Below are 72089 nucleotides of genomic sequence, written 5' to 3' on the forward strand. Positions count from 1 at the left end.
ATGTAATATAATGTCAGCGAAAAGCATAAGTAACGTGTATTATCCTCTATTGTAGGTATGCACATTGAATAAATGTCATTGCAATAGTATTCATATATTGTTTACTAATAATTTATAGAGAAAAATAAAATAACTATTAATCATGAAATATACACATATATATATATATATACATGTATAAATGCATAATTTTCAGATTTATAACATTTGTAATAAGTCGTGGTTCGAAATTTATGAATTTTCCAAAAAAGTGAAAAACATGAATAATTCCTATACTAGGCTAGTTAAAGTAGCAACCTTTGCCACCGAAGCACAGGGTGTGACCATTTAATTATGCGACTAGATTTGTTATCAAAAGTTGAATTTGGTCTCCTTATTTTAGTCTTCATGTCGCAAATATTTTTACTATTAACATAATTATAGTATAGAGAATAAAAATTGTCTGTTGTCAAATATAATAGCAATTAATTTTTTTTGATCAACAGGGATTTTCAATCTGAGTAGTATAAAGCGTTACCGGCATACAAAATTTTTAAATTTTGTATTAAATGACATAATGATTATATTTTTATCAAAGTTATTTATTTGTACTGCACAGTAGGTTATTATAAAATGTAAATACATTCACAATTCAAAATACCCGCGCTTTTTTTTTTTCAATATTTTGCGAAGCCATTATAAAAATAAACCACCGGGAGCGTTCACATCAATGACCAATTTTCATTCTCCCAATTTATTTTGTATTTTGTAACATCATTATTTTTCAATTGAATTTGAATATCCAGTTTTATTAAAACTTGAACTCAAATATAGAACTAAATCTTTCTTATGTATTTTTAATAATTTGAAATTGCAGTAAAAAAAAAAAAAAAACATGTAGGTACCTATGAGTTATTTTATTAAAATGTTAAGCTTTTTCCGTATTTACCTAACATTTTTTATTAACGAATGAGATGATTACTTGTCTGTACCTATACTAATTACTAGGCGATGTCGGTGATGAATGTGCCTTGTCATTGAGTATAAGTTACTGTAAGTTGTAACGTGTATGTTTTAAAATATTCGAATTCAACGAAAAATCATGCACACGAAAACCAATTAGATATAAGCGAAGACGGTATGTCACTATGTCAGTCTATAATACCAAGTACATTTTATGATTTATTTACGTATCAAATAATTTTTATACTATTAGTATACGATAGTTTGAATTAATTTCTGCCAATAAACGTAACATTTAAAAATATCTTTGTGTTAAATGTAATAGTATAGTAATTACGTTAAAAATGTTGGCATAAATCTAGTTTAGTGCTCACGCAAATTTTTTTAATTTTTTTTCAGGAACCTATGTATTTCAATGAGTTTATAACGATGGTGCAAAAATAAATTGGCGCAAATAATTAGTAAGCCTTGCGAAAATCACGATTTTTGGTGTTTTGCGCATGCGTACAATGCTATATTTTACCGTTCTTATAATGTATTTTTCAATTATTTTTTTTTGAAACCTAGTGAAATCAATGTTAATCAGTAATCACTTATAATTTTTTTATTTCATGATGCAATACCTCTACTTATAGTGGTTTTACATAATAAGTCGAGAGATGTTTTTGATTTTAATTGTTCGAGTGAAGGAGTGATCTCGCCGGGTGTACGTGTACCTACGATAATATATGTTTTTAATAATTTTGTTTTAACTAACCGAGACTCACCCATGGTAGTTTTACATAGCAAGTCGAGGTAAATTTATTTTTGATTTTAATTGTCTATACGAACGCAGCGAGTAAATGACTACGTCAGGTGTATGTGAAAATACTACTAATTCAAATTTGCTATGATGGTTTAGCCAAATTTTGATTTCCTCGTCGTTTTCAGCCTACTTATCAGTATAGGTAAGTTAAAACAAATAAAAATTTCAAAAGAGGGTGTTCAGTAAAACAGAAAATTTATAGAGCGTAGTACGAATGCGTAAACCACCGAGTATTACTAACTTTATACAATAACTTAAAAACTATTGATTTCCGATAGTTTATTTTTGCACTTTCATTTTTAAAACATTGATTTACCAAATATTAATAAAAAAAAAAAATTGAAAATTCATTAAAAGCACGGTAAAATAGAGAGTTGTACGCATGCGCAAAACACCAAAAATCGTGATATTTGTTTTAACTAATGATTTACGTCAATTTATTTTTACTCTATTGTTCTAAATTTGTTGAAATACATAGGTTCCGTAGTAAAAATTGAAAAATCGCTTGGGCGCTGAACTAGATATTTTGTTCTAAAATTTTAAGTAAGTACACCCACGAATAATATTTTTAAATTAAAACAAAATAATAAAATTGTTATACTTCATTTAAATTTATACTACATCTAAATTTTAACTAAAAATTTCCATGAAAATAATTGTGTTAATATATTTTTAAGTTATTTGGTAATAGTATGAACTAGTTGTGAGTAATCTTGTTTTAAATTAAAAATTTTTAGTTATAAAAATTAAATAATTTATGTATTTTTAACAACAAATTAATTGGCAAGTTTTTGTGATCTTGACTAATGTTGTTAAAATTTAAACTACAATAATACTTATAAAATTATAAAAAAAAATATATTCATTTTAAAAATATTTTAAACAGCTATAATAACAACTTATGAGGAACATTGTTTTAAATTTTCAAAATGTATCGATTCGTTGATTTTAAAAATAATCGACATTTAAAGAAAAAAAAGTCGAAAATGTCATATGTCTATGTATAGCTCAAAAATATTTAAAAAAATTGTTGATCCATAGAAAGTGCTATTATTAATACATTTGGAGTGAACATTTTAAGAATTGATTTTTAAGTAAAATCGATTTCGTCAAATTCTGATTTAGTGTAAAATTATTTTCATTTTTTCCGCTTATTTTGAATAATACTACACAAATTTAACTTTTATCTCTCAAATTATGAACTAGATACAATTTGCTACTAAAAAATATCTCTAGAATTGAAAATTGAAACATTTTTACTGCCTTAAAAAGAAATGACAAAAGTAACACACATTATTGTAAAGTCAATACATTCTTCGCTTTTTTTAAAATCTACATATTGGATATATATTAATTCTTATCAAAATCTAAAAATAATAAATAATAAATTTAAAATAAGTATCTATAAATAACGTAAAATTAGTCTAAATATTTGTATAACATTTCATTGTTTATTGATTATAGAAAATGATAATTTAAACTAGTGGCGTGTCTAGCACAAAATAATTAGGTAGGCCCGTTTTATTTTGTAATGTGTTTATATATAACTGTTAGAAAGATTTGTCCTAACATATGGGATATGAGTAGTGAATTTTTGGGTTTCCAATTTTAGCTGTTATCTTTTTTGTAACATGATTTATTTTTGTATTTTAAGAATATTAAAAAAGCAAAAATATTTTAACAGTATTAATTCAATATCAAGAATAACATAACTTCAGGTTTAATTCTTTATAGACTTTTAAGAGTAAACAACTTCAAATTAACAAAATTATAAAATGAAAATAAAAAATAATATTAATTTATAAAATAAAGGACATTTGTTTATTTTTTGTTTTTGCTAATTCATCAATCACAATACTTGGATCATTTATCAATGGACTACTTAAATCTCAGTTATCAATTGCTCGGTATTCGGTACAAAGACATAAAAAACACTAGCTTACCTAGTTGGTTGAAGTAAAAAAACATTTTTAAATTAAACAAATAATTTGGTGCAATCATAAAAATTGTGTGAACTATGTTTTCTGGCTCGGGAATTTTTTCTAAAGAACTATTGGGATTAAATAAAATTAATGGTTAGAGCTTGGCGAAATATGTAACGAGGTCTTTGATGATTGTTTCGTATAGAATGACATTAAATGGCAGTAAGGTAATTATATTTTTGTATTTGATTTATTATGTCAATACATGATGACTACTAATACTGGAGCATATAAAAATAAAATATATTGTAATTGTTATGTATTAAAAACCTGTGAAAGGTAATTTGAGTGCTGCTGAAGTAAAACTTGCAACCGACTTAGATTAAGTTAGCGAACTGATGAATTCAAGTCTTTTTCCTTTGGTGCTAAAATAATACCTACATTATAAAATGTTTATAATTTTAATTATGTAAGTTATAGGTATTCTTTAATATCGGCTAAGTGGTTAGTATGTATAGTCAAGTCTTAATATTTGTTTATAAAAAATGTTATTTTCATTTTTAAATGTTTTCAGCGTGGCCGCAAAAAGGGTCAGAGAATGTTGTTTTGTATTGTTGTTAATAAATTCGAATTTCAATAGAATATTTTCAACAAATATTGTATTATTTGTTTATATTGTATTTTAACAACAACAACAAAAAATAATCATTTGTTAAAATATACATACATTTTCAGTAAAATAATAAAACGTATATTGAAATAAAAATATATATTTAATTTAAATTTATTAAACGCTAAAATATTTTAGAATTTTTTCAAAGCACATAGTTATATAACGTATATTTTTTCTTTGAATTTTTCGTCTTATTAGTTATTAATGACAGCTATCCAGGTTACGGCATCTGATAATAAATACATTTTTTTACTTTAAACTTATTGATAAACAATTCATAATTATTCTTTAAGTTAATTTACTAATTTATTACAATGTGTTAAAAATGTCCTTGTATTCTTCAAGAAATCTAATCGTAAATTAATTTTCGTTGCACATTATTCATGTTGTAGGACAACAATTAGGTAGGTACTTCACACACCTTTGTTGTACGTCAACAAACGATTCATAATATGGACTACAATTAAGATCAAGCCATATATTTTATAATTCAGAACAGATTCAGACGATTTAGTCTATGAACTGACATTCGCTGACTAATTAATTAATAAATATAAATAAAAATAAAAATAAAGAACAAAGACGTAATAAGATGTATAATTTATACTTTATTACATTTAAATTTTTGTCTAATAATGTATAATACAGATGTGTTTTTTCAAATTCAATTGTGTATAATTTAAATAAAATATTCTTAGTTTTAATTATATAATAACATAATAAATGTAGATATCTACATTCAAACAACTAATTTTGAAAAATGCTCTTTACAAGAATACGCAGTATGGACATATACTGGCACTTAAACAGGTTTAAAATTGATTTTGATGAATAAAAAAACATGTTTTTATTATACATTGTTATTTCAGAGTTTTTATATATCTTATAATATACATAAAAATATTTTGTTTTATTTAATCACATTATGGTATTTATATATATATATATATATATCATAAAGGTTGTGACAGCAATGTTAATGATTGCTGATTTGTCCGTATAAATAAACAATATGTAATACAAACTAATGACATAAGTATAAAAATACTTATATACATAATACTCGTATTAAGTAAAATAAAACAATTAAATAATAATTAATATACGTAAAAATATGGTTTGAGCGTTAAAAACAAAATGATGAATCTCCAAAGAAATTATAAAGAACGTTAAGAATCTTAAGATAAAAATAGAAGAAAGACATTTAAAGAAACCTTATAGAAGAAAATGAATATTATTTACAAATACTGGTTGTTTGGTGTAATTTATTTTTTCTTATAATCTTCTTGGTAACCGTATTGCGGAGCTGCGTGACTGTAAGCTTCTTCTTTCCAGAAGTTGAGGTCAATCGATGGAATTCTATCGTAATCATTGCAACTCACCAAAGGATTTCTATACAGATAAATTAAAGTAGTAAGTAATGATAACATTAAATTATTATTATTATTATTGACTACTCACTTTTCAGAAATCTTCAAGAAACCTTGAGGTTGGATTGTGTGTAAATCATCGCTGTTATCACAAAATATTCTTGAAACACTAGACTTACGAATTTCGTTAAGTTGTTCTAAATTTCAAAAAAATAATATTTTCATTTAGGAATGTTCAAGAACTTTTATTGTGTGTTTTATTACCTGGTGTGAAGGATCCAGCTTGTCCACCCAGTTCGTAGAAGTATCTGTCAGAAACCTTAGTTCTATAAAATTGTTCAGTCAAAAGACATAAGAATGTTGGTCCAGCCAATGTGTTTGGTACATGAGCTTCCAAAGAACCACCGACAGAAAGGTCGACATCGTCTGGGTGGTTGTAGAGAAGAGCGAGTTTTTCAATACGCTAAAATAAGAAATAAACAAATTTAGTTAAATCGTTAAAAATATGCAAGCTTTATAAGTATATAGGTACTAACTTCAACATCAATGTAGTCGGAAAAGTCTTCAAATTTGTGTGCTCTTGGTAGACCACAAAATTCTCTGTAATCATTGTAAGATGCAAGACCATGGTCTCGGCCTCTTTGTACGTCAATAGCTCTCAAGTCACGACCGAATGGACGGCCTGCTCTGAACAAGAAGTCTGTTATCTATAATCACAATGTTTATGAGTTACCACTAAATAAGTATAAATAATAAGACCTGTCTCAAAGTATTTAAATATTTAATAATTACTTCGCTGGTGAAGAATGGGTCGACTTCTTCTTGACTCTGTGTTGTTAAACCTCTCGACAAATGATCGAAGTTATATCCCTTTTCAATGATCGTCGGTCTATTAAAGTAGTCTGATAACCTAACTGCGCTCAAAAGATTACGGTCTTCTCCAATTAAACTGTAAAAAAGAAAAAAAAATTATTTCCGTTTAACTAATTTAATTATCGTGGTTGACGTTCGTATGGTAAGATAAACTTACTGGAATTGTCCTTGGATGGAAGAATGGAAGTATCTGAATGCGGCGTGGGCATGAGCGTTTATGACACTAGGGTCGACGTTTTCTTTGTAATCGTTTGTGTATCCTTTGGTCTTATACAGCAGACCGTATTTCAACATGTTTTCTGTACCCAAGATGATGGGTAGCCATTCGTGGTAGTTGATGTGTTGGAATTCAGCGATCAACACTCGTCTAGATTCTTGGTACAGTGTTTCGTCATCCCAGTGGGGGTTGATGTGTGACAGCACCGTGGCGATACGGTTGTGCTCTCTGAGGAACAAAATCTGTAAAACAGTCAACTGTGGGTTCTGATTGGCTCTTCGGTCACCTGAAACGACAAGAAATACGGGTTTGTGTCATAAAAATAGTTTTAATTTACTACCCAATGTAGCAATGCCATTTGAACATTAAAAATACTGACCGAATTGGTAGCACGGTTCTTCATCTGTTTGCTGATCACATACAGCACTCTTATTTGCCGCTGCTGGAGGCCATGGTCTTCCGTCTCTGAATTCCACTCTCAATCTACCACCAATTCCTTCACGAAGCGTATCCGCTAATCGTTGACTTGAACCATATACGAAAGAAGCGTCCATCCAATGCGAAACGACTACTAACTGTAAGTTACACGCAAAAGCAATATTATAAATACGTATTATTTTGCATTCCAAAATACGGCGTAACTATTTTGGTAATATTTTATGTACGAACTGTTTTTGGTATGATATAGCCTAAAGCGTTACCCATTTTAAGTCAAACTTCTTAATGAAATATGTCAATTTAATAAGTTGTGAACTGGTTTTTTTTAAGTTTTCCAAAAATATAATTCATTTTACTCGACTTTATTTTTCACCCATATATTATACAGGTAAACTGATCATATACGTATAGTGATTAAAAAAAAAACAATTTGGACGAGATTAAATAATATATAATTTACTTGTTCAGCGGGTTTGTTTCCGGCGTTGCATCCAGTTTCCTGGTCGGTGGTAGAACGGACAAAGTTCATACATTCTCTGTGGAACTTGGAGAATACTGGGTCATCTTCGGGGATCGTAATCGGGAAACAGTGCACATCTGGGTTGTTGCTTAACAAACGGCCGTTGTCGTCGCAACATCTAATTGAATGACGTTCTGTGAACAAAAGAAATTGTGTACGTGTAAAAGTGTTTCGATTACAAGTTCAAGACAACTGCAGTTAACAGGTATTATAAGACATATAATATTACGATCGAATCCGCCAATTTTATTGTCCTAATCGAGAGTATGGTTGACTACCGACAATTAACTAGACATTTTATACTATTTGTATGGCTAATAATAAAAAAAAAAATGTTTTATAGTTTCCCAGTCACCTCCAGATAATATTTTGAATAATCACAGTATTTATAAAATTGTTTAAGTATATTATCGTTTTCTAAATGCCGTCTGGGCATGCTATAAGTTATTGTTACAGTTGTCGACGAACGCGGGATTAATTGGAATTTAATATTTAATTCCCGGCCGTTAATGACCCGAGTGAATGTCTAACATGGACTTGAATATTACTTCTGTTCTGGCATGCTCCAACTATCGTCCGGCTATAGCTAATATTTAGTAGTTAATAAAATAATAAATACCTTATAAGTTATAAGTATATGCAGCACGTTTATCTTAACACATAATTACCTATTGGATATACACGACCCGCTATGACCGTACACAATGTATATTATAGGTTTTTATCAATTCCTACAGCCTAACGTGACCGCAACTTAGAGTCATCATAATTCTATGAAAACTTTGCCGTCACGAAATCGGTATTACTATATAAATTAGGTATCACTCACGTGTCATATTTGTACTTATGTTGTTAATAAATCCACACGCTATGTAATTGCTGCGTGACGAGGAGAAGACGGAAATTATTGTAAAAAACAAGTTAAGCAGAATATCACTTGTCTGTTAAAAAATTCGTGTTCAAGAAAAAAAAAGGTAGGTACTTGATATTAATTGTCGATCATCTATACGTAATGTCTATTACGCCATTAAATCGATTTGCCATGTCAATTTCAAGATTTTTGCGTATCTATTAGGTATTAGGACATGACATGGTATGTATGGGTAAATATTGTATCTTTAAAGGTAGTTTAAAGGAAGTTGATTTTATCCGAAATTCATAAATGTTTAATGTCTTACATTTTAACTTGGCTTTCGAATAGGAAACAAAAATTTACCGGTTTAGTTTACAATATACGTACTAACTGGCCCCGAGGCCGGTCTTAGGCAAAATATGAATTTAAAACATTTATCGCACGCTCATCTATCTAAAATGTGTATACATTTTCGTAATATGGCGTATAGTGTATATGTAGGTATGTTGTACGTGTCAAAGAATCACTTTCTCCGCTAGAAGCTCAAAATTATAATTGAAAAAATATATATGCAATGAAATAATATAATACCTACCTACTCATCGTTAAGCTCGTTTGCGTATAGAAAAAAACTGAAAAGCGTTGTACCTACATTTCAAATACGTATGAAATTCAATCGTAATAATATATTATATAGAATACAATACCTTAAATGGTAATATGAATTACACAGCTGTAGTTTAGTACACTTACTTGCTTGTGTTGTACCCATGGACATGGACATGTCATGAGTTACAATTTGGCCCCAGGTCATGGTGATGAGAGTCCATACTGGATCAGGAATTGGGACATCCGGGAACATAACAATACTGATGAGACGGGCACCGGGCAGTGGTTCACCGCTGACAGACGTGGGTGGCGCGTGAATACCTTCACGATTAATATATTTCATTATTATTTATTAAAAACGTACAAAAATGTTTTAACTATCATATAAACGATTTTAAAAAATACGATTAAAGCGTCTATTGATAAACATGTGAGTACATTCAACATTAGTATATATAAAAATGCTCGAACTTACCGTCAGAGTACTTAGGTGGCAAGAGTCTGGCATACTTGGAGTTAGGAATACCCCAGTTGGTGTACCTGAGATTGTTGCAAGATCCATCAATGGTCCTGTATTTGTTGTTGGGGCAAGGGCCAACCGGTGGCTGGCATCCGGCACCTTGTGGAGCTGTAGGTATCTCACCGAAACTATAAAAGTAAGCGCACGTACGTGAAAAGTTTTATAACGATCCGTAAAAAACGCTTGATTTTAAGACTATATTATTATAACACTTACTTATTGGGTCCGGGACGAGGTCCAAGACCGGAAGCGGCGGGTAACGGTGCGAAGCCGAAACCTGATTGCGGCGCTCGATATGGAGATGCAATTAGGGGTTGTCCGTACGATTCTTGTGGCAAATAACCTCGAATCACATAATACAGAAATTATTATTATATCTATGTATCTTAATCATATATTATTACAGTTTTACAGATAATTTATCAGATCTGCAACCACCTATGTGTATTGTGTATAACATATACAGTATTTCAACTTACCGGTGAAATTGTACGGTTCCGCGGCTGGGTAGTACGATGGCTGGTGGAATATGGCTGCAGCCGAACAGAACAGGCTCGCCGTCAACAAGACGACCATTTTGTTCAGCGACATCTGTAAGTAGAATCGATATTATAGTATATACTATTTTATGAACCGAATTAATTATATACTTTTTTTTAAATGAAATATTAAAATAGCACGGGTAACATTGAGATACAATATTTGATTTTTTTACTTATTATTTTTAAAGATACATTTTTAAATTCCATTTTTTTCTAATAGGTTTTCTAAATTCCTAGGGTATTGCGTACTCGCACAATCATACGATATAACCTACGTTATTACGCGGTCGTTTGTAATATAAGTTTTATAATATACGGATTATATCTATTATAGGTATACTATAATATAGGTTGGTACTAAACGAAGATAAAGATCGTCAATTTTGTAAAAATCTGTTGAACGATATTAATCGCCAGTTTGAGATACAATATATTACTTTCGCCCATTTCGTCGTTCGCGCCGTCGTTTGCAAAACAAGCAAAACGACCGTATTATATTATAATAATAGGTTTATTCTAATGTGGAATCTCACGACTTTGATCTGTACTGGGGGTAGTGTAACTACTTGAGAAAAATATTTCGTATACCAGAGAACAACAACAATAAGAATCACGCCCAATGATCTGTAAATGTACACAAAAATAAATATATAATAATATCGTGCGACTATTAATAATCGTGTCAAGGGCGATTAACCTGTGATTTGGGTGTGTGTGTGTGTTTTTTAAATATTTTTTTTATTTTTTTTTTAACGCGGTGTTCTATAATAATAATGATAATAATTATTATTATTGTCGTTACTATAGCCGGGGCCGTACGTTAACCGTTTTCTCACTGATCATATTTTGTGTACCTATACGTCAGAACGTGTTATAAATAGATGTAATATACAAAGAATCACAAGTCTTAATATATAAGACTGTAATATCATGTATATTATGTATAATAAACATTACGTATACACGTCGTTGATTTCGTATCGTTTCAAATGATCAATAATGATAATTATAATAATATTATTTATATTTGCATTGTAGTTTTGTAGTGTAATGACGTCGCATTGTACTTTTCCATTTCAGTACGATGACGTCTCGATTTAACCAACCTTAAATTCTGAGAGGACGGGGGACAGTTGCTTTAACTCATGGTCCCATACTCGCATTTATAATGATTGTGTAAAACAAATATCAAATTTTTTATTCAAATTATTATTTTGTATAGATATATCAGTAAAAAGCAAAGTTTTTTATTGATAAAATTTAATAAGGATCCGAGATATTAAATAATTCACGTAGTATTACACTAAGAGTTTATAATATTATACTCGAGGTATCCCATAATATATGTTCTACAATGAACATAGTACATACTATACAAGCTAATATATCCTTGGATATGTATGGAATTTTAAATAATACTTAAGTTGCCATTTATCCAATATTATAAAATTTGTACATGTCTTATGTCTAACTTAGTTTATAATTTTTTATTTATTTTTGAACTTTTAACTGTATTTGATTAAATTAGGTACCTAAGTTGAGTTTGATGTCTTATTGTTGTTGTTGATTTAGTTCTAACTTATTACGTTAAATAAGTACTTATTGGTTTTCAATTTTTTTATAAAGAAAAATTTAATATACTATCCCTATATGCACTATACCTACTATATTATGTAAATGTACCTATTAATAATAGAATATCATAAAATATATCATTTTAAAATTACATACATTGTATGCGATAGTTTCATATTTAATAAGTTTTTATTGTGAACATTTATATTTTCATCTGGGCTCTTATTTATATTATGTTATTTTGTGTGTGTATGCAATATATATATAGTATATACGTATTTTAAGGGTTCGACGAACGGGAGACATGGCGCATGTGTTATGTATATTATATGACGTATATAGGTAGTCGTTAATCGTGCAACTGTTTTATCATAATATGTATCGAATAAATTAAATGGTAAGTATATTATGCTTAATGCATTTAAAAATTATTTTTTCATGTAAACGCGTTATGTAATAATATTACGGTTAAATGTAAAATTATTACACAATCTTATAGGATCGAAAATAAAATCTTCTTAGTACATAAGTATCTGAAAGGAATAAACTGTATTTTATATTATATAGTATCCATATAACCGGTATAGGTATATCACAGGTAGGTACTATACTATTTAGTTGTTTAATTTTTTTTTTGCGATTCCTAGTAGATACTTATTGACGTATTAATATTAGTATAACAAATCTTTCATCGCGCGGTAAATATCGATCTAGTCTCAAACGACATTTATGAACTGTAACGAATAATATTTAATAAAATTATTATTTGAAGCAAATGTTAAATATATATTTTTATAATAATCTATGTACGTTTAAGTTGTTCGAACGAAGAAAATTGATTTTTTTCTTTCAATTGTAGCAATGTACGTACGGTGTATCTTCAAACGATAAAAAATTATTATTAATTTTTGTGTAGGTACGTAATCACAAACGATCTTACTTTTTAGCGCGACACATTGTTTTGATTGCAAGTTACACGTCGATACTGAAATCGTTAATTGAAAACTGGTGTTGTAATTATTAATCATTTTAGAAAGTGAAATTAGTTATTTTCGAGTCAGTGTTTAACAGTTCTACTATAATATCATTGACTTCCGTAATTTATTTAGGTACCAAATATTGTATTAAATCGTATGTATCGTATGTCGAGTTGTACTGGACTCATCATAATACTATTAATATCTCACTAAAATATTGAGTAGCGGTGCAGCATAATAACCGAGTTTTGAACGTTTAAAATAAGAAACAAGTTTCGTCACTGTCTATAATAATATAACATAAAATTGTAGATACATTTTGTTAATTGCATGGATACTCGACTGCATGATGAAAATTATAATATTATTAAACATTGTTCGCGATTTACCATGTGTCTGTATCACAATAACAGTAAGTTCGTTAAAGGTATAAATGGTGTAAAACATCTACACCACCATACTAATAGGCTACAGCTATGTTGTTTCTATGTTGGTACCTATGTCTTACTGACGACCGAGTTGTACATTATCGTACGTATAACGCTAAGAACGATTTTAAATAAACATTAACCGTATTCGTTAGAGCAGACCTTCTCAATAAACGAATTGTGAACGGAACCGAAAAAAAACAAAAACGGTAAGTCGCGCGTATTCCGTCCTTGACTGTGTGTCCCCTTGTTACAGGAATCTAGGCCACGAGAAATTTAAAATAAAATACAATATTGTTTATACATATAACATGTCTCCTATGTATTTTATCATACAACAACTAGTTTATGAATAAAATTTCAGTGTTTATACATACGGGTGGGAAGGTATTTATTATGCGAATCAAACAGCAGGAAATATATGCGTTCATTGCAGCATTCGTACTATGATATGTTTTATAAAAGCGAATAAGGGTTCCATCAACATGTAGTAATATAATCGTAATAAAAAAATGTTAAACTATCGTTGTCTCCATTGCCGTTTCGCAAAAGCGTGACTTGATATATCGTAATATTTATCATAATCAATTATTCGTTTTATGAGTTCTCGCGGTGCAGCCGAGAATTATTTATTATTCGAGACAGCCGAAAGTATTGATCGCCCAAAGGCATCACACACATATAAGTACCTAGTGTCGGTATTTGTCTTGATGTGGTACGACAATAATAATTTCATAGGTATTATTAACACGTTCACCTCAAAAACGATGGTAACCTAGTTATGACTTATATCACACTATACACAACAGCTACATATACATAATATCTATATATATGTAACAAGTTTCGCCTCCGTTTGTTACAAAACGCCGCTTAGATCTTATATGTTTATGCTAATTGGTCACTATTATATTATGTATAATAATATTACATTCATAGATATGCGTACATGTTAATGCTGTACAATGATAATTATAAGAGTACCTACATATATAGGCAATACACATATAATATGTAGGTATATAACAAAAAGCGCGCAATTTAGACTATGACTAATAATTCATTATCCGCGATTATCGTACGCGATAAGTACACGACGGAGTGTTTTCAGTAAAAATCTCAGCCGGAGGTTATGGGTTAGAAGTGACGCAGTGTCAAGGTTGCGGGCAGCGACGACTAAATTGTTTCGTAATCGATCAGGTAAAGTGGCAAACATTACAATATAATTATAGTTTATAATATTCATACAATTCTGTAGCTAAAAAAGCCTAGTAAGTAATAAGTATACACAATCTACTCATTTCAATAAAAATTATAATATTTACCGCTCTTCTGTACGAAGGGACCCGATGCAGGTCATTACCCGCTGCGAACGATAGTGAAAATAATAAAATGTTTTGAGGCACGATGTTGATTTTTCGTAATTCTATGAGATTTTAAAATTATATTTTATATTCTAGTTGGCACCTTAATCATAATCCTTTTCCATTAATCTATTGTCAATAATATATTTAGAGGCGGTTAGGACAATGTATTATATTAACAAAAATGACTTCATAGAAAAACTCTCAGTTCGAGCATACATCTTCTTCCTTATAAATTCAATAATATGCTAATTTTCTTTAATTTTAACTATAATTGAACTGTAATAAGAATGAGCTGGTACGTATATTTGTTATGTTATGCGTGTGTTAGACATAGAAAATAACAAAAGTAGATATCTCATCCTCCTCGTCCACTAAGGCTCATGACGTCGATTTTAGAAGTATGTGCTTAGTTAGCTCTAAAGTACTTGTATTTTCTATAAATGCATATTCGTCTTGCGTGTATTTGAACGTCAGTTAATCCATGACTTTGAAACTGACTACAACCTTATTATGGATCTGAGGGATCGCGATGACTTAACTGAAATATTGGCGGCCAATCGTGATTAAATACAAAAATTATTATATCATTATACGGTTCAAATTCTCGGGGTTGATGGGATTATAGCCATGCGGCGTGTTCAACTAGGAAACTTTTTGTTAAACCAGTTTTAAATTCGAAATGTGCCAACATTCAGTGTTGTGGCTATGTAAAATATAATTGGTATACAATATGGATACAGCGGCTATGCGCGTGGACACTACCAATTATAATTTCATGACTTCCTTGTCAGCCGTTGCTATGTGTAAGTGTGCGCAGTCGTATGCACGTCATGTAGGTAAAAGACCACTTTAGTTCGCGGGACAGCCGATGTAATAGTTATATATAAATAATTACTTTTGTTACGTTTACGATTTCATAGTCTCAACTATATCGACTGTATAAGCATATACTTACAGTGCTTGCTATCTCCTAATAGATGTGGTGACAAAAGAAAGCGTAGATGATGACAGGACCGGATTTTAATTTTCGAAAAAGGCTTGCGAAAAGTGAAGATTTCATTTGCTTAAAGGTGAAATGGTTTAGCAGTAATACAATCGGATGTTATGTATTATTATAATTTATAATTATATATACGGGGCTAAGAAAAATATTTAGATTGAAAATACAACCATAGATTTGGCCGTGATTTGACGAAATAATAATCATAGATCACACCCTATCAGTTCGTACATGATATTTAAATTTGGGTTTAAATCTCCTCACTATTACCAATTTTTTATGATATATTCGACTAATTTCCATTAGTACATAATGATTTGATAATAATAAAAAAAGTCACGGAATCAGTTTAAATTCTGATTTCGACTTAAATATACCTGACAAAGCTTCTCACAGACTTGGACGCAATAGCATAGATCATGATTGATAGTAATTGACTATTATTGTCAATCAACGTACGGATATGTTAACAATGAGTGATTGCTTTGATTATGTTTTAAATTAAAATATTCTAATTATTTGATGTGCTAAATACAAGTCCAAGCATATATTTTTCTAGGTAGCTATAAATTGTAGTTAGCTTTATACACAAGGTAAGTTAACACATGTAGCATAATGAACTCATACGAACGTACCCTAGAACTTTGATCCATCGCCTAAACATGATAATAAATAATTATAATGATACAACATAATATTATGTATTGGTCATTGGGTTCGATGCCGCGTCATATACGCAGCATGCATAGATCTTTAACCTTGCTTGTGTTTACTCTGCGGCGGGGCACTTACGAAACGCCTGAAATTTTATGTGTTGGATGCAATAGATCGTGGTCGTTTCGACAAAAATCAATATCATGAGAGGCGTAGACGTACGCCTGCAGATTTTTGCCGTTTTCGGTCCGAAATCGTGCATGCCGTGGCGGTGCATGAGTCGAGGCTGTTTTTTTTTTACGAAAATCGACCCAGTTGATGTGATGTAATCACAAAAATTGCACCTTAACGAGATGTTAAGACGAACAATAATTCATTGTTGTCGTTTAATCGCGAATAAAAAATACGTTCACATACTCGGCGTGTGACTCGGGCTCCAGTCAGATTAAAATCGGTCGATACACGCCGTCATAATACATCTGAGACTGCATGTATATTGTATATTATATTGTATGCATACGTACACATATGCGCATGTGTTGCGTGTGCGATTTTTCGAAGGGGCGCGTCGTGAAATCGCTTATCGCAGCGGGTTTTCGGTAGTGGCGCAACATTCGAAAACGACGTGCAGGTACAAGCAGCCCTAAAGCGAAATGTTTTTTTTCTCTCCCATCTCCTCTTCAACTGTCATCAAATTACTATTTTAACACGTTACGAGATTTATTTTGATGTTTTCTCCGTTCTAAAACGACGACGTTTGATCGTTCCGTTTTAGCTGCTGACGTTATTGTTATATTATTCATAAATTAAATAACAATAAATACCATTCAGATTTTTAAACAATAACAAGTAATACAGCTTAAGTAGGTTAATAATACTTGGCACGTATTATATATTATAATAATCAATAATTAGATTGAAACAAATTCAAATTTTTAGAAAAAAAAAGGAATGGACTAAATTAGATTGTAACAAAGGGGGTTGATTTTTGTCATGAAAAAAATTATTAAACATCGATAAGTGGAATAGACACGTGATATGAGAATATGGTCTAAAATGAATTATCTTGATATAGACGTACTTAAGTAAAATGTTGATATTTGACTCATTTTTAATAAAAGTTAAATTAGCTTCTAAAGTAGATTAGCTTACATGGGAAGGCGAAGAATACATTTTAAGAACACGGCTGGAAAACCTCAAAAATGTACTTTGAACTGTTTCAAGTTGAGAAGAAATAGAAACTGTACTAGGGTCTCGAAGACTAGAACCATATTCCAATACATTGGTCTGACGAATGTACAATTTTAAACCTTCGGAGCAGGTGTCGACAGTTGAAATTCATTTTCTATTCACCTTATAAAATTTAAGGTTTCAATATGATAATACCATGGCGAAAACTTTCCGCCACCGTGGGATTGCAAGATTGCGTAACTTGCCGAGACGTTATCGTCGTCGTTTTCAATCATTTAACGGAATTTATCGTTACGCACATAAATACGGTACGTAATGTGTGAGTAAATGTTAGTAAGCACTATATATGTATGAGTGTATAATTATCATGTAATATTTTATGTTATGGAAGAATAATCGACACGCATCTTAACGGCAGTTAGCCTTCAACTTGACACTACCCCGCGTCTGCAGTTATACGCGCGTCGTCATCGTCACGATGAAAATACGATGCGCGGCGGTCAATCGATTAACCGGTGGAACTCTGGTCGTTTAGACCAAGACAAGTGTTCGTTAATAATTATTTATTATAGTAACATTATTATAATTTTTGTTTAATATGTTGTTGTTATTATCATTGTTAGATTATACTATAGTCGTTACCGATTACTAGTGTGCGAGTATCGTGATGATGATGAACAGCGTATACGACGTGCGGGGTATGAAGATTCGAGAAAGAAAAGCATCGACAAAGCGCACGCGCCGTGGGAGATTCGCTTTCGCCTTCTTATTAGCGAAAAAAGTAGTTTGATGCGCTGTATCGAACACAGTATCCTTGTCAAGAAAACAACCTCGTTCGGATCGGTATGTTTACATTAATTTTACGCGCGTATACTGTATACTCGTAGGTACGATGACCCACACTGATGGTAATACTATAGATATACTGTAGATATAAGTAGCATTAATACTCGTATTTATTCAAAACTTCTCGGGAACCCATATTTTTTAGACACACTTATAACTTAATATGCATAATAGTATTATCACCCGCAGGCTATAGTATTACTCATATAATTGATGTGTTACTGTTTCATAATAATGTCTACTGTACATTATTTTCTTTCCGTTTGTATTTATATAATATTATTAATTATTATATGTTATGATGGTATATAACCGCGTTGCCAAACATTTCGTCAAATAACTTGTGGAGTTATACAATTTTTTTATATATTATAATATATTATAGACTTCATAATATACATAGAACACGTATATTAATGTATTATTATGATATACATATATTTACTTGCCTATCGATGTAATAATTAAAAAATTAACTACGCCGTAACGTGAATTTTTATATTTAATTATTAATATTTTTTTACGAAATACTCTTATGTGTGCTTAGTAAATTATAATATATTTTATAAACTGGCACCATATCGCATTACTGAATAACCCCCAAAAGTTCATGGCATTGAATCGGCTTTCGTCAGACCAGCCCAAGTCATTGAATAATATTTGTTCGCCCCGAGCTTGTAATAATAAGGTTATATTAAATGTGTATAACCGGAATTATCGCGGATAAAATCGCTAAAAACAGTTATAAAAAACGGGCTTTCGATCAATGCAAGTGACTTTATTATAATTGACGTTTAAACCCATAACTGACGTAACCCCTTGCGAACCGCAACTATTGTTCTCCTACCAATTCATTGCGATCGAGTAACCACAAAAAGGTACACCTATTTGATGTTTCCAAGCGATAGACGATAATACTCTGTAATCCAATAAGTAAATAAGTAAACAATAATATCATAAATAAAAAAAACGACGACAAGCTGTAAAACTATAATAGCGATATTAATATTTTTTTTTATTCGTTTGAAATTTTATAAATATTATTAAATATTATTTTCTTTCGTTACATTTTTAAATCTTATCAATTTATCGAGCAAAAAATTAAATCGTGGAATTTTACTGTACAGTTATTTAAATAATATGTAATGACTTATGATTAATAATACACAACAATTGTAAAGAATATACATAGAAATACTATGATATTGCGTGTACGTAAGAGGCGTTTTAATGTCGTTTTAGCAATATTATATATTATTTATACAGTAAAAATAAAGTTTATTAAATTATGAAATTATTGTTTAATAATTTCAATGAAAAACTAACCACTCCCGGAAATCGACAACCTGCGAATAAAAGTGTGTTATATTATTATTTACTTTGTGGTTGTACTTGTCTATCACAAATTGGATAGAATTCCATTGGGATAATTAATATTCGACCTGCAAAACATTTTAAAGAATTTATGCGAAGCTATTAATTATTATTGACAAACCTACCTTGTCTCAAGGTTATAGAAATAAATTGTATCGAGGTCGAAAAAAAATGAATTAGATAATAATATGTATAATATGTGTAACAACTACTACTGTTCTGTTGTAATTTTAATTTCAAAACAAAACGATTTAATCTACGTCAATTATATTGTATAATTATTGTAGGAGATACCGGCCAAGTTGCTGATACATAGCTCACCTTGTCTCTGTGACCCATAACTGAACTCGTTTATTTTCTTGTACGGTAGTCCTAGGGCATTTTTTCCGCATGATTTACACATTATAAACTGTCACTTATGTGTATATAATAATAATAATAATTATTATTATTATTATGTGACGTGTGTAAGCGTGAATAAAAGTTGTGTGTTCCGAGCATTACATTATGTTATTGTGTTCTCTCCACATGGCATGTATTATATATATGAGTGTGTATGTATGTTTTTACGGGCATTAAGGATCTTATAAAATAATATACCAATTGTTATCGTGCGTCGTAAAATTAACAATTTAATCTTCTTGTTAGTAAACGTTTCTGTATTCATATATTATATCACAATATACATATATAAAGTACACAATATTAAATTTTTAAAATAAAACTAGCGTAATTTGTTGCGTGATTGATTTATTATGTATAATGATGAACCCACGTTTTTTAATAAGGTATGATAGATAGCGGATTATAAAATATACTCATATTATTTATATTATCGATTAAAAATGTACAATAACTAGCGCTAGGATTTAAATGCGATAAAAGATATATAAAATAAAATAATAAAAATAAACAATGAAATAAGTTAAGTGGTGGAACCTAACCTAGGCCGAGTGGAAAAATAAAAGTTATTTTTTATGAAAACTAAATCATTTGTATTATTTTCTAATAAATTCATAGGTTTTTAATTATACATTTTTTGTTGTTTGAGACAAAGTAACTGATTTTGTGGAACTAGAATTATCAATGTAATATGTAGATATCTATCATTCAAATTACAATGACATTTATAAATCATATAATATATTATGTATTTCTCATCACTAGCTAAAAATATTTGTAAAAAGGCATAATAAAAAAAGCTGTTATTACATATTTTATATTCTAGATCTACATTTTAATAATATCGTTGAAAATATGTTACACATCGTTATATTATATGCAAAACCTCGTAATTTGTATATGCCTACTTGTCACTTGATGTATTATTATAATGTATAGCGCTTATATATAATTGAAAATTAGACGAAAAATATTAATATGATACCATAAAAAATTATCTCACTTGTTAGTTTTGCTCTATAAGGTCACTTTTATAACCAAGTCATTGTGTAAATAAGATTATTATGAGGGTAATATTGGTAATTATACAACGAAAAAAGTCATACATAATATTATATGCGTCCTTACAATATAATGTCCTTAGACTTAAATGCTTATCGTTTCTATTAGACCTATATACATCTATGTGCGTGTATCTAAAATATGTAATTTATTATTGGTATGCGGCGATAATTTAAGTTGAAAATTATTGAAAATATAATAAAAAATGGAACACGGATAAGGTCATTAATACATTATTATTATGTATATTGATCATTATATTATAAATTTGTAATGCGAGTACCTACATCCATACTATTTACTGGTATTATTTATATTTGATTATTTTTCAATGCAATTTATCGACCAGTAGAAACATAACATTGTAGATCATGTATAGGAAAAAGATATTTGTTTGGATATTATAATACTGTATACAGACATTACATTACACATATATGTTTAGATGTTGATATATTACACCTTTAGAATAATATAATGTAATATTATACATCATATCACTATGATATTTATAAGTAATAACAATAAATAAAAATAATAACTATACTATACTTAACGCTTATCGAGTAACGGACGTATACCTATTGCATATTATATAATATTGTTATACGACGTGCAATACATTTTAGATAAGTCGAGAGTGTTTAATATCAAATTTAAATCAGAATGTTGTGAGTGTGCGTGTGTGTGGTATACTCTGAATGGGACACAGAACAGATTTCAAGGTATAGTTTTTCACAATCGTTTTTACTATCACCTGAATATTATACAATCGGATCACTTTGCTGAAACAATTCCATAATGAAACAAACGAGAGTGCATTAATCAAACAACTATTTACCTATACCGGTTTTCGTTTACACTTTCATTTAACAATAAAAGTCCGGTTCTTCGTATTTATTATTGCTTAATTTAATAGCGTGTTTAAATATAGAGTATTATTTTTTACTATACTTCATATAATTTTAATCATTATTTATAAAACAGCGATTACGGTTCATTAATATATTATTTATTTTATATTTTAACATAAATTTTGATTTCTTGATTACCACTCCCTTGCACATGAAATTGGTTTTCTCCCCATAGCATAGTACTACCACTATACTACCGATAATATATGCAGATATTTAATAAATCATATCAATATATAATCGTAACGCGGGTCACGCATTACGATGACCACGACAGAGGAAGCTAGGCCCATAAACGAAAGTTTCACGTGCCCACCGACGTATCTACTCGTATTTTATATACACGTGTGGGCACGCATCTATACTTACAATATGCGCCCGTTGACAATACCCGTTACGCAACGCAACGCAACGTTGCAATTGTTGCAAATTAGACAAGTGCAGGAATAATAATAATATAATATAATAATATGTGGTCTACGTCGAGATGATTGATTGTGTTTATAGCGCTGCCGCAATTGCGGCGTGCATGTGCCGCAACGTCGCGGTCGTCGTGACAAAAACGAGATCAGCGTTGAAGTCTCCGGCGACTGTTATATTATAAACTGCTATTATTGCACCTAACCGCGATGATGTATAATATACGCGCGCAGAACGGCGTGACAAGTGGGTGCCGCTAAACTAGTGTATGCGTTATAATCTTATAATGTAATCGCTAGAGTGAAATTTATATATTATACGAAATGAATAGGAGGATACGTAAAGATATCCTTGTTTAAAAATATGCAATGAAACGTCTTAACAAAATTTTAACTTTTACATAAAATCTTTATTTGCTGATGATGATATTAATAATCAATCGTACTTTTTTCTATGTATACAATATTATAACGTGTATCTGAATGATTTAATATAATCTTACACTGTTTACTTATTACACATCGTTGTAACGATGTCATTTAACATGAAATAATATATAATATACAGTATACACTCTTACATGTATATACATACATTTATTATAGCGAGTGTTTGATATTATATACGTATAAATTATAAATATTGTCATCGGAAAAAATCTCACACGCCCAACTCGACCGTGAAATAATAAACCGTCAGTATCGTAAATTGAAATATAGGTAATAATGAACGCGCGCGGTAATAAGCGGTGTGACACCGATGTCGTATGCTTATATATAAATTACAATTTATAAATGTATGTGTACTATTCAGCTATATAATATTATGTGATATTCATTATTATCACGCAGTGGAAATGTGGAATGTCATCCGACGGTGAACGTAACGACCCCGGAGCATTATATAGTGCGTACAAATACTATAGACTGTGTATTATAATATATAGCTGCTATCGACGGCCGTTGCCGGGATCGAAGTCCGCCGCTGCCACAGTTATATATTTACATTGATATATTATCTTATAAAATCGTGTCCGAGCTGCTGTGTATCATAAGAAATTTGCACCGATTTCATCATAGTTGTGCACATTATAACATGGGAGATATATTGGAATAATGCTCGTATATATTTTAATGTGTGTGTGTGAGTCTGTAAGTGCGACCATTTTGTAATATTATATAGTTATATATTTTACCGTAAATGAACACACACGACAGCATATATTACACATACATGTATAATATATTATGTAAATCGATGTAAGGATATATATATATATATATATATATATAATGATACGGTACGCTGTGTATGTGTCATTTGCACCTCGCCGAGAGCGTTTAAACTTAACTAAATTATAAACCTATAGTATTGTGGAGATACATTATAGAAATAAAATGTTTTAATAAATTTTATACATTATATTATACTGCGGAGTACAATATATAAAAGAGTGTGATCCGCGAACGTGATAACGTGAAAATCTGCGCTACCGATTCATATTTTTAAACGCGTTGCATAATAAATAAACTCAGTGGGTTTGCACAGATAATTGCAACTAAATATTGTTTTTTGATGGAATTTTTTTCTTATTTTTCGTAGGTCTTGTTTTATACGTATACATAGGTTTAGTGTCTATATAATATACTGTAAAACACATAACTACTATACAATAGTCTTGGGGCCCAAGGACGGGTCATGAAAACCGCATGGAATCGAAAACACAATTTTCGTGTGTCGCGACCGCCGGCTGGATTTTTTTCTTTTAAATATTTGATTTTGTAACGAGTCCTTCGAAATGCTGTCGAGGGCCAGCAGCATGTCGCGCGCGATGTACTCGTGAAAAAATGATCGATTACGATGTTATTTCAATACGTTTTATTATTTAGTATTTAAATTGGCCAACGCGTGGTTTCGCCCCCGATGAGATGTTCTCACGACCGCACACGCGTCAATGCGGTAACTATGCAGCCTAAATATACTTAACTACCATCACTCGTAAACATTTCACGAGCTCTTATATATTATAAATATTTGTTACACAACGAATTTAATTAACTTTTCAACCATATATATCTATATCGATAGTACATATAAACGTGCATAAATATTAATGTTTTTATATATTATGTTATAATTTGCATGGTGATGAATATAATAAATTATTATGTATAATATATGCATTCATGGGTAAATTTGGATTGGGAAACGTACACATAGACATAAGTGCGAACAATCCGTTTTAATGAGCTCCTAATTTCTCCTCGTTAATCCGATACGTCATTCTACCAATATAATATAATAAGTGCATGTTATATAGATACAACGTATATACTTGCACCTATTATTGTACCTTTATATTTTATCGTTCACGAAATCGGCAAATAAAATCGTGTCTGCTATGCGTAAACGTATTTATAACAATCTATATAATATTATTATGTGCGCGTACGATGGATTTTCAGATCAGAATATGAGAATAAAATATCTTATTATTGTTGTTATTATCATTGCTATTATTATTTAGAGACGTCGGTTTCATTTAATATACGAAATACATCTGTATAATACGATGATTACTCACATGCCACATTACGTAGTTGTTCGTTTCCCGAAAATCTCATTAGACAAACGATAGGTAATTTATTGCTTTCCGGCTGCCGAGCGCGAAATCTCGTTAAATACATCACGCGAGCATTAGATTATATTTCTGTACTCGGGACACGATCGAAATGTTATTACATATATCGTTGAATGCGTCATATTATTATGATTGTATAGTGTATCGTATATGCAATGGTATGTTCCCATAGGATATTTAGGTACACTAAGTACAGGTATTTCATAGTACACCGTGTGTTCTTGATATTTTGTTGATGAATCAAAATAATAATTAATGTCGGACAAAAATTAATTCTTTAATGTGAGACAGATCCCACAGGAGTTTCTCGTCATGACAGTTAATTACAAATCTTGCGTCTGAACTCCAAATGGATTAGTCGGAATGGTCGGATTGGAACTTATAATCATTATGATAGTGAATAAAAACAATGAAATGAATCGTTTGGATTGTTTGATGATCATAATTTACTATGTTAATTTATTTAGTTCATAGATTTTATAAAAATGTTGTATAGATGTTAAGATAATTTTTAGTTTACATTTTGTTTATGATCATCAACAGTAAAATACATACCATCTGTGCGGTTAGACACTCCGACGGTTTAGCATATATTTTGTAATAATTATATATACGTGTTATGTATCATTCACATTATACATTATTATTATTATTGTGTACATATGCTGCGCTACAGTCTAAAACGTTTTATAATAGTATTATGATGGTAAACGGTGAAAATATACGTCATTATTGTATATTTGTACGTATATAGATTGGTCGAGCATACTAGCCGCGGGTGCCGTCTCGATTTGTATATCAGGTTAAAATTGTGTCAAATTTAATGGGCAGGCAAATTTTTCTCATCCGCGGACCACTTCAAAAAGTTTCACATTTCCTGATGATGTGGCGCAGATAAAGACGATGTTATCATAATGATAATACATATTATAATACAACAAGTCACCGATAAATGGCACCATCTTATATCCAAGACTGAGTTTAGTCGTGATCGTTATTATATGTGTATAAAGGTACAGGATCCTGCGTTATCTCATACGTGGGTATACGTTATTGTCATGTGCTTCGTATCTATACACTTCAGCGTGTTCGTTTTTAGTACGAAGAATGAGGTCATATTGTATATATGTATATATAATATATATATTATGTATTGTATAGGTACATATTGTCGTGTACACAATATTTTTTTGTGATGAATGCTATGGATTTACGACGCTCTGCTCACAATCATCCAATGTAGCGTGTGCGCATAATATTCGTTTCGCGTTTACATATGTACTTACGTCATTATAATACGTGTGCGGTGCAGTACACATATACATACAGAAAAACACGACGCTTTCCTCGTATACGCGCACACACAACTATACGCGAGTATTTATAATCGCATGCAAATTTTATGCGTCCGCCCAAACGACTGCGGCATGTATAATATATTAACGCTCGTGTTTATTGTTATTGTCGCTGAGCTTTTCTTTGAGCCGTTGTTGGCGACGACATCTTAATATGACCGATTGTAATTATAATATATATTTATATACGTGTTGGTACCTTTATTATATAGCGATAAGTGCAAACCATGTATTGTATTGTTAGTGCGGTGTTAGTAAAAAAATATTCCCAGATTAGAAATGTCTAAACATTTCTAAAATATTTCTAGTGGTCAGTAATTCCAAGAATAATTTTCACAACAAACATATTTTAATTATTGTTTTTATAATAATGTATTATGGATTTTCGATTATAATTTGTCTAATATCGTTAAATAGTCTCTTGCAAGATCTTGTATTTTTCTCTATAATGATTAACGACTGGATTAAATAGAAATAAAAATCTTGAACCATATAGCCATTGTCTACAAAATCTTCATATATTGCATTATAGCATTTTAAAAATTAATCGTAATGATAACTTAATATCTTTTAATATGTACGGTACACGCGTTTCTGCCGATTTCGCCGGATGTGATATATTATCATATATTATTGTGAATAGCGGAATTATTGAAAAATTAAACGTAAATTTATTTGCCGAAAGTAATAATAATAATATTATAATCGTCGTCGCATATCAGTAAAATTCCGGGAAGAGTTGTCTATAATCTTACTCACATTATGTTTCTCGCTTTTAAACACCTCTGCATGCGATGGTAGAGTTTTACTGCAGCACGTATCACGTACACATATACACATTGCCTGGTATAACGGACACAAAGTATTATATTAATTTTACGTGCCTTTAGATATAGCGAAAATCGTCAATATTAAAATACTATTAAATATTAATATATTATGTTGTATAGGTGTGTTGCGCGTTTAACTTTTTCTTTTTCGAGATTCTAACACCAAGACGTATTTAGAAATTTGACGCCTCTTATGGTCTACAGTTTATAATAATATTTATAAATTAATAAAATATTTAGCAAAACGAGCAATAACATCAAACATGTTTAATTTACGTACAACATTGTACACAAATATCGCACGGTGATGGCAATAATGACGAATTGACGAATTTTTTTAGTTTTTCGTATTCACCGGCAACAATAAGCCCGACCTCGAGAAGTCCAATATGATCGCGTAATGATTATAAATTATATTAAAATTATGTATAAAAAAAATGCATTGAGTATTTTTTAATAGAGTTATCGGAAAAATTAGTTTATAATAGATTTTTTATGTGATGCGGATTGTATAGTTATCGTTACTATATATAACGAATCGGCTGCCTTGGTTGAATAGCGCACGGTTGAGTTATCTTGGAAAATTAACTCCGACCATTTTCTACGTATAGTAATTATATGACTGTTATATAATACGATATATTGTTATCGTTGAATACTTGAACTAGTATTTTCTTCTTCGGCGGCGCTAGTGTGTCCGTCAAAACGACTATAACAATGATGATCGACCCGCTTTCCGACGAACACTATACTGAAGAAAATCAGTAAAACGTCCACGTATATTATGAGAGAGAGAGATCATGTAAAATTAAACACTATAACTGTTTTTGCTCTCCCGAGTTGGTGCCTTATTCAAACGCCCACGATTTATAATATGATATTATTATTATATCATATATTGTGGAGCGTTTAAATGTTTAGTACTCAACACTTCATCGACCGACAGCTGTATGTAAGTACACACAGTTCAGCAGTTGCTCGCGAGTTGAATTCAAAACAATGGTGCTAAATGATAACAAACAGCAAAACGTGACTAGCACTATATCCAGTGAATACATTATGATAGTATGATATAATATACGATGGGCGCCGGTGTTATATGTTTTTTGAGTACTCGATGTACCAGACTTACAGTGTACATGACTATGTGAGACGCCTCATATATCATATTATTATATTGCCTATATATATATGTGTGTACCGTAGACCAAGTCTGTGTCCTGTGATGTATATACGAACTGCATCGCGACTCACATTTTTCGGTATGATGTATATCATCATTATTCATAGCGTATAATAATAATAATATATAATATAACATGTTACATGACGACTGCGGTGTGTTTCATTCGGGCGTTATCCGCGACCGTGCTGTTTCAAGTGTGCGCTTACACGGGAATAATAATAATTATTAATTATATGTATAGAAAAACGGAAGAAAATATTCGTGACATTTCGATGGTTCTCTGGCCGAATTTACTGCGCTGCATTCATTATGCAGTTACATATAGGTCTGCGGGTAACTCGTGTATTATACCTGCTCCATACCTACTTAAACATTTTACGTCCTTTCACTTGGCCGGGGCTTTGTATATAACAGCAAAGACAGTATAATGATATTATAACATAAATAGGTATTATTATTTGGGCGACGGCATCACGGCCATGTATTGTATCAATAGGCATCATTCTCAAAAATACAGTTTTATCCCTCTCCTGTGGGGTCCGTTCTTTCCGGACGACAATTAACTTAAAGTATTATAACGATATTGTATTGTCAAGATCGAGCAAACATTTATCTTAACGTTTCGGTATCTCTCATATCATAAACATAGACATTAATAGTTTCGTCAACAATAGTAATTTATGTTTCCATTCCGCTGATAATACCATCGCCTATAATACAATATTATTAGAATATCTTGTCGTGTATATGTTGTATAACAGCAACTAATGTTTTTGATAAGTGCCGACCGTTTATCGGTATAGACATATCAAGACGAACTTCAACGTCAACTTTTTACACCGTGTCAATACCAATGGATCACATTAAAATTATCGTCTGTCGTGTTACAGCAATTCAATTGAGATTGTTAATTCATCGATGTCCGTCGTTCACATCTGATTTTTAAAAAATAATCCGTTTCGAAATTTGCCACGCCTCGAGACCAGAAGCTGTGTAATCGTGCTGCAGTAGTAGATGCCTATATATTGCCTATACTACGTGATTAGGTCGGCGTGTGATTGATGATGACCCGGTTGGAAAAAAAATATACACTCGGCTACTATTACGCATACGTATAATACACATAATAATACTGAAGAGTGAAGATAATAGCAGTATACGCTGTGATACTACACAGTTATACATATCTTACTATATAGGTAGGTCAGCCCTCGTTCGGATTATCGCAGTAGAAAAAAAATTATTTATTAACGAGCGATTCAAGCAAAACATTTGTTTTTATACAGCAATATGTGTATGTGTGCATTATGCGCTAAATGGGTCGCGTAGCTCGGACGCGCGTCGGGTTAGGCTAGGTTGGGTCATAGGTCAACCTAATAGTGCCTTCTAAACTATAATACTTAATGCGATTCGCATTTGATGTACGCCATTCCCTATCATAAAGTATCGGTTGGCTAAAAATAAATTCAACGGTGACATCCTAAGTTTCTCTTTTACAAAAAATTAAAATTAAAATATGTGCTCGCAATACTGAGAACGGGTTTTTCGTAATTTTTTGTAATTTTTTTTCTTGTAAATATTAAACGTCTGTTAAAAACATACGCTAGTTACAACACGACCGTGCAAACAATTTGGTGCAACTGCCACAACTGGAAGTTATGACTTTATGAGCGGTATGAAATATATATCATAAATATAATGACAGTGGTTGAGTGAAACTATCTGTTGTGGGAAAAATAAAACATATTAGACGTCGGGTCGTATAATGAGTGACTCTATCTGCAGTACTTAAACGCGTGTATAATAGAGGTGTTGTTGGATAATAACACATTTCCGAGAAATCCAATATTTTAGAACCCTGTTCTTTTTTTCGGCTCTTTTAATGGACCAAACGATGATACGACGTTTCTTTTTTTTTTGTTCGTTTGAATTAACACATGTAGTCCTATATTGTTCATCTAGTAATGTATAGAAATATTAGAAATCCCACATCCTGTACAGTACACAGGATAACAGTGAAATTGAGCATTACGTTCGGTGATTCAGTGATTTAGTTATTACAGATTTACGATTTTTCGGGACATTGCTGTTATTGCGATTTACAGTAGGGTAGTAGATATCTATACTATATCTATATGCACGAGTACTCTATATAAACATAAGAAAATGTATGTGTGACTACGTAACACCGCTAAGCTATATCAAGCTACATCTAAGCGTCCTCAAATCATCCTTATAACCAGCAGAACAATAGCTGCCGCGATGACCTGTGTAATTATTCGGTTCAGTGTGTTTCCCAACGCCGACTGTCAATTTAGACGCATGACTATGAAACGACGGCAAAACGTAATATCTATATATTATATTTGTCAATGTCGTCCCGGGATCTAACGCGCACACGTAGCTCGCGAGGGATTCACAGAGTGAATAGTCTCTGAAAATTTTATAATCACACATCCGTTTGAAACAGCTATATATGTGAGTATAATAGAATAATAAAAAATTTCTAAATTATTTTAATAACACGTATGAAAACGTTACGAAATTTCCAATTAAAAATATTAATCAATGCCCGTTACTATTAACCGTGCGTGTTTGGCAAGGTTTTAACAAATATCAATTTGGACCCCCTGTGTTAATTGCATATATATATTACACACACACACACACACGCACACGCACACACATACACGTATATTATATATAGTAATAGTAGCATGTCTATTATGTGAACGGAAATGGCGTAATTGTAAAAAAAAATTGAATAAATATGTTTATAAATTGTGTTTGACGTCAAAACGTTATTTGTATGATAAAATAAACAATAATATATACACGCGCGTACGATAGGGTAATGTTAAACAATAAATTATTATGATTGTTTTAGCGATGGTTGATTTTAATTTGTTCACGATTAATCGATTCAATTATCTCGTATTTACGGCGAGGCGGTATAACACATATTATGGACGCGTATACAATATTAATAATTATTACCCGTTACACTGCACACGATGTGCGCGGTCGACATACCTCACACGAGATTAATAATTAAAAGTAAATCTCTACTCAAACAATAGAATACATTATCATAACGTCGTTATTATGATTTAACGTTTCGGCGTTTAATTTATACGCTCGCAGTATGTATATTATGATATAATATAGGTGTAATGCGATGGAGACGATATCGGATTTCGCGTGGGATTTTCGCTTAAGCATCTGTGCAGGTTAGGAGCTTGCAGTATACACACACACACACACGCATCATCACCACATACCTACCCGTCAATAATGCGCGTATACTTTGTACAAGTCTGTCCGAACGAACGAAAGGTTAATTTTGCAATTTCACAGACCGCGGCGCCCGAGGCTAATGGCCACGCAGATGCTTAAATAAACATAACAATATTCGATTAGTGGCGATTTCGTCAACAATAACCGGAGCGAATCGCCGCCGGCCAAAATCTCATATCATATAATAGCCGCCGACATAATATTTTATACAATATCACAATATATATATATATATATATACTATTTACATGTACGCGCGTATATGTGAGTGTTACGGGTATATATACGGTAACGTCCTCGAATATAAAAATTAAAATATAAACACATTGAACGCGTTTTTCGAGCTAGGTGCTATGTGTTTACTAACTGTAGACATTGCACGTACCTACGTACTTAGCTGCTCAGTTTGTACCGGGGTCGTCGAGTGAGCGAAAACTACGAAATGGTTCGGAAATCACACCAAAAATGGGGGGAGGGGGTTGGGTTGAAGTCAAACGCGTGCCATACAATATTCACGGCGAAGAAATTTCGAATCTTAATCTTTACGATATAATATAATACGTTCAATGTATTACCTACACACATTTTATCATCGGATTTACGCTCATGTGTCGTGTTTAATTCGTTTTTGGCGCGTTTTATGATATTTACGGATTGATGAATTCGTGTTTTTGCACGCGTAAACGCGACAGATCAACACATAAACATCGTGACATGCAATGTATTTAAACACGATTATTGTAACACATTAATGTGGGCGGAAAAATAAAGGTCGTCCACGCACGGATACGTAAACGATTTATGATCGTGTGATCTGACCTGATATCGGACGACATTGACTTGACCCCGCGACTACTGCACTACATAAAACGATATCGTATACTATAGCCATGTAGATCGAAATTCAAGGATCGTCGATTGACGTACAAGTGCGCAATAGTACTACACGCCTATCTATCGGTGGCGTACCTAAACAATGTAACGATCGTTTATTTATAATAGCCGCGTGCAGATCGTCTAAATTCTAAACAGTTTTAATATAATCCATGACTATATTATTACGTATGTATAGCCGTGCAGGTAGATCCATTTAAGTATCTATACGCTCATCGTTTCTATAATAATTATTAATATTTTTGAAGAATTTATTTTCTTACATAATTTAATTATTAAAAAAAAACCATTTTTTTTTCTAACAAAATTATCAATATAATTATTATGTATTTTACTCTTTTAAAATTCAGTGTTTAGGAATCAAAATGTTCTGTTTCTTAGTATTAATCTGTACAACAATGTATATGTAATATCACTAAAATAAGTGATACTTAAATAGTTAAAAAAAAAATCTAACCAAAAAATACAGCAATTATGTAATGATATTAAATTATACGAAAAATTAAATTTCCAAAAAATTTAATAAGCACTTCGAAATAATGAGTGCAGACACAAATTAAATGGATCATCTGATGTATTATATAATTTATGGCAGAGGTCATTATTACTCTTATAATCATGATGGCATGTGTACGTATTATTTTTACCAGACACGATCGGAAAGTAAAATATCGAGTATGTATCTATCTACCAATGGGTCGGCGTACGTCGTTTTCTATTCAAACGCATTTATAATGCGCACCTGTCGCAGTCGTGTATGTTAAAAAATTACAATTACATTATGCATGTTAAATATGTTTTCAAGTTTTTTTCCACTGCATTTCGATATTATTATTAAAATAGTATTGTAAATTATTTGCTTCCACTGCGATGCGATGCGTATATAGTACTGTTTACACAGCACCTAGAGTGAACCAATAGAGTACTGGTACCGACATTTATTTTAATTATTTGCGTACGAGGATGTTGACTAGTTACCCTCAGCCACGAATGTATCAATTTATCGCTCTCGATGTAAAATAGCACATTGGATATTAAGAGAGGAAATTTCATTTACACCGCGATTGATTTTGGGTATGAAAATTTTTTTTTTGACAAATTACAATGTGTGACGATTATTATTATCGTTGAAAGTATTGTACTTATTCTTTCACTGCGTGATTTTTATAATTCAATACTTATACTATAGCCGCAAACACAACATCACATTGACATATCTTCACCTCCCTTACATCTTAAGCCATATTGTGGTCGTGTATACAATAAGTCTAGGGTAACTAGAGAATTTTGTATAGTTTGGGATGAATTGTTACAGAAAAATTAATTTTACCTTACAGGTACATGCGTGAATTCGTGGCCCTTCGTTTAGCTTTCGATATAACATAATAATATTATATTTCGAGTCAATCTGCCGACAACAAAATTATTCGAAGGTATCATCATCGAACAAGAAATATAATATTATGCCAGCGTACGCAAGCTTAACGAGCAGTCCTAAATTCGCAGCGCACACGTCGACCGGCTGCGGCGGTGTACGTCTAATATTATGCATATATATAAATAGTGTGATATATTATTAAAACGTCGAAATGTACGTAAGTAGTGAAAGTCCAGTTTTTTACCGATATGACTTCATCCGCGACTGGCACCTACGGGTACGGCGTATTTTGAACGTATCCGCGCACGCGTTTATTATAAAAATGTGAAATATGGCTGCTGGGCACATATAAATATGTAATATAATATATTTTACCGGTTGATACGTGTTTACTTTTTCCTGCCTTATAAATTGCGCGTTTTATTATTAGTTTCGAAAACCTATATTTTGCATCTTATTTTTTTTCTTCTTAATAGTCCAATATTTTATAAATGGTTGTAAATAGGTATATAAATGTGCGTAAATGGCTATATTATTGGGCGTGTTTGTTATTACGTTCAAGACGGAGCTTACAGAATGCGTTAAGGTTTACGAGATCTTTTAATGTTTCAGGAATCCTTCTTTTTTTACGTTTTTAACTTTTCAAACACTATTAAGTAATTATTCAATTATAGTTATATTATTTTCGAAAAGATTCAATCGTCTAGGAATATTTGCTTATCTGCTGTAAACCGTAATTATTGACCTAGATGTGTGTAACTAATACATACGAGTAAATAAGTACCTATATTATGTATGGGATATTATTTTTCCTATACTGTATTATTAATATTGAAATCGTATAATTATATAGTATTCGAAAACGCAGTATAGAAATTCTATGAAAATGTTTGAATAAAATAGCTTTAGATGATTTTTACGAGAAAAATAATAAATAATGTCGGGAGACGATTGGTATTAATTGATGTGAAAGTTTTTATTTTTATTTTTTAGTATTTTTGTTTAAGTTTTTTTAACGTATTATAAAAGACACTTTGACAGTCACTTTTATTACCGATTACTAGTATCTATATAATATATATGTACGTTTAACAATTAAATTCATCAAAACCAAAATCGTTATGAGAACTTTTTCAATTTTAATACATTTCAATTGCTATTAGTTCATTAAAAAAATATATATATACTATCTAGTTATATATAATAATATGATCGCTTGGGTTTTACTCGACTGCGAAATCACTGTACACACACTTACTCTCCTTTTATAACATTTCAAACTATATGGTTACGTCGGGAATATTGACAAGCTGACAGAGAATAGGTGATAGGTTCACTAATGCACTATAACAATGTAAATATATGATTGACATTTGATAATAGGAAAGATAAGGTGGTAAGACGGAATTTCAATTTATTTACCTCGACCAATCTATACTGTATATTTATATCTAAAGAAAAAATATACCTGCTATTATTACATGTATAGGTGCGTGAGAATTTTTTCGTTAACAATCAAAAAAAAAAATAAATTTCTAATAGCTACAATGGTTATAATGTTGATTTATAAGACAAAAATATTATATTTTTTTAAAACTAACTTTAGTTTTAACGATTTAAATGTATTTATTGAATATTTTGTATTACCTAAATAATATAATACTTCACTTAAAAGCTAAAGTTCACTTTCCAATAATTATATTTTTATCAATCATATTATATCCTTACAGTTTACGAGCATTATTGATCATATAAAGATTTAATAATATAACATAACATTCTTAATATTATCGTTCGAAACAATATTATTTTATTATTAAAACTTATTTATTATGAATCTGTGAGTGTTGTTTTTATTAATTTATAATGGCTGTATAAAATATAACGAACAAAATTTAAATAATAAAAACATGTAATACCAAATTAACTATCGGAATTTTTTGTAAAATGTTTTTTTTGTAATTAATTATCATACTGTAATGAATCAAATAATCTATTTTTACATGAATAAAATAAATAAAATTATACAAATGTTTAGGTATAAACATAACTGTATAAAGTAAGTTAATTTTAAAGTTTCGAACGACTAAGAATTATTAAAAAAAAAAAGAAATAAACGAAAAAAGAAATTCATAGCACGAATCTTATGCTACGTTATAATAATTGTTGATTAAAAATTAACTACGTACTTTTTATTACCAAATTGTTTGTTCAACTAGTTTAAATAAAATTAGAATTAAAACAATAAGTGCAATAAATTGTTCGGATTAATTTTTTTCTATTTTTTTTTTTTTTTTTTTTTTTTTAATAATCTATAAATATGATAGTAATAATAAAACATAATATCACTTGAACTTAGCATTATAATTTGCCTACCTTAATGCGATTGGGCGTTGATCGTCGTCGGTATGTTCTTGTGTTCGTCTAAAATATCGGTGCACAATAAAATACTATACCTACTCCTTACACGTCTTGTATACTATAACGTTCGGCGCGCGTCGTAACCTAACCACATCACCGGTTCGGAAACGAATGGACCTCTTAGGATTCGCGATTCTGTTCATATAATATCAGTTTTGTGAAAGTATCAAGGTGATTGTGACGCCGTTTTGGTGGTGTGTTTTTTTCTCTCATCTCGCAGGGTCAGCTGCTCGGTTCTTGATTCGATTTTTGGTGTGCATTTTTTCCCGTGGAGGTCCTGCTCAACTATGCGGTTTATACACTCGACTCGACACACCTTGTCCTCTTGACATAATAGACATCAAACGTGCGTACGCATTCATGTATGTGTGCGTTTCTTAATAATATTTGTGTAAATTGTGTATATTCTATAAATTGTATTACCTACATATCGGAAATTAAAAATTAAAAAATATAAATAACAATTTTATAAAACAGAATTTTAAATGCCGTGAAACGGTTGTAGCTTTTGTATAAATTAAAACGCGTGGTATAAGTACACGATGTTAACAATAGTATTCAATATTCATAATAATGTATTATAATATGTCATATAGGCCACTTGAAAATTAGGTATCTGATTTTTTTTCTTCAAATAGCTTAGTAGTTTATTTTTTAAATAACCGGTTGAATTTTAGACTTATTTCATAAAGATCGATTAAAATTAAATTCATTAGGAAATATTTTCAATTTTCATAAATCGATTATAATATATTATCAATTTTTAATCTGTTACAAAAAGTGATATAGTTAGTTACATATTTATAATTATACACTGTAGTGCAATAAATTATATCAGTCAATAATCATTAATTACGATTATATTAAATTAAATTATTGTGACAGGAAATTAAATATAATATTAAAAATTATTTTAAGTTTTTAGTTATTTTATTTTTTTAAATAATATTGTTATTCGTATTATTAATTCAAAAAAATTAATAGTATATTATTATCTAAAATAATAATAATTTAAATTTATTTATAACAACGAGATAACACTTACAAATTAAAATTAAAATGAATTTATATAGGTTAAATGACTAAGCTTTTTGTTAAATATTTACTTTATATCAAAGGAACTATGAAAATTTGAACAAAATATGTGAACTATATGTTTAATTAACGTTATATATTATATCAATTGCATGCACACAGAAAAAAAAACCAACAACATTAAACTCATTTCATATTTTTGCTACGATCATCAAGAGAATATTATCGAACGCGTTTTTGAAGTATTTAACTTTTTAATGTATATTATATTATATGGAATAGGTATATAGACTATATACCTAAAGGTTCTTCAATATGATGTTCCGGTTTGGTGATTTTAAAATTTGGCAACTCTCTTATAAAGTGATTATATTATACCTACGCTCACGTCGGAGTTCTTATATCAGCTATGTTTTACTAAAATTTATTGTTTATAGTCCACGACGATTTATTTTTGTCGAAAAATTATTATTAATTATAAGTGTTGTGCAACTATTATGATTATGTCTATAGTTCTAGTTATAAATATATTTGTTAACTACCTTTATAATTATTTTATTTCGCACTTTATGAATAACAGTTCATAATTATCAGTATGCTTTCAATGCATTTTGTATTTTTAGGGTTAAATAACATAGATAAAAAATTTTTTTTGAACACTGCAAGTGCGCTTAAACATACTTATTTTATTTTATGTCTTAACAAAGATATACTATTGGGATATTAAAACACGATTTCACACGAAACGATTTAGTAATCGATATTTTATCTCACCCTTTAACTATAACCTTAGCCAAACCAGATAGGTCTAATATTATACTTAGGTAGGTACCATCTACAAAATAATTCATTGCGATCATATAATTTTAAACTTTGTCGCTGCTCAGGAATGCTTACAATACGCATAGTAATAGTAGTAATGATATAGTATAGTAATTATACTCGCGTATACACACGTCCTTGATCGTACACTTGAAGAACTCGCTGGAATGTCATCGAGAACTGAGAGGTAGGTGTTCGCTACTTGTAAGAATAGTGGTATTGGTATTGAACAAAAGTAAAAATAATATCAATATGACGATTAGTGAAGTACCTACTATTATTATGTAATTTGTATGCTATTATAATAATCTTCGTGAAATTGTAAAGTAAAAAATAGTACATTGTTTAAATGGGTTGCAACTACACGTGAATCCGTGAATTTTTTTAATAATACACGCGTTTATTATTACATCACAAGAAATTTTATTTTCATTAAGTTAAGCATATTTTAATGTTTTATAATTTTTACACAGCGTTTATCTGTGATCAGTTATTTATTTTGAACCAAAAACTCCACTCATTTTATACGTTCAAATTCGAGAGCTCTACTTATACAACCATTATAATGTAATTTATTACGTTTTTCATCATCAAAAAAGATTAAAAAGTAATACAAGGGCTGATTTAGTTAATTATTTTTATGAACTAATTTATTAAAGTATATAAAAAATTATTAAAAACTATAATCTAAGTCAACTAAATTTGTTAATAATTGAATAAGTTGAAGATTTAAAATTATTAATTAAATTAACCAATAGTATTATTTGTTTTCAAAATATGGTCTAATGGTTTTTTTTTTTTTTTAGTAAATGTTCAAAATTCAGATTAATTTATAAGAAGAAATTAAGTTACAATCATTAATTATAAATACTAATATTTATTATCAATGGTTACAACTTACAATATATGCCTCCTGCATTGAAAAAGCATTATATTAGGTAACTATGATGAATAATTGAAAAATCATTCATATCTTGTTTGATTATTTAAAGTGTTTTTAGTATGCATTAAGTATAGCTTACAATATATTTTATATCGATCATTTTACTGAATAGTAAAGCATCGCATAATATTAGTTCAAATTTTAACTTGATTTTATTTTCAAACTCGTCAATGCCTGCATAAATCCTTGAAATAATTTAAAAATTTAATACATAGGTCGTAATTTATACTCTAATTTTCAGGGGTAAGCAATTAATATTTATAAAAAAATATATAATGTATTATCACGTGTGAATGTTTGCCGGATTTGATTGCAAAAAAGTCATTCCACGAGTCCAAGTTCAATATGACGCTATTAGTTGGAGTGAGGAAATGTGATGTAAGTAGAGTTGTAAATTGTACATAAAAAACTACGGAGACATAATTATATTATACTCATCGGCTTTTGTGTAATTTAATCTTCATTATTATTATTATGGAGAGATTTTTGTTTGTGGTCCAGTTTGTGTAATATTGTAATTCAAGAGTTAGTCTATGCATTATATACAGGGTGATTCTCCAGACATGGTCAGCTCAATTTTTCCTTTTAACAAAAAATTAATTCAAATTTTAATTTTTACGAACTTTAATCGACATAAAATCACATTTTAAGCAATACAAAAAAATACACTTTTTATACTATTTTTAAGAAGTGTTTTGTGGTAATTTAAAATATATTTTATTTTATATACAGACATAAAATAACTTAGAAATATTATTATTAGTATATACATAGTTTAACAACTCTGAAACTATTTGTCCAAATTTTAATTTAAAATTTTTGAAAGAATCATATATCTAACAATTTGCAATTAAATACAGAGTACCTTTCGTTTGAAAAAATAAATAAATAAATGACACTTTTTAAATGGTATAAAATATTTAAGTGTGACAGATAGATACAAAGGAGTATAAAATGTCTTTTAGGTAGACTAAAAAATAATTTCAATTTAATAAAAAAGGAATATAGCATATCATAGCATGCTTGATGAATCATCTTGTATATTATATAATATCATAACGGCGTCGAGAAATATCAAATCGCATTTACAGATCTGTTTTTATTTAGGTATGTATAAAATAATAAAATGTAACGACACTTACCTATTTATACTAGGTACTACGTCACAGTACATATGATATTTGTCGCGTACACACGGTATTAGCGTATTTGGTCTCGACGATTTCGCTTTGTTATCCTAATGAAATCACTAAGGCATATTATACACTATATTCCTATTTATGTATGTATATATTATATAGCATTACAACTGTATAGTACATAATAATATTATACCAACCGTGATCTCAGCTGTGCGATGATTTTCCAGACATGATTTGACGTGACTCTTCGACCCCCTATCATATTATAATATCAAATAATATGCAGATAGTAATATACGTACGGTGTGTGCAATAATATTATGTCTGCGGTTACAATGTCGTGTACAGGGTACCTACATTTTATTTCAAACAGACTAGAGCATTAATGTCTCGTCAAGTATCGTATTTATTTTCTTTCTACGATATTTGAGAACAATTTTTTTCGTTTATAGGTACGTAGATTTTTCATTGTGGTATTTATTTTTTATCGCGTTAAGTTAAATAAGTTAAAAAAAAGAAAAAATATATCAAATAGCACGTAATAATAAGCTCGTGACAAGATATTGTCGAGTTCGCTACATAAAAAAAAACGCACCCTGTATACTATTATAGATATACGTCTACATATTGTATAATAAAATGATTATGTCACTAATTTCACACTGTCCTCCGTCATTTCAATGAACATGGCTCGCTATCTACCGCCATCCATCTGCATATATTCCCGAGCCCTACAGACGCCGATTCCGGCGCGTGACTTGACATTATAATAACAAGAGTAATAAATACTGATATGATATCGTGGTATTTGTCCCCATTTCGAGTGTTGTACGGATGCATCGGATATCAAACTGATTGAGTTTTTTGTTATTTAAATAACGCATCCTGAGATAATTAATGTTACTAAACTGATTGATACAGGGCTTAGATTCCATAACATAGTTTGTTATTAAATATATTGTATAGAAGAATATGGATAAAAATAGAAAAATTGTTGTACATTCATGTATCGAGAATAACATTTTAGAATTTTTAATGCGAATTATTAAACAGCTGGGACTAATCATCAACGAGAATGAAATTAAAAAATAAGTGTCGACAAGAATAGACATAAAACGTAACGGACGCAGCTGGACTACACGTCAACGAATGTGTGTTTGAAGAAATAAATAACTTTAAATATTTAGGTATCAAACTTAAGTAACATAAATTATTATTATACGAAGATATTAAAAAAATGAATCACATAGGGAAATAATTAATATTATAGTTTATATATCCCCTCGAGATAAATGGGGTCAAATAAGTTTCTTTTGAAAAAAATTAAAAGAACGATTATACAGAGTTAAAAATCAAGAGCAAGATCAATATAAATATACGCATGTGTAGCATGATCCACAACTTAGAGAAATTAAAAAAAATTGGGTGTCATAAAAAGAAAATTCCCTAGAAGGATTTATGTACCAAAAAAAAAATAATAAAAAAATGAAAAGGATTCAAACATACGAGATTGATTATATAACATGAAGTACAAGAATTATTTGTAAAACCGAACATAATAACTGAAATATAACACTAGAAAGGAAACCAACTCAGCTATGTATTAGGTGCTAAATCAATAACAAATATTGTATTAAACTGGATCGTCTATACCCTTCAGGATAGAAAGCTGATGGAAAAACTGAAGCAGAGATGGATTGGTAAAATAAAATAGTTACTAAGAAAACTAGGGATAGGCAATGCTAGCGAAGTAGTTCTAGACAGAGAGAGATGGATATAAACTAAAGAAGTTTGTTTTACAGCCATTGGTCTTGATGGCTTTTAAAGCTGATGGCCGAAAGTATTAGTATTAGTATTAGTAGTAGTAGAATTAGTAATAGTAGAATAACATTTTATACTGCATATTTTAGACGTTTTAAATTTTTAACACTTTCTCTCCTCGGTTATGGTATTATTTATTATAATTATCATTAAATCGTGTATTTTGAATTAAAATTGAAGAAAAATAATGTATGCGAATATAAACAAGAAAAATACCCACATTGCATTTGAATTTAGTCAATGTCTTCATTCTAGTTGATTTTAATTTTTTTTCATTTCTTAATGATTGACTTTAATTTATTTTATATATTACTTAAAAATATATATTTTTTTAAACACCACTTTTCTTCCTATTTTCACCGGTTTTAGTGTATATTATATAATAACGTACTTTTTAAGATTTTTTTATGTCATATTATGGCATACATCCATTATAATTTTTAGTGCTTTCCTAGTAACGCTGGTCGCTTAAGCTTTCGTTTTTTAGATTTTATAACCCAAAAACCTATAACATTCTTTGATTACGATTTATTATTATATTATTGCGCGTAGGCAGACTCTAAATGATCAATGTTTTTAATAATATTATATGTTTAAACATGCGTAATCTACGAGTATAGTAATATTATATTTACGAGTTCGATGTTTTGCGCACGATTGCCCCTACATAATATGTATATGTAAATCGTTCCATAGTAATGATTAATTATTAATAGGTATGTTGTGGATTTCGGCAAAATTAAAAATATACCGTTTTATTATTGTGCTTTTTGCGTTTCCATTAAAAAAAAAAAGAAGAAAACATTTGTTCGTCTATACCTTTTTTAATTATCCCATACAATATATTATGTGAATGATATTATAGTGTGTAACTGTCGTACCCTTGAGCACACACGATTTGCATTTTAGAAACTGGACCGGACAACAATATGATTATAATTGTTATAAATTACTAATAATATAGCCATATAGGTATACTATATTGCAGATTGACAGGATTCTAATCGCCTCGTACTAGACTAGGTCTGGATTACTTCGTGAGGACTCCATTTGTGGCCATAATATAATAAAAGATATTTTTTTCACTAGATAAGTATAGGTACACGTTTTCCATTACATGTATTATCGTTCATATAGTATGTATAAATGCTTGTAAACCTTTCATAATTATTATATCATATACAACTGAAACCAATAATTATTATTCTGGTCTTCCCATTATGCGCTTGCGCTGAGTATAAAATCCACTAAAAAAACTACTTTCATCTGTTGTTACTTTTTGTCTATATAGGTATATACGTTTCCGGTCGCGATCTAGTAAAATAAATACCTAGGCGGTATATGGGAAACTTCAACAATCGTATACATAAAGATAAGTGAAATTGATAGGTTTATAGTTTATGCATGTGTATTTACACAATGATACATTTCACTTAAATATAATGTGTTACCGTTTACTTTTAATTAGATAAATAACATTAACTATCTAGGTATACATATGTATAACCTCAGTGTGGACAAACAATTTTCAATTATGCAGCATTCTAAAACCGTCGCATATTATACTCAAAAACTAAAATTCGTTGTCAATCATTGGGTCATGCGTGGTAGGTACTGAACCAGCAATTTCACAATTCACGAGTTGTACAGAATTAATCGTTTAGTCCACTTCTTGTCGTATGCAATGAGCAACTTCATTCTTAGGGTGTAACACTGCAGGTTATGTAAGTACGTGTTATTATTTCAATGTAAATAGATATATGATTAATCATATCAAGGGCAAATGCTGAGGGAATTCGGTTCTTGAACCCCTTCCCGAAATATTACTTTCTTAATTATAATAAAGTACCTATTAATATGCAGTTTTTTTGAAACTTCCTCTCCCCCCAAAAAAAATAAACAAAAATATTCTACTGTACGCCCTTGATTTCAATGTTGAATTATTAAAAAAAAAATTAAAACTATTATCGAGAATAGGAAATAATTGACTACAGTACAAATTAAATTCCAATACATCAGTATAAATTATAATAATGAAAAATCCGATCATATTTGAGGAAAAATTATACATCTATACAATCTGTTTACGCCCATTTTTCTTTTAATAATGCATTTATTAAAACTAAAGATTGGCCTGTGTCGAAACTAATGGTTTTTTTTTTTATATAAATAAAACCCACTTTTCACAGTATAAATTATTGTTAATCAAAATTTGAACGAGTAATATCTGAATAATTAAATTGTATATGAACTAAAGATATAAATCCAAATCAAAAGGTTTAATTATAACCTAGTAACATTTTATAACTTGTAAAAACTGTCTAAATAATTAGTATACTACTAAATATTACAGCTGTTTTATATGTATAATATATTTTTAAACATTATTAAAAAATGTTATCCTTAATATATATAAAGTTTAACAACTTAAAACTATTCATTTACATTTTGATTTAGATGCATTAAAGTTTTCGAAAAAAATCATCAGTTTAACAATTTAACATACAAAAAGAGAAGTTTAGAGGAAAATAAGGACACTACTTAAAACAGTATAAAAAAAATCTAAGTATCTGCAACTATGGTCTTCGAATATATCAAAAATTACATAATTCTGAATTTCAATAAATACATAATACTTTTACGGACAAAAAGGCATCATTTTAGGTAAATCACCCTCTATATAGTTTATTTACAGCCCTCGAATACCTAATATCGTAATATAAAGTTAGAATTTTTTTAATACATACATATATAATTTATTACATATTTCTTTTTTATTGAAACTATATTAATGATATTTATTTATCAACCTATTGTAATTGTTTTTTATATTCGGATATGATCTATAGGTATTCATAGATAATTGTATCTGTAAAGCTCTCCTATAGTATTTCGTTTGAGTTTGATTTCTAAACTGTTATAATAACTATTATATATCACACGTGACTCTTTAGTTCAAATACCTACGTAATCAGCAACGTTATAATTTAGAAACCAATAATCAGCAGAGTTCACTGTGTCTCTGTATCTAATAACCGAGTAATAATACGTAATAATAACAATAATAATAATAATAATAATAAATGATTCACTTGAATAACGCATTAACCCGATGTACATGTTTATTGTAATGTCTATAATATCTTATATTATATAGCGATTTGTACCGACTGGAGAAGTTTTTCGATGTTCGTGTAAACGCATGTACCTATAAGATTATATTGGTATTTTTTTTTATTTGAATTCGTAACGCTGTCGCGCTTAATTAGAGGAAGACGCAAAATATACAAAACCCTAAGCTTATAATATTAATACTGATATTCATGGTATTTTTCGAAATCGTATATTGCAATGCATTGTGTATATATTTTATTATTTATACCGCGAGCTTTCACAATATGCTTACAATAACCACACTCTTTTTTATATGGTGCGCAGTGTGATTAACAAAAAATGACATATCCGTCATGTAGGATCGATAGGCCGATAAGTATGTTAAATATATTTTTGCTGAGTGTTTAATATATTAACCACCGTGAAGCAATATTGAACTAGTTTCAAAAGTATATTTAAATTTCGCGTTACATATTATTATAAGTTATTAGTTATCATCAAGGCAATTCGCTTAAAATACCCATATTATGAATATATATATATACATGTAAACAGTATGTGCGCGCGCCCGTGTGTGTGGCCTTAATAATATTATCTTATAAGTATCATAAAAACTATATCATGAGTTTAATTATAATGATTTTTTTCCCCGAAGCATATACGAAACATAACATATTATGATAATTTTTATTTTCGTGCATAGTTGGTCCTAGTAAACGTATATCTATGTATAAAATAATTTGTTTGTTTTCTTATAACTGTATGTATACTTATTAATTTTATTAATAATTACTATTAAATTGTATGCACTTAACTAGGTATAGGCAAAGTTACCATGTAAACGCAGTTATATTTCTCAAGTTTTCCAAATAAACGTTTAAAGCAATATTTATACTTTATACAACATAATATAGTTTGGATAGATATTATTTATATTTTATCCAGTAGTGGCGACGTTACTAAAGAATATTTTTATAGAAATTATTACAGACGAAAATATTCTCATTTTCACGGTAAACGAATTGATTTTACATATTTTAAAAATTTAATTTTAAATATACAAATATAATATGAATGTAAGAAGAAATTTTCGATAAAATAGACGGATAAAAGTTACTGATTTAATCTTTCCAACTTTTCAGTTGATATTATTTTTCTTTGTCTGTTCCAAACCTAAGATTTGTATACCCAATATTTTCCGAATAAATTTCTTACTGAGACTTTTTTCGTTTTCTGATTAACTCACCTCTTTATAATTTTATAATTATAAAAAAGCTATGTTAAAATACCGTTACACATGAATAGTAACTAGATATGTAAAATTTACAAATTTTTATTTATTGCAATCCATCAATTATTTTTAGTCAAATTATTATACTATAAATTTGTTATAAATTATGATATATCCGTCTTTTATTTTCAAATTCCCGTGTATAACCAATTATGTAAGCAATGTCCTTCTAAACAAATTGGAAATTATCGATAATAGGTGTTATGACCTAGTCATATTATGAATTATGATATACTTATTAGAAAAAACGCCTTACAAATTATATTCAAGTTCTTATTTAAATAATGAGCAATCATTTTAATATAGAGTTATCATTTTTTGAAGTGAATATTAATTAAAAATGTATATAAATAAGTTTCATAAAAAATAACAACATAATTTTCGAATTATATACTAAATTATATTGGTGAAAAATTCCTAGTACAATTATATATAGGTATTATATTTGATTGTAGGTATCATTTTTTATATATTATACCATAATTCATGTCAAAACTACAAGTTTTTATTACTCACATAGTATTATATATATATATATTGATTAGTGATAAAAATAGAAAATAAAAACCTGTTTTAAATAAATGTATAAAACTATAATTTAGATCAAAAGTATATATTTATATTTCAGATTTGTGTGAATATTAGGTGGTATGTTTTTTGTATCATTTAGAGGCTTCCTAATAGTCTTAACGTGTTTTGTTTAGTGATTGCATACTAATTATTTTACTTTTAAACTACGTTACGTTACATATTTTAATAAATTAAAATGAAATAATAATACATTTAATTATTTTTCCAGACAAAAGTCAAAGATATGTTTATAATGTGAATAATATATTTATAAAAAGAGAAAAGTTAAATATTTACATGACGTTCGAATAAACGTCGAACATAATAAGTCCAACTTCTAACACATTAAAACGGTAAGTGTAATTTACGAAACACAACTACTTTTCTCAGACTAATTACATAAAAAACACGTTCCAACTAAAAATACGTACAGGTAATGTGTTTTATTGACATAATATTTAATTTTTTTCTCACTAACTGTGCGGTCAGTTTAATTTTTATTGATATATATTTTGATTGTCCATTAAACGCATTTTATTTCTTTTTTAATATGACATTAAAATATTATTATTATGTGTATTAAATTATAGTCAACGTTTATGATAAACGCAAAAAAATAATACAGTTTATAGGTCTAAGAACCTTCAAATTATATTACTTTGGAAGTAATAAAGTGTAAGCACTTAATATCGTTATATGTCCTAATGCCTATAGATACTGTCAAATTCAGGACCATTTTGATTATATATTAAATAGATAGATAAAATGTAGTTTAAAGTTTCAACATACTGTTGTACCATTAAAGTGTAGGTATTCTAAAAATATTTGAAATACTTTTATTGTATGTTATGCAATAAAGGTACAAAAAAATACATTTTTTCTAGCACTTTAATATGTATATCTATACTTTACTGATAATATTGATATAAAGATATTTTTAAAATTTTATTTTATAAATAATCGCATTACATTTTTGTGGAGCAAAACGTTTATAAAAGAATTTTATTCTAAAATTCTAGAAATATTGTTTTAAATTACTTAACTTATGTATAAAAGTGTAATAATTATTTATTAAATATATTATGATAAATTTAATATTCGTTAATATCGTTGGTATTGGGCACGTTCAGTATAGCGTGGCTTAAAACTTTCTGAAGATAAAGAAAAATATTCCAAGGAGCCACACATCACTATAGATGTAAAAATGGTTATGAGGTGTGGCTAACATCAGGTGATATAATTAATAAATAATAATATGATACAACTAATTATATTCCAAATTAATATTGACACTTATTAAGTATCGTATTATACTTACAAAGGAACTGACCACCACTCACCCAATCTATATATTTTTTTTTTTAAAGCCACTGAGCACGCTTAACGACTTGATAAAATTATAACATCAATTTCCGTTTGAATTGAAAAATATTTCAAGCATAATTAATTTTTTTTAGTTTTTAACCGGTTTTTTTGGATCAATATAATAATCAACACGAAATTTAAGTTCGATAATAATTTTTTATTATGTACTAATATTATGTAGAATAACATAATTCATAAAAACCGTAATGTGTAGGTAACTTATTTATGATAATGATCTATGTAGAGTTAAATCACATAATATTTTACACCATATTGAGTAATCATTTAGTTATTACAAAATTTCTCTTAGAAAGTTGTTCAAAATAGTTTGTTTTGTAAAAAAAATTTATTAGACAAATATTATTTGAATTTAAAAGTTCGAGAATAATGGTTTTTATTCCTCTCTCTTAAACGTTATGTATTTCATGCTTAATTTAAATAGCTTCTAGGCCATTTGTGTAGTAATGATATTCAACGAATCGTTACAACCCGCGAAGAATTTTTTTTTAATTTACATTCACATACTTATTGGTTAATGTTTATAAACACAATTTAAGAACTACATTCGCGTTCAGCATATACGTCGATGATACATCAAATATATTGCATAATATTTTCAAAGCTTTTTTTATAGCAATGACATTTTTGAAATGTTTATGTAAATTTGAAAACAAATCCATATGAAAGTAAGCTTATTAATTATTCTTTACTTTCGTAGTATAAGTTTTTATTCAAGTAAATATTACTCGTTGCGCGATTATTAAAATAAGTATACGAGTGGATTGACAGACGTAATATAAAATATATATTATACTATTTATTGTTTGACATTTTGGTAATACAACGAAGTCGGAATTCATCGTGATTCACTGACCTTATGAACGTCTCAAAAGTTACAAAACACATTAATACAACATGTAGGTATAATAAATAAATTAATATATATTATCCACGACGCGCGTTTTATGATATTATATGTTTGATGGGTGACACGCGAGAGTATGTCTATATATTTTATACAATATTAAATGTATTCATTTTGAACTTTAAATTGTACATAATATATTTGACTCGCGCAAATCTAAGTGACCAATATAATGTGTTAGTTACTTTGAATCGCTTTACTTATACGGCAATATTACTATGATTAATTTATTACAACTTATAATCATTAAAATATAAAATCGCTTGCACGATGTTTTCCGACATCGTAGATCCGTTGTTGGTATTCTACATCAATACAAGTCCACCTGATTTATTTTTAATCATGATATTTTATTATTTTGTTTTGGCTGTAAAATATTATTTACCTAGTAAAACATTTATCTCATATGCAAAAATAATACACACTACACATATATTATAGCAGCTGATTCATTCGACATAGAACATTAATACATTTTCTTAACACTTAGTTACTTAACGTTATTGAAAATATTTTTCCTACATCATTACAATACAACATTTAAAAAATAAATTTTCTTTAGTTATTTTTTATAGTTTTTCATTTTTTGAGTGACAACGCACATTTTTAATTTCATTTTCCAAAGCAGAATATTATTCAGTATTTCGATGTACGTAATCAAATTTCGAACGAGTATTTTAATACTTTTTTTAAAAAAAAAACACATTAACTACTTATCTGTAGAGTATTATATTGTTTATATTATATTTATTATATTGTTTATTGTAATTATTGAAACTAATGGTTTTCACCAAGTTTCTTAGTAAAAAAAAAAAAAAAAAACTACTTATCTAAAATTTGAATTTTTTTAAATTATTATGTTTTTGAATAAGAAATTAAAATTGCATGTTGTCATTAAACTTAGTAATATTATTAAAAAAGGATAAAAAATATTAAATAGTAAAAAGATACAATTCTTTTTCAAAAATGTAGTTTTGTGACGACTTGAAATTATATTTAAAAAAAATGTTCATGAATGCTATTAGTTTTTTAAAATAATGAGTGTTCTTCAAAATGAATCACCCAGTGTATATTATATGCCCAAATAAAATAATGGTTTTATTATTGTATGTAGAGACACTCAAGAAAGTACCTACTTGCGCGTACGAATTCCGTTTGACAATAACGTACCTACAAAAATAAAAAATCTTATGGTATAACACAATGCTCACAAGATTTCAATTTGATTTTAATTGTATTTAGCCAATAATCAAACACATAATCACAAACGTCTTTAACGCGTTTATGTCGTAAATCATTCAGAAGTTCGCTTTTTGTTCAATGCCGTACTTTTATATTATTATTATTGTAATTCTCGGCTGATGAAATTTCTTAGTGATACGCATCTTTTCACATAATTGATTGTTACGCGTGTATCGACTGGATATGTAGACAAAACTATATCCTACGTTTCTTTATGATTATTATCGAAAAACTAAAACAATAAGCTGAAGAAATTCATCTACGGAGCCGTCAAATGGGAATATTTTAGCGTATTTACGTCAACCATTGACACGATTGTTTAAATATTTAATATAAATATACGTTTTGAAAATTGGTTTCTAAGAGTTACGAGTATTACATGGATTGTATAGGCAAATAATATAATATTTGACATTTGCAACAGGTATGAACTATATTATGAATGATGAATCACATGTACATTTTTAATAACTAGATACCAGCTATGTAGCTATATTGTAACATTCGTAACGGTTGCAATAATGTATTATGTTAGTAATTGTATATAATAATGAAAGAATAACTTGTTATAAATAGTACTGACTTGCTTTACTTTTTTATTTTGATTAATTTGTACACATTATATAATTACAATTTCGACTGATGTCTGATACCATCGGTAACATTTATTTTTAATGGATATTTCATTTACTCATCGTGAATTCGTGAAGCACGTAAAAAATACTTAAGTAGGTAAAATTCTATAAGAAAATTAATTAATTCCATACCTATATAGTTGTTATTATGAATATTAAAATAATAAATTTTTATATGATAAAATAAAAAATTGGGGTATAATCATTTTATTATGACAATATGATATTAGCTATTATAAGAATCTATTAAAAAATATTTAAGCATAATTATTATTATGTCGTATTTATGTTACAATATTATCATTATCTTAGATCAGTTAGATCTCTAATAAATATTCACTTGTACCTAAATACATATTATACTAACTGTAGTTGATTATTATTTACTAGTAATATAAAAATTAAACTTCTTTCTTTATACAAATTCTAAGGTTTCGAGACATAAAAAAATCGTTGGCGTCACTTTGTTAATTTTTATTCTTTGTTATTTATAATTTTCACTTTAAATTGTCAATAGGTACTTAGTTGTATAAAACACTTATATTATTATTATTATCAACATAAAAGATGGTTTTAGAATAATACAGTTTAAGTTTATTATAATAATGAGCGTGATCTATTTACTTTACTGTTATAATAGGTATAAGAGTAAATCTTAAAATATGATATGACCAATTTTAAACGGTTTAATAACTAACCTAACCTAACCTAACCAATTACTACAATATTACCATTATAATTTAAAGATTGTAATTCAATTTGTAAATTTACTAATTGCTTGTACAAATAAAGTTCAAAAATCTAAATTTGAGTCTGTATTTGACAATTGTATAATTTAAGCACCAATTTAATACAACCCTAATTCCAACTGCATTTAAATATACATATAGAAGGATATTCACTAAAAATTTTCACTTCCAAATTTTCCTTTAATAATGGATTATTATATTAATATTTTTTCGAATTGTTTAATATACTTGTTTAAAAATTATATAATTTTTAAATATTTGAATTCTCGATGATTTAAGCAATTCAAGAAGAATTTTTTGGTTATAAAAGCTTAGTTTTTATGCACAAATTCTTGTGTATTTTATCATTATAAAATTCGATTTTAGTAATATTGACTTCACCTTGTGAATTGTATATACATACCTAAAGTTCCTGTAACCTTTCTGCGATAATTAGAAATACATAAATCGCCCAAAACTCAAAAGAGATAGTTATTTTTTCATCAAATAATATATTGTTTGTTTTTATGGTTTCTTTATCATTTAGTTGTAGGTATATATGCACAATATAATTGGCTAAAATTTCTCAATGAATAATAGTACACCGTGGCACCATGGCAGAACCTGTACGTACTATAACATAACTAATCATTTCGTATAAATCAACTGCACCGCATGTGTCACATACACTCATTTTACACGCCCGGGAGTTATGTAAAAATAATATATCTACCGCGTGGTCAGAGTTGGGTCGCTTAAACATCATGATTAACGTCGGTTTAAATTATTTTTTCGCGAAAACATTAATGTACTTTTTACGAGATAAAAATCGACGGCATTATAATAATAATAGCTATTCGCACTGTACAGTACCGGTCGGCTCGAAATGTTGGGCAATTATTCAATGTTTGTCGTGTATAATATACGTAGTTACTGGACACATAAACGCATAAAATAATTATTTACAATCGATATTGGTTTTTTTTTTCTATCGTATCAACTATACATAGAGATTGCCATTATAATATACACAGGTATATACACATAAAATAATAATATTATATTATGTACAGAAAAAAAACATACATAGGTAGACGTTGACGCGAAATATTGCGCCCGAAGGCGTTATATTATCTATATCTATATACATATAAAATCCTAACATAATATTATAGGTATAAGAAAGGTACATAAATACAATGCATATCATAACAACTATATCATGATACGATAGTAGCAACTACCTATACATATCTACAGCATTTTTATGCATGTTGCACAAATTAACGCGATACAGGTCACAAGACATGATCGCCATTATAGTCGCCGATCAAATAAATCTAGTGTAATGCAATGTAACTGTAACCCGCCTTGACCCAAGGCTCGGGGAATTATAATTATTATTATTGTCATACTCGCACCTCTCACGATTCAATTATTTTTACGAAAAAAGGGAGCTTTAAAACCCACGATTGTTGGTGGATAGTAAACGGCTGGTAGGTTTATTATATTTTTTATAGTTTCGGTATTTTCTGTCTTTTCGTTAATTGGAAACGCAAAGCATATTATGTATACAGGTTCATGAATTCCGTAGCGGTAAACCACGGTGGTTCGTGATGCCATGACGTAGGTATATATTCGACATAACGACCTTGAATTAAATATACTCTTTATTTCTTGTTTTTATTTTTTTCACCGTTGGAATACATGTCGTAATCCCTTGGTGAGCTTAATTTGTTATCGAAAGCACACTAGGAATGCATTTTTTTTCAGACAACTTTCATCAGAACAATGGGCCCATTACATAAACCATTATGATAACATCCGCATGACACAATCGATCTAAATTAAAGTTTAGCATAATTTTACATACCGCTGTGACTTGAACCATATTCTAGTGCTAATTATTGTGCATATTTTAATACTTAACGAATTTTTAAACAAATATTTTAAGTTTTGTATTCGTTTTGTGAATAATACTCAGTTCAACTATAACATAATATAGTATCTATAGAAACGTAATTTCATTTACAATATATATAATTATTATATATATATTTATATTTATAAATGTGTACAAGGTAAATCATGACTAATTATTATGTTTAATTGGGTTATTATTGTTTTGTCCTTGCATTCATTAATAAAGCTTCTTTTGGTTAGAGTTTAAAATAATTTTTTGATCTCATGCAATATATCTAAACATAATCAACTCATGATTTTCAAATAAAATACATTTTCCTTTTTTGTTTTGTATACAATTTTTCCTTATAAATTTTAATTTTAAATTGAATAAATTATTCTTTATTTTTTTTTTTATATCACCATAAGTTCTGATTGTATTGTAATTGTTTGTACTTACGTTTTAAGTATTAGTATGATACATGACAATAAAGTACATTATAATTATATATATATATTTCACTTTTTATACTTAAGTATAATAAAAGTAAGCACGCAGTTGCTGGGGAATAATTATAGTCAAACGTCAATGATCAAAAGAAAAATAATATCCAATAATCAAATTAACATAATGATATTCGGTTATACATAAAATATAATACATTAGTACATCGTACATATTATATTATATAAAAAGCTAGTCAAATTACCTTCCTACCTACGTATGTAAATAATAATTTTTGATACATTACAATTATTGATAACTCAACAACTCAATCCCAAGTATGAAAGCCGACATCGGTAAAGTCATCATTCGTGTTAGCAATTAAAACAATAAACTAGAGTAGTAAGACAACTTGAATTATATTAGAAATTCATAATACATAATAAAGCTAACTTGCACTGATTTCTTAACCTTAACCCAGTCAATACTCAGCAACTATAAATAACAATTTATGAACCGTGTGTACTATCTATACGTATGTCCCATGTCAAAAACTCGGTTTTGTTTAACCGTAAACAGTCATTAGAGTCATTTATATAACTAATAATTTATTAATATAAATTGCGAGAGGTTTTGTTTTTGACAGATATATTTTCCAAATCGGATTGCATATCAAGATGACGAAATAAGTTTTTGCTATAACTTAGCATTTTTTTCTTTTCAAACAACGTTATATTAAAATAACACAACACATATTAAATATATCATTACACATTGTGTATTTGTGTGCTTTAATATATAAAAAATAATTAATGCTGAAACTAGCAGGTACCAATTCGTTTGTTTTATAATACTCATACTCAGCTATACTAATATGTAGTGAATTACTTATAATTAATTATACATTTACGACAATACTAATCATTAGTTTCACATTTTATATCAATGTAAATATTGTTGATAATGTATATGATATGTTTATACTTAAATAACTTTCAAAATTATTTTAAATGTTAGAAACATAGTCTGACAGATTTGAAGTTCATATTTAAAATTTTAAGAACCTTAGTAAAATGTGAAAGCGATTAGGTATGCTTGTTTTCTTGTGTGATTCAAAATATAATAAAAATAGACATCCTTACTGAATTTACCAATTATTATTTATAATATAATATTATTTATATTAATATATTGTATTAAGTTATTATCAAAATCCGCTTCAGTTGAATAACTGACACCATTATGGGATCAAGAGTGAATAGAATGTCACTGTTTTTATAAAAAAAAATAAAAAAAATACCTTTTTTTTTTATAAAGTAAATTTAGAAATTATAGTAATTGATAATTTTATTTTTGTTTAACTAGGTACGTGGAATTTGTAATATGTGTGTTAAAAACTTTGATTTTTTTTTATAACCATTAACTCAACACTTGGATCCATCCTGAGATCATACGCCTACTATCACATTTTATGATAAATTTATATCAATATTATCAATGCTTATATAATGATTTGAAAATAGGTAAGTACTTAAACATAATATTTATTAATGTATACAATGTTAAATTATTAGTAAATAAGCATACAAAATGATTTTATTTAACCTATGACTTAATTATGTACTTGAAACCTTGAAATGATTAGTAGAATAATTTTCTAAATTTATATAACAGAGTGTGAAATCGAATTAAGTTTAAAAATTTGCTCATTAAATTTGAATATTTAAATAAGTCTAGTAATCTAATTTATTAACTATTATATACAATTTAACACAATTATTTTAAAAGTAAAATAGTAGGTACCTAACCTATATTTTTTTCAACGTAGGTGTATAATGATTAAACATGATGTATTATAATAGATATTGTTTTGAGTGGGTACCTACATTTTATTTAATTATTTAAAACAGTAGAAAACTAGCACTTTTATACGAAACTTTGATTTTTATTTAGAAAAAAAACGATATATGTTTAAAAATTCGTGAATTGTATTGTATGATAAATATGACCAAATAAAATTTCAGCTTTTACAGTTTTTACATGATACTTGGTGAATTATTTCATCAGTTATTGTATTTGCTATCGCACCGTATTCTAACCGTATGGTACATTTTTAAACGTTTCACAAAGTTTACATTTTGTGGTGAGACAGGAATAACGAGCAAAATTAATTCAATAATTGTTTTAATAAATTATGGACATCCGTTTTGATGACAAGATCATCGATTAAGGAAGTAGAACATTTTAATTCACCCACATTTTATCAAATTATTTATACGTTTATTAAATCTCTAGTAATTGTTTTATGTAGGTCGTAATGGTCGCTAATTATTCATCGATATAGTCGACAAGACTAAACAGTTGACAACCCTATTTTTAAAGTCATCATTACAAGGTTAATATTTTTAAATAGCTTATAATTTATGTATTGTAACTAATGAGGACTGTGGAGTAATATTCAGGGTATCATTAACTCATCTACATCCATTTCAGTATTTCACGAAATGGAACAGTATTGTTTTCTCCACGTTGTAGAATTTTACGATCTGCATTTCGTTTTATGAAAAATATTTCTAAACCAAACACATCACAGAACTCGTTCCGTCATTTGAACATTCACATAGTGAAACTATACATTAGGTACATATAATAATAGTATGTATCAACTATATTTTTGTTTAACGAATGCTTCGTTGATTTTCTTAATACATTATTACTATAGTGAATTTGTATAGGTATAATAATTACTAAACACGCTTGGTATATTTATAAATTATAAGTTATAAACATATTATATCCATACCACAAATTTTTAAGGTATTTTATTAAAAGTATTTTAATACTTTGCATTTTGAAAGTATTTAGAACATTTTTCTAATTAATTTTTTTAATTAATTATTTATATATAATTAAAATAAAATCATTAAGCAACAATTAAAAAAAAAAAACCACTAACGTAGTATAAATGTATAATATGAATTTAAAAAACGTTTTTGTGCAAGGATGGTTACAGACATTTTTAAAGAAAGCGGAGAATATTATTTTTCTCTTTGTACATAGGTATTTTATTATATATTTTATAATAACTAATTGAAAACAACTAAAACAACTAAAATAATTATAAATTCATTTAACTCAATTATTACTTAACTTATCACATACACACACACACATATGCTGTCCAAGAAACTTGTAGAAGTTGAATATTGATTTGGATACTAATTTATTTACATCGTAAATTATAATATTATATTTCCATTATGACCAATGGGCAACAGCCTAATCATTGAGAACTACTTGTAAAAATTGAGGACAACTTTTAGTCCTTACTCCTCGCATCCATTCATCCTTGGTCTTGGTTCAAATCGAACTACGATACTCTTGAAGGATACTCGTATCATTTTTTTTCTTAAAAACTCAGTATTATCTTATAATAATATCTACTGATTATTGTACCTAAGTTAATTAATATCGTTCATTTTTATTTAATTTTTTAATTTTTCTGGATTCTTTATGTTATTTTTAAATTTACAAAAAATGGTTTATTATAAAGAACAATATATTATAAAACGTATATACATCATAACATATTAAATAATAAAGATTATAACATAGAAGACAATAGTAGTAAGTTTGTGCACTAATCTTGTTGGGTTTTTTACTACAGTGTCCCGAAAGAGTTTGTTCCTTAAAAATAAACCCCCGATAATAACTCTAAATCACTCAATAACGATACCTAATCAACCAATCAATTATAGCACGAACAACTTTCTAAAGAAAGAAACGTTGATTCATATACTTGTTACGATTACGTCGCTGCTATAAAATTATATGCAGTTACAAACTTATATACTCCAAACACATTATTTATATGGATTACTTCAATTCATTGCAAGTTTTAATAGTATAAGGAATACCGGAAAACACTCAACGCAAATTAGAAATGAAGACAAAAATGTTTGATACATTTAAATAAATAATAACAAAATTTATTGTACCCGTCATTTACTATGTAGGTGTTTAATTTTCTGATAACCCATGATTCCATTGATCCGATTAATTATTCACACTTATTTTTGGTAAGTAAAAAAAAACTATGAGATGTAAATAATTATTAGGTACTTTTACAGATAGTTTTATTTTTATTTACTTTTTTCCGATAACAAAAATCATATGGAATTGATAAATCATAAAATAAATTCAAGATCATAATTTTTAACACTCATTTTTTTCGATATTGTTAACATTTGTGTCATTTAAAAATCTAGGCTATTTTCTTTTTTATATGACGTTGACGAATGGCAATAGTTGACATTTTTAAATCTAGTAGCATTTATTTCGAGTTATCTGGTCGCCTTTATAAAAAAAAAAAATTATATTTATTTATAAATACTTTTGAATTATATTTAAAGTATGAATTTTGAATAGTTAATTCAATAAAAAACTATTTTTATATAATTTTCAAATACCTTCTAATACTTACACATCAGAATTCTTCATGGTTAAAATTTTTAAAGATAAATTATTTATTCACTTCATAATTTTATCTATTTTACTTACTTTAAAAGTACAGAAAAAGTATGTAAACACTTAACATAATTTAAATACTTAGTAAATACTCACAGCTTACGGGCTACAATATATAATTTATTATTATATAAGTATTTAAAACAAATAATAATAATAATAATAATAATAATTTAATCTCAGAATAGTGTCTAAAAATTCACCTAATAATTAATATTTATACATCTCCATAAATTCTTCATAAGTAATTATCGGCGATTAGATTTTTTCTCTTATCTTAAAATTAAAGGGGTTGGACGTTGATATTCGCTCAACTGTATAATAATAAATTGAAATATATGTGTATAATAATACGGTTTAAAAATTTATTTATTTTTATGAATAATTGTTTTCTAGTTTTTTTTTTTCAGCCGATTTGCAGATTTACTCTCAGTAAGACTAAAGATCTACCACAGTGTATTATATAATATTATAAAATATATATCATCAGTGGACTGCGTATACGTCTTTTATAGTCGTTTAACGTTTCAACTGCATAATATAATAATTACTGTTCGGTGAAAATCTTCAGAGCTGTATAGCGCAATGTTACTGCAGCGCACTTCACTGCTGTTAGCGCAATCAAACTTCATTCGTCCAGCGATTCGCTCCGTATAAATTAACATTATTTCCATTAATCGAACTGGCTTTAATATTATGACGTCAGTCTGTAGCACACTATTATACGAGATCAGCTAATATGTTGCAGTTGAGTCATCGGCCGATGTGTTTCGACACATACCGCTGCGGTTGTTCCAGATGTGTCTTATACAATATATGTGTAGGTATACGTTGTACGTACTTGTGACAAAGTCGTTTTTTGTATGTTAGAATGTTATTTATTAGATCATGTAATTCTTTTAGAATTTTCTTTCTGGACCGCATAAAATCATAATTTATAGTTAACATCCAAACACTGCGATAGTATCCCTCCAATCTTCTTGTTAAAATTTTGTTTACGAGCCCATATCTTTTATACGTGGACAAAATTCTCAAAAAGTACTCTTTCGAAACTCCGAAAATATTTCGAGAATAACCACTTACACATTGTTTTTATAGAGACAGATTTTCGACCATCGTCTTTCTTTTGTGCCATTACCGATTGACCTTTATGTGAGTTAGTGACATTTTTTTTCACTACTGTCAGTTTGATTTGACAATAGTTAATTTTTTTAAAAATCAGACTGTTCAGACTGTTGTGATACTTTAATAGCATATCAGCAAAGAGTAAGTGCAGTGATTTTTCTTTGCTTTCTGAACTAAAAACCGGTTGATACTAAATTTGATTTCATCTACACATACGCACATTAAATCGGGTTCGTATGAGATTTGATAAGACTTGACAATTCGTGTTTTTTCAGATTTTATTTAAAATTATTAAATAGTACTAGATGATAATTCACCTAGCAAATACACCTCTTTTTTCTCTTCAATGTTACAGTTATTCGAAATCTAATTTTTGAAATTTTTTATACATGCGATTTTTTTATATTACCTAGATATGAAGGTTAGGTTAATTTAAAAATTTTAATAATTAATTTTTTTGATTTATAAATGTGTTCCAAGTACATATTAAAATACTAGACCTTATATGAATTTTATATTTTTGTAAAAATATTTTTAAGAACTTTTACCCTTACTATAAACATTTTAATACCTAAAAAACTGCTCGTTTGAATTTTGAATTAAGTTTATCAAAAAACTTTTCACTAAATAATATTTAGTATTAAAAGAGGTTTTCATTTAGAAGTTTGTACCACCACATAACACTTGTTAAATAATAGTAAAAAATAATAATAATTTGAAATTATAAGTTTTATACAAATATAAACACTAAAAAAATCAAAAATTCAATATATTCTTTATTAAATAAACGAACGAGATTGATATACTTGGTAAATTGCTCTGTATACCACGCTGTTTTGAAAAGCGCCTATTTCTAACCTAACTATAAATATTATAACAATAAAAAGAACTAATAAACCACCGAGACAATTTATTTTTTAAATAACACTGCGCTTATATAGAATAGGTAGGTATACTGTTATTGATATTGTAATGATTTTCATATGCAGCCTACTCTATAGTAAGTTTCCATAGAAGTACCCACTGGGCCATACCCTCTAAATTGAAACTTTCTCGTTGTGAAATATTAAATGTTTCATTTCTTTAAGTTTATTGTTTAACATTGCCCACGTTAATATATTTATATAATTACATAGGAAAATAACCAGAAAAATATTTATTACGGTAAAATGTATAATTGAAGGTTTAAGACTTGAATTTTTAATAGACAACAATTTTGTCATATTATTTCAATTGAATTCAAAAATGTGTATACCTAAAATAAAGATGAAAATTAATTATAAATTATAATAATCATTTATATAATTTATAAACAAAAAAATAATATACTTACCATTTAATGAGTGCTTTTGTTATGAACAATACCTATTGTTTTTGTACGCCTTAAAAGTGGTTTCTCTTCCCTTGTTGTACGTATGCTGTCTTGCCTATGTTTGAAGTCTGTATAGTCAAAATGTATACAATTTTACTTGACTACTTATTGATAAACAGTTATTACATTTTATAAAAATGTGACTTATTTTTAAAATCATATCTGTATTATAAAAAAAGACCATTATTAAAATGAATTATATTTCATGGTTGTATTCTATATATATGTACCTTAAAAATATTGAAATAAATAATAATATGTAGGTACATTATTTTGAATATGAATATTTATTTTCTTTTTTATTATATACTCAATTTAAAATTAATATATTTTTCAATTTGTAAAAACTAAAAAGTAATTAATTTTTTTGGATTTTAATAATTTACAGAATTTGTTTGGAAGAATGATTATTTGTAATTGTGTAAGTATAATTTTAGCCAGTGACGTAACTGGGTTAACTATTGCTCTTATTGAAATATATCCAAAATTCACATGAATCTTAATTTGAGAAAAAAATTTAAATTAGCTACTTCTTTGAATGAGTCTAGTCTCTTTAAAAACGAATTGCTTAATGGCCTACGAAGAATTATTTATTAAACATACTTACATACAATACAGGAGCCAATGTTTCATTATTCAGAATTTAGATGATTATTTATATATCTTGTAACCATTGGTTTATTTTTATTATTATTATTTAATGTCTGGATATTTCGACGATACTTTTTCTGAATGTCATTACCAATGTAGTATTGACTTGATATTAATTATACCAACTACCTTGTGAGTGTCCATTCGCCACTTGCGTATGTAGGGGCGTTCATTTCAAAGGTCATTCCTAGCGACATTCGCAATGTTAATTATCAAGGGGAAAAATTAAGGCAATTTCTATGATCATCGATGTTGCCGTGTATCATATTATTGTATCATAGATTAAATACAATATGATAGTTTAATTAACGGTTGTAAATATTACAACTGTAAATCGGCGTGTATTGTTATTAATTTTTTAATATTTGAGAAGTTCCCATAGCGGCCAGTGCAAAATACGATTTGATCACAATAATATTATTCTAGTGGTGTATATACTAAATATTCGGATATTCATGAGAGTTTTTAAATTTTTAAAAACACATGATGTCTTTGTTATGAAAAACATTGGCTCGCTAAAACTGTTTACATTTAAAGTGCTCAAATGGCCCCAATGAATATTGCATTAACGGCCAAATTATGAAAGTAGGACAGTCGGTCTTCAAATTAATGAAAAAAGCATAGGCAGTTTTTAATAATCATTGTTCTTAATAGTATTAAACACAAACCACTACAAATAATACACAGATTAAATGGATAAAAGTCAAAAACATGTTATTTTATATATATTTTTTAGAGGCTATAAAGTGCCTATGTCTGATTTCCACATATATTATTGTTTTCAAATAATGTGTATTCTGCAAAATATCAAATGTTTCTGAAGAAGGAGAAGTGAATGTCAACAATTAGCTATCAGAAGATTTAAATTTGACTGATATTGCATGTATGAAATACACCACGATAAATATAGTTGACGCAGTCGAGCGAAGTTTTTCAACACACAATAATTTGTTCAATGATAATCGCAGGAAATTAATGTTCAAACATAATATTAAAGCATTGAGCAACACCATTCTACAATGCAATGAAGTCGATTAGTCCTAAAATTGTTTGTTTGGGGAGTAAAAAGAAAGAACCTTTAAGTTTATCTGAGATGATTACAATCAACATAATTTAGTAATTAGAAAATTAAATTTATTATTTTTAAATATAATTTAAGAATTTTGTAAAAAAAAAAAAATGTATTTTAAGTGCCTAAACACGATCGATTATAATATTGCAAGCGGAAGTATAGGATAAATGATTTTTTAACTGAAAAAATTGTTTGATAGTGACCAGTGATTATTTATTATCAGTAGTCAATAGTAACCAAAATAAGTTGCTGAAAAACTGCTAACAATTTGTATTATAATATATAAAACTATAACATACCTAATAATATTTATCAGTTTTCTATTAAGACACATTTTAAGTAAATTATATTCAAAATAAATAAAGATAAGGAAAATTATATTTGAAACATTAAGTCAACAATCAGAGTTAAATATTTTACAAAATATAATTGTCATATTATTAAAATTAATTTGTTTAATTAGGTAACTACTAATATAAGATAAGTACTCGTAATTTACATGGTTATAACTTATAACTTATTATTTAGTTTGGGTTAACGACCAACATTAGTATAAGTCATTACTTATCACACCATATGCAGCAGTTATATAATATATTCTAATAAAAACATTATACAGTTATTACTGAATCGCCAAGCATGATCAACCCCAGTTTTCATTTATAAATTTTATTTAAAATTCTGATATTTAGATGTTGTAAGTTAACTTAAGTTCTATATTTTCTAATACATACATAACATGCATTTATATATTTTTTATATAATTTCAAAAGTGTTATTTTAGCAGCATAAACTACTTTTTATTGATTAAAATCACTCTTTTATTTGTAAATTGTTAATTATATTATTTTACTTTTATTTTTATGTAGGTACTAGAAATCTAAATTAGAACGAGTAGTTTCCGGGCTACAACTTTCAAATTGTCAGAGATTTTATAAATTTAAACCTATCATCATGACCGATTATCTTAAGTATATAAAGTTTAATAACTCAGGGAACTAATTATTTTAATTGCGAGTTAGATGCGTCAGCATTTAAAAAAAATATCATCTTTTAACAACTTACAAGAAACAATGCGGTTCACATTTGAAAAAAGGAAGTTTCAAGTTTGTATACTCCTTAAATAGTAAAATAAATCAAAGTATCTAAAGATAATGTGGTCTTTAAGTTTAATTAAGAAATACAATTCCCAAAAGTCAGAGTTCAAATCAATTTACATAATCAAAACATCAAAGGATAAAAAGGTCACCTACTTACTCAACATATTAGCATGTATATATAATAAGTAGGTATATAACTGATCAATGATTAGTCTAATTTCTTTTTTTCTAGATTTTATATCGGAGATCGATGAGATAATAAGTTAAGATATCTTCAGTCATCATTGTAGACTTCGCTGATCTACTGCAGGATAACGAGCATATCTACATATAACTCTTTTTTTCGGAAACTGCCTATTGTCTGCGATGTTGTAAATCATGTATTACCTATTACTATCGCATCAATCCTTTTAATATGCGTATTCCAAAAACCTAGAGTCCTTGAATATGTGTGTGGTAATTTTTTTTTCGCTCAGATTTAGGTCTACTACCTATGTATAAAATATAATAATCTAACTGCAACATCACGCCACACATTATTCTATAGTCATCACAATTGTAGTATAGAGTGTGACAAGGTATTATGGCCGTTTTTTTTTTTTTTTGTCATTTTTTCGTAATAGCGTCTAAAGATAATCGTGTGGTTATGTATTATGTGACATTATTACTGTTCTTATTTTTTTTTTTTTTATTCGTCAAACAGACAAAATAAAAGAATTTTAAAAATATTACATTTATAAAAAAAATATATGTATTACATAATTTACATAATATGAACAATAATCATATTATTTTTCGGTAAGTAAGAAATATATTGTATACTACAGTTTTATTAATAATTTTTGTTTTATACATAATTATAATTAAATACTGATTTCGCTTTTATCACAAAGACAAATTCAGGGATTCCGGGGCGCTATGTCACCTCAAAAATTGTCGTTAAGTAAACGTATACATAAAATGATTACAAGTCACAACTCATTATAGGCAATAGTTGACTTTTTACAGCGTAAACAACAAATTTTACGTTATCTGTAGATTAATAAGTAAGATCGTATTTGTAAGGGCAATAAACGTTAGATTTTTATTAAAATAATTAGCAATTATAAGAATTAAATATGACTAATGATACTAGCATTAAAAATGTTCATGATAAATATATATTTAAAGTAAGTATTATGTAAATACAGGTGGTATTTTAATTACATAGTAATAAGTATCAAGAAATATTTTTAAATTTTTATTTAAACTTATAACTTGCTAGTTTGGGTTGAAAAAATTAAGCTATATAGAAACTTTTATATTAGTGCTATTTCACCCTTCCACCAATCTAATTGTACAAAAATGTCCATATATATGTATATTTCCACGGGGTAGACTGGGTATCAAGGGGTCCGGAGGGTTAATCAACTGGACCTATTATTATCACATTTTAATTAATAAATATTTTTAGTTAATAATATACAATTAATTTTCATTCATTTGAAAATAAATGGTGTTTTACTATTATATTTTAATATTAAATTTTATAGTTAAATATGTATAATTTTTATTAGTTGACACTATAAAGGGCCCGGGAGTTGATTGTTCCTTTGCTTCCTTGGCCAGTTCGTCCCTATATATCTATTTAATATAATGCCCATAAAATGTAACTTCTTTTTTATATTATCTATTAATTATATTCTTTTATTGGTTGAAAATAGTAAGTATGTATATAGGTAATATATGTAAGTATAAATCTATTGGTTTTCGTTTTGATCTAATCATGAAACTAGGACTAATGGCTTCCGTAGGTATTTAAATTTAGATTTTGACGCTCATGTATGGAATTCTTATTTCATTTAATATTAATGCACTAACAAACAATGGCTTAAATTGGTCTTATATAGAGTGCCTGCGGCCATGCAGAGTATGATTTCAATTTCTAACCTAGTAATACCTTTACAACTTTCTTAGTGAACTCTGCCTGATAAATAATAAGTTCTTTTCTCCTTTCCTCAAAACAAATTTATTTTACTAAAATAAAATATGAATTTAAAATTATTTAAATAGTAAAAATTTTATTTTTATTACTTTTATTTTAGAACTCTCAGTATAAATTATTATAATTCAACAATTATGGTAAACAAAAGCTAAGATTTAAGCGAGATAGGTGTAATGAGATATAATATGTATGAATAACAGGTTATTTTCTTAGATTAGATTAAATAGTAAATATTATTCTATAAAATATTGTCGTGCTTTATTAAAATAAAATGCTTTAATATAAAATGAAAATTTCACTAATGTATGACTTATTTTTCCTTAGACTAAATATCAAATTAACAAAAATCTAAAATGATATGCTATTTGAAACAGTTTTTAGAAATTAAGAAGAGTTGAAGAAAATTTGCCATGATCGCCAAAAATTATTTTAAAATTTATACCATTGCAGTACGGTACACCTAAATAAATAGATAAAACATAATATATAATATATCTAAATAATGCAATATGCTGCATTTGCTGTTAATAATTAACATAATCGGTATTTTTGTTTTAATATATACTGAAGACTACATATGTTTTTTTATTAGGTATTATTTTAATTATTTAATATGAATTTTTACAAATTCAGCAAAATTAATTATCAATTTTTTATACTACATTTTATTGAACAGCCAAGAATATCTTACATTAAAATTATGATATCCAATAAAAGCCTAACAAACTCCAAGGAATTGAAGGGGCTAGCTGGTCATAGATATGAATGGAATATCTATAGTAAACTGCAAAACCAACCTTAGGGTTGAACTCTAAAAACAATAAAATATTTCTCATTTATACATCATATTCAACATTCGTTGTCAACTGCAGCACACCTTTTATTTCCTATTGGCTTCTGCAGTTATAGTGTTCGATTTAATTTTAAATAAGACCAAAATTATTTACTATGCCCATAGGTCATAACCTAGTGAAGTTGGTAAGTCTAGAAATACAATTGGAATACTTGAAATTTGTTTTTTTAAATGTCGTTCCATTAAAAAACAATAACTATAATCCTATTTATTAGGTACATTAAAGCTATGCATTATCCGATCTCTAGAACGGACTTTCAGAAATCATATTGCTTCGTTATAACGTCGATCAGAGAAAGATAACGGTACCTATCTAATTTTTGTTACATAAAACGTAGGCACTCAAAATAGTGGCAATTTAAACTGACTTACTGTACGTGCGGCGCGTATTACTCCTCCGACCCGCTCTATCTGCTTGGTAGTGGGCGTTGCAATTGCACTCAGGATTTTCGTGTGCCTATCTAATAAAATTAAGTATAATATAAACCTATAATCCAATGATCCTGAACACTAACTACAGCTTCATTATTATTATTATTATTATTATTATAGCAATATTATTACTAAGACGATAGGAAAATATTATTTTTAAAAACATTTAAACGTTTAAAATATTAAATATAAGTACGATTTTACCAAATGCGTGGTCGTAGGAAATCGTCCTGCAAACAAAAATAAAAATGTTATGGATTATTGCCTGAGTTTGTGAAAAAAAGACTTGGCCACTTTGGTGTAGTTTTGGCGTATACCTAAATCATTATGTCTTATTGAAATGGGAGAACGGCACAATTAACTTACTCGTAATACCTGAATTCATATTTCATTAGAAAATGTGGATTTATAATTCAAATTTTCATCAGTAATACTAAAAAAAAATGTAATCAATTTTAAACATTTTTTATTTCAATTCAAGTCAGTAAATTAATTATTCGAGATCGAGAACACGATTTGTGTACAGCTTCTACCGTACTAATATTAAAGTCTGATCTCCCTTTTGTCGAACCCAATATAATAATTCCAAAAAATATAATATACACAATATACTTATATACCTACGATATAAATATTTATTAAAACATGTGGTCTCTTTTAAATAAAGAACATTCATTTTCAACTTCGATATTATAGGTTCTAATTTATTAACACGTTTATTAAGTATAGCTGAATAAGTATTGAATAAAAGTAATGATAATTATTTTATTTTATTTTTTTTTATACACATGATACATATATTATTATGAATAAGTGTATAACTACATAATAACTATTTATGACTATTTAGATGAATATTTTAATTTTATAATACAATTTTATTTTAAATGACAACTACATTTTAATTGTACGTTTAACAGATGAATACCTACCTATTAATGTACTATGTTCAATGAAATAATTCAAATTTTGTATTATAAAGTAGAAAATATGACGTATTTAAAAAAATATGGTGATGCCTGAGGGTTTCCCCCACACAAAAGGCACCATTGGTGTGCGTTAAATAATTCTACACTTTTAAATTGTCGGATTAAGCTCCTCTACTTAATTTTTTCCGATCCGAGCTCTGATAATAATGACTAACTATTTAAAAGTTAACCTACATTATAACGTTGCAATGTACGATGTGAGTAAAAAAAAAAAATTAGTTATTATTATTTAACAGGTGCTTTTTCGATTACGCAATCCCACACGATACACTTACATAATTATTATTTTCTGATAATGTTTAGTCAAACGTAGTCGTTTGTGACTTTCCAAGTGTACAAAATCTAATACAGTTTATATAATTATTATTTTTGTTATGTACAGGAACAACGTACCTACATGTACTCGCTACAGAGTGATCAAAGTGGGACGCGACTCCTGCACAGTCCACAGATTGGATCACTGCTTTAGTAACGCATAAAATAGTTAACATTTTTAACGAAAGCAATTGTACTACTGTGTCTACCTATACAGAATATAATACACTCATCGTATATAAATGTATTTAACAACATACCATACTTGCACCTAAAAAAATGATTTTTTTATAGAATATAATAATAATATGTAGGTATTGATTTATACATAGCCACATAGGTACATACAAAATATTTACATAACGTTACGATCTCGTCCGCTTTTTTTATGGACCGCTTTGACCTCGTTGACAAATTGTTACCTATGATAGCTATAAGTATATGATTGTTCGCGATCGCTAGTTTAACGAGATGTCATTATATGCATATACAATAATGACTGTTGTGAAACCGTTTATTATAATCGTATCAAATAATGTATTACTGTCGTACTGTGACAACTTGCACTAATTTCTAATAATTCTCAACTATAGATTTAAAAACTTAGTTATAAATCGCTCGCTTACAGGAATATTGATTATTATTTATTATATTATATGTGCTATTCGTTCGTCACTCGTTTATATTATGATTTATGTTTGATATGAGTAAATAGCAAATTTTATAGCGATGAAGGAGGATTCTCACAGATTCGAGTCAAAGGGCGATTGTGTGGGAGGAGACGATACCCGCTACACTCTCCGCAGCCATGAACTTATTTTAAGATCTTCCTTGGTTTCACACACTAACTGGTTTACCCATTGCAGTAATCGATATTCGTAGTAATAATATCAAATGTCAAATAGAACCATATGACTTCATATTACTTTTTTAGATAGGTATCTGAAACGTAACATAATAATATATTATAGGTAATATTCAATAAATTTTTTGCACAAAAATAGCCGATGGGGACAACACCCAAAACACCCGCCTGCAGACTACACTACCGCATAAGACTTATACTTCCACATTTATTTTAATTGAGTTTTGATCCGCAATGACCAATATAAATATTATATTATTAAAAGATTATGTATAGATATTTCGTAGTCGTTTCGATTTGATACTTTCTATTTATTTAATTTTTTTCGTTCGTGAAATGTAATTAGAAGTATTTTTTTATTATTTTTTTTTTTTTACTAAAAAATCTGTTATTAATTTAATTTATTAACGTGAGTAGGTACCCGCAGAAAAAACATCATCATCGAATTCAATAACGCAGTACATTAATATTTCAAGCCAGAAAATAATAAATATAATTTCTATAACACAACATCTTATAAAAATGAGAATACAATTTCGTTCTCCATTACTTTCATATCATATTATATTCCATTCTATTAATAATAATAAAAATTCGTGATCTCGTCTCGTGATTGTTTTATTACGATCGCCGTTAGTAAACTCTTATAGTCTTATAATACTATATCTCGTTAATTTTAATTTATTGAAATAATAATATAGTAATATTATGCACTGCGCACACATTAAAACAGGGTCATTAAAAATGTGTTGTTACAAAAATGATGAAAATTACACAACGAATAGGTACCGTATTATATAATAATATTAAAATTACTTAATTTCTGATAAATTTTGTATTTTGTGGTACAAGATGACCCCTTAGATATTCTTCTTAAATATTTGTTTCTACTATATTTTTCAAACGTCTAAATACCTACCTACTTATTTGCAGTAGATCGATAAACAAGATCTAAAATAATTAAATCCGTTGATTTTGAAGAAGAAAATAGGTAGGTAGGTATTTATCCAATTCTATAATAAGTAACAATAAGCTGAAACTTTATTCCTATTCATTTACCTATACATTTTTTGACTTTCACTTTATAATATCTATTTTTAAATGTTTAAAAATAATTCGTTATAATTTATAATTTTATATCAAGATTGTTTTGTTTTTTATTCGAAATAATTGACAGATTTGTGTTGATAGGTAGCTATAAGTATATGTAGGATGTACCGTTAAACAGTTTGACATTTTGATCATTGTTTAACACATTTTATTTAAAAAAATCAATTAATTATTAAATAAAATAAATTCAACTTTGCGAGAACTTGAGAAAACTCATCCATAATCTTCACTCCAAGAATAAAAACCAAATTTTTGTTAGGTACTAATGTTGTTTTAAATAAATAATTATAATCTTTTTGAAATTCTCAAAGACGCTTTAAAATTAAAACTAAGATGCTTCTAAATAACTTGAATATTTTCATGATAAAATTTATTTTAAATAATTAGCATGCTAGCATAGATACTATATAGTATTACTAATGGATGACTTCTCTCATTTAAGCATCATCATATTATATAAAACAAAATTACTTTTAGCAAATATGTTTATTGTTTTAGTCTAAACAGATTGCAAATATCTTATACAAAAATAAAAAATATATTTATCATTGCAAACATTATTGTCCTCGGGGATCAGGAGTAATTAATTAGTAGTTTAACCTAACCTAAAGTGTATCAATTATAATCGAGAGAAAAAGGAGTATTAAATTAATTTTATAAGCTAAAATTCTGGTACCATCTCTGGTATAGACAATCAATATCATTTTGTTTAACCTTTGTCTTATTTTTAATGAAAATTAAACTAATTCTTAAGACTTTTACGTCGTAAAACGTATACAGCATTTTAATTAATGTCTATATTTAGTACATAATTATAAACGGAATATGTAATAATGTGTTTTATAACTGTTTAGCTAACATACACTAGAAAATATTATATTAACATTAAGTAATTATTTGAAATTTTCAAAATTAATTTTTTAATGATAATTTATAGGTAATATATTAAACACGGCAAAACAATAACATGTTAAATAGTTTATTAAAAAATATACATAAAATTGTCTATACAGATGTCTTTTTGATTTTCTTTACAACTTTACGTTCTTTTGAAGCATTTGATTTTCGTTTCTTGTTGACTTTAGAAGTTTGATCAACATTAATAATTGAAACTAAATTTTTTTTAACTTTTATATTTGTATTATTTTCATTAGATTCTTTCTTTGATTTAGATGATGCTGGATCTTTTACATCTGCATTAGGTCTAAAAATAAAAAT

At 28.2% G+C, this 72089-nt stretch overlaps 2 protein-coding genes and 1 long non-coding RNA gene across 3 annotated transcripts in view; 1 reads left to right on the top strand and 2 right to left on the bottom strand.

The window, feature by feature from the left end:
- Window positions 1–5480: 5480 nt before the first annotated feature.
- Window positions 5481–36618, bottom strand: LOC112603363 (peroxidase). Its single transcript, XM_025351891.1, has 13 exons — window positions 36452–36618; window positions 10222–10333; window positions 9959–10085; window positions 9698–9870; window positions 9367–9543; window positions 7701–7894; window positions 7182–7377; window positions 6743–7088; window positions 6505–6661; window positions 6249–6419; window positions 5977–6175; window positions 5804–5909; window positions 5481–5734 (listed from the first exon to the last, which is right to left on the bottom strand). The coding sequence occupies exons 2-13, from the start codon at window positions 10331–10333 to the stop codon at window positions 5608–5610; spliced, it is 2085 nt and encodes a 694-aa protein (XP_025207676.1). The 5' UTR covers window positions 36452–36618; the 3' UTR covers window positions 5481–5607.
- A 2952-nt stretch (window positions 36619–39570) lies between these two features.
- On the top strand, window positions 39571–55993 carry LOC112603393. Its single transcript, XR_003115165.1, has 3 exons — window positions 39571–39674; window positions 47464–47587; window positions 55842–55993. It is a non-coding gene; the product is annotated as an uncharacterized LOC112603393 (long non-coding RNA).
- A 15838-nt stretch (window positions 55994–71831) lies between these two features.
- The window catches only part of LOC112603349 (probable ATP-dependent RNA helicase DDX52), a 4557-nt gene continuing 4299 nt past the window's right edge, over window positions 71832–72089 (bottom strand). The window contains exon 11 of the mRNA XM_025351873.1: window positions 71832–72075. Coding sequence (XP_025207658.1) covers window positions 71877–72075 — 199 coding nt within the window. The 3' untranslated portion in view covers window positions 71832–71876. The remainder of the gene's footprint in view (window positions 72076–72089) is intronic.

The sequence above is a fragment of the Melanaphis sacchari genome, unplaced genomic scaffold (assembly GCF_002803265.2).
Source record: "Melanaphis sacchari strain LSU unplaced genomic scaffold, SCAv2.0 Contig106_pilon_pilon, whole genome shotgun sequence".
NCBI classification, from domain to species: domain Eukaryota; kingdom Metazoa; phylum Arthropoda; class Insecta; order Hemiptera; family Aphididae; genus Melanaphis; species Melanaphis sacchari.

Bases quoted from the DNA above. Each gene is read 5' to 3' on its own strand.
- LOC112603363 (XM_025351891.1), bottom strand. From the start codon at position 10,333: ATGTCGCTGAACAAAATGGTCGTCTTGTTGACGGCGAGCCTGTTCTGT. The intron at 7,089-7,181 runs GTCAGTATTTTT...TTGTCGTTTCAG, and splicing joins AGAACCGTGCTACCAATTCG to GTGACCGAAGAGCCAATCAG. The intron at 6,662-6,742 runs GTAAGTTTATCT...TCTTTTTTACAG, and splicing joins TCCATCCAAGGACAATTCCA to TTTAATTGGAGAAGACCGTA.